Source organism: Aegilops tauschii, chromosome 1, assembly GCF_002575655.3.
Source record: "Aegilops tauschii subsp. strangulata cultivar AL8/78 chromosome 1, Aet v6.0, whole genome shotgun sequence".
Lineage (NCBI taxonomy): Eukaryota > Viridiplantae > Streptophyta > Magnoliopsida > Poales > Poaceae > Aegilops > Aegilops tauschii.
In genome coordinates this window covers 465,010,201-465,071,148 of record NC_053035.3, presented here as the reverse complement: position 1 = coordinate 465,071,148, position 60,948 = coordinate 465,010,201, and the positions used below count along the sequence as shown (strand labels likewise).

The window sequence follows — 60,948 nt, the reverse complement described above, 5'->3', positions numbered from 1 at the left end:
TGTACCATTCCAAAACATGGCAAATGACAGCTTGGGTGTGGGAGAGTGGGAGAATGGGCAGTCGTAGGAGATGGGGAACAGAAGTGGTGCGCGGCGTGCGGGCGCGACAGCAGTTTCATCGCACGCCCCAACTGGCGAAACGTTGACCGCGGAGAGAAACCGGCGTGCGGGCAAACTCCCTCACACCCACATACACGAGTTGTCCTACGTGGCACACAAAATCAGCCTTTTCATGCCGAGATTCGTGCAAAGGGTGCTGGACGACGATGAAGGCGTGTGGGTGAGTTGTCTAACGCTCACACGTGTGGGCATTAGTGTTTTCATGAACAATAGTTATCTGCTGAATCTTTGCAGTTTCAAATTGGATACAGTGAAGCGATATTCTGACAGGCGGTTCCCTTGCTCGGCGATATTTGTGTCTTGTTGATTGGCAAGGCTTCCATACAACTTAACCTTCGTTTTTGCTCGCTGTCTGTCTGTTTGGAGAGGGCGATCTAGCAACAATGTCACCACTTCAGTTATTGCAACTAACATGGGCGGAATCTTTGTTTTTGTTTGAATTTTCACCGGGGAGGGAGGGAACTCCCCCGCCTGAATCATATCATATATATTGGAGGGAAATGTTTGTTTGAAAATTTTGGTTAGTCGATTCTTAGTTCTTATATGCTCCTCCGTTCGAACCACATTCAGGAGAACGATTGCAGTTGTTTCTGGTGCACTACTTGCTGGTGGAACTTTAGCATATGCGCAGTCAAGTCGACGGAGGAAACATAGAGAAGATAATTCTTGTAATGATGGAAATGTACATACCAGGAATAAAGAGAGCATTAGTCAAAATGGTGTTGATGGTAAAGTGGTAAAAACAAGGAAAAAGAAAAACTTATTGAAATCCTTACATTTCCTGGCTGCTATTTTACTTAAGAAGATTGGCCCAAGGGGAACAAATGACCTTCTTGGCTTGATTTTAACAGCAGTAAGTGCTACAAATCTCCCCCATTCTGCCTGTTTCATTTGTCTGACATGCTGATAGTGCTTTTCTGAGTATCAGAATTTGTATGGTCCATAGGTGCTAGTTTCATTTTTTGTGGTATCTTACTGGGTTGCTGACTCACTTGTCTGACATACTGATAGTGCTTTTCTGAGTAAGTTCAAGGGTATTTGTTCAAATCCGCGTTTCTTCTGTGTGTTCCGACCATCACACGCCTAATCATTGAAAATCTTCTATTATGCTTTCTTCAGTCCACGGTATATCAGACCTCAAAGTACTTGACAGGATCCTTAAGCTTGCGCTTCAAGAAAATTTTGACGGTTCTCATCCATGTTGATTACTTTGAGGTAGGTATATTGGGCTATGCAGTTGAAATATCCTTTCTATTTTGTGCTTGCCAAGCATATTGGCGCATGCTTGCTTTTCATATACATGGTGTGAGCCAGCGATTGAAAGATTGATTGTTCACCTTCCAGGCATGAATAGGTGGCAGCAAGAAGGGTAGTGCGTTGCCTCGCTTGAAGAATTAGCTTCCCACTTTTTTTTTGAACCGGGCTGACCCCCTTTCCATTACAAAAAACGGAGATACAAATAGTCCGAGAAACATTCAGGAGGAGAGGAAAGAGAGGTAGCGAGTTCAACGCACTGTCAGGAAACCCACTGCATTCGCCCGCCATCGAAACGAATGCTATGGGGCGAAAACCTGACAGTACCAAAATAACTAACCTATTACATGCCCAGATCAGAGAGACACAAACCCAGAACAGCTAGGGTATGATAGTATAACAGTTCTAGCAACAAAGGCCTAACCGCGGCTATCAGCACCGATAAACCCAAAAGAGATAAACTACCCGACAGGTACGAACCCATCACAAGATAGTACCGACTCATCAACTCGGACTTGAATCGAAAGACTACTACTTGATCACCAGGAAAGAACGCCCCCTGCATCATCGCCCAGACGCCTGGATGTCTCGTAGAGTTTCATCAGCTTCATTGTACTGGTTCTCACCATTTCTGCGCCCTGTCGCAGCTTCTCCGCTTCCCCTGCTGGTTAAAGACCTGCCCAATATAGAAGAAAAGAACACATCGAAAAAACAATCTCAAAAGGAGATTTAATCTTTTTTTTCTCAAAAGTGGCCCTGTTGCAAGCTAGCCAGATGGCCCAGGTGGCAGCAGCCAAACCGGCCATATACAGCGGGGGTTCACCAAGGAGAAATTTGTGACACCAAACATAGTATTGCCGGTAATCATTAGGGCACAGATTAGTCGCCAGAACCACCCCTATTGATCTCCACACCACACGAGCCACGGAAGAGGTAAAAAGATATGAGTGGTTGTCTCAGCCTCATCGCAAAAAGAGCAGGCGGTTACCAGGCCAATTTTTTTCTCCTCATCACTTGCCTCGTGAGTACAGCATCTTGGGCTAATTGGCACATGAAAATCTGAATTTTGAGAGGTATTTTTGCCTCCCAAATCCATTTGTAATTGCAGCCATTAAGAGGCTTTTCTAGCCATTTATACATTAATTTAGTAGAGAATTTAGCATTTTTATTTAACCCCCAGTACACCTCATCTTTTTCAGCCGTGAGGTTAACCTCTAAAATTTGGTGACACATCTCACACCATTGTTCAGCAAGTATTGGACATAGGCGACGTCTAAAAAAGGCATTAACTTCTACAGCACTAAACTTATCAACCGTGCAGTCTGGATCCGTGCAAATCTGAAACGGATAAGGGAATTGCGTATTAAACGGGATCAGCCCATTTATAGGATCCTTCCAAACTCTGGTTAAGTCACCAGATTCCAATTTAATTTTACTCCCCACCATGTATAGCTCCTTGACCTTCAATAGAGTTTTCCAAAGGGGGGGGGGGTCTGGGGACCAACATTGGCCACCGTTTTATTAGACAAATATCTGGCTTTGACAATATCTTGCCAAACTCCAGTCTGAGTCTCTAGTGATGCTCCACTTGAACTTGCACACCGCAATATAACCCCGCACAAAACTCTCACATGGACCATGGGTTAGTACACAAAGCGTAATGGACAATGCTTAACATACCATGGGATCACTTGATCCCCCATGGTACATCTTGTACGCTTTGTGTGTTGATCAACTTGATTTATTATTTGACTTAGTTGTGATCAACCTTGTATCATGTCTTCTCTATGACCTATCCTTGGATAATTCATTGAATAGCACCTTGTTCATCACATCAACTCTTTGAAACCAACAATCTATGAACAATCCTTGGATAATTCCTTAAATAGCACCTTGTTCATCACATAAACTCCTTGAAACCAACAAATGGACTTCAAAAAAGCCTATGGACAAAACCTACGAATATAATTCAAGGCAACCATTAGTCCATAGAGAATGTCATCAATTACCAAAACTACACATGGGGGCACCATGCTCTTTCGCGCGGCCTTCTTCTCCTCGAGCGCCGCCTTCCTCTCTTCGATCATGGTCCTCCTCTCTTCAAGCTTGATTTTCTTCTCTGTCGCCTACATCAACTGCTTGAACCTCTCCACCTTCGTCTCCTCCTTGATGTCCGAGCGCCTCATGCATGCCTCCTCCTTTGCCAAGATCTCCTCGAACCTCTCCGCCAGCTTGTCCACCACACCTTCTCGCTTTGCCCTCTCCTCCTCCCACTTCTTGCCCCTAAATTTCTTCTAACCTTCTTTGGCGGTTCTTGGGTTGGGTCGGTAGGTTCACCGGTCTTGGCAATGAAAAGGTTCCACTTCGGTTGCCCATTCAACTTCAACCAACAATGCATGACGGTGAAGGACTTCTTCTTCAACTTCTTGTACACCACACAAGCACGAGTAGGCTTTAAACTGAAACAATGCATATCCGTCTAGTGAGCAACAAAATAATACATGTCCGGATAGTGATCAACAAAATTAAACCATATCCGGCTAGTGATCAACTTACTTGCTCGGTGATTTGTGCACCACTAGGCCACCGCACGATGAGATGCTTCAGGTGCCCGCAATACTTGCAGGCGGCCTCTTGGATGGTGTACCATCGATGGTTGAGGGACTTCCACTCATAGTTGCGGAACAACGCGCCGGAGTAGGGCGCGAAATGCTTGTGCTCATGGAACCATATGTGAATGTTCCTCCAAAAGGTTGTGCCCTTTTCTCCGTGCCATGGACAGGATCGAGGCTAGTGGCAACCATGCATCGGATAACAACTCGTCCTCCCACATGTTGAAGTTTTCTCTTCAACCCTTCTTCTTTGGATCGCCGGCTATATCATCCGGATCATCGTTGCCGCCGTCCTCCTCCCCCTCCTCTCCCCTTCGGATGCTGCTCTCCGACGGCCCAATGCTGTTGTTGTTGTGTGCCATCGCCGGTCTGGGTGCAAGAGTGTTGCATGGCCGTCTGGGTGTAGGGTTGCTGCTGCTGGTAGTTGTCGGACTTGGTGGGATCCGAGTCTTCCATCTGCCTGTCCTCATAGCCCCCTCCTCCTCCTCCCTCGCCTCCATCATGGATGATATCGAGCATCTCCCTGTCCGCGTTGTACGCCGGCTCCCCCACTCTCGGCATTGCAACAAATAGCATGCGGGAAGCCATCTGCTCTCCGCCCTCGTCCTCGCCCGGATGAGCGACGGCGAAGAATACTCGGAGAAGAGTGGCTCCGCATTAACGTCGACGATGTAAGGAACCATACATGTGTGGGTTGCGAGCTGCTTGGCAGCGTAGTAGTACGGAGCCTTGTAAGGCTGCGGCCACGGCGCCGTCTATATTATGGGCACGCCCGTCTGGCGATGTCCACCACAGCCTCACCGACCGCCTCATCCGCCACGCCCTCCATGCCCATCGCCACCACCAGGCCAACCGCTTCTTCAGCTTCTCCTTTGCGTCATTCGCTTTGACGCGGCGATTTTGCGGCATCTCCGAGCTGATCTTCCGGGCGAGCATGATACTCGAATCCTCCGGCACCTCCGCGGGCTCCATCTCCTACAGGTTCTCCGACGGTTCCATGCATCGGCGGCGGAGGGAAGGAGAGGGTGAGAGAAAAGAGCAGGAATTGGGCAAAGAGCGGCTGGGAGTGAAAGAAGAGAGTGGCGGATTTTGGCGCAGAAACAGTGCGGGATGCTACAAAAGCGCGGGCTCGACCTTCCTTTTGGGTGGGCCAGGGGGCGGAGAGCGACGTTTCGCATGTCCCCGCAAACCTCGCCTACATTTGTCTCCAGTTTGCGGGAGAAATCGTGTCCGGACCACCTAGCGGACCGATATAGGACTCCATTGGATGGCTTCCTCGGTCCGAATAGCGCCATCCGGAGGGTTGCGGGAGATTTGCGGGTTGGTGTTGGAGATGCCTTATAGCGATCACACCCGTCCCGTATCGCGCACAACATGATCGCTTGCGTCGGATACAGCGCTAGATATAGGCCGACCCATCATTATAGCGCCAGCCGCGTTCGCGATGAACTCCTGTAGCGCGTGTTTTGGAAATTTTGTATGGCTTTTGCATTTTCCACATCAGGCATTTTCTTGAAGAACAAGGATAATAAAAAAATGGTCCCGCAAATAAAAAATAGTTCACAAATTCACAAAAGTCTTCAGAAATTTGGCAATTGTTCAACAATTTCCCAAAAGCTTCACAGATTTGAAAAAAGTTTGTGAATTTCAAAAATTGTTCCATTTTTTAAATGTGAATTTGTAAAAAAAACTTAATTTTTAAAAATTATTTAGTGAACGGGAATCGGAAAATGTTTGTGAATTCAAAAATTGTTCAGTGAGCAAGAGAAATGTTCAGTGAAAATATTCACGAATATGAGAGTTATTCATGAATTTGAAAATATGTTGGTGAATTCGAAAATTGTCCATGAATTTAAAAATCATTCACGTGTCTCAAAAAACATTCATGAATTTGAAATTTTGTTCCGTGAACAAGATTTTAAAAATATTTAGGATTTTGGAAATTTGTTCATGAATTAAAAAATGTCTTGAATTCAAAAATATTCATGCATTCACAAAAAATTACGTATTTGAAAAAATATTTTGTGAATTGAAAAAATGTTTGTGTATTTTGAAAGCCAAAAAAGAAACAAAAAATTAAAAATATAGAAGAAAAACCAGAAAACCAACTCAAGAAAACCCTCTAGAGTCTTACAAAAACCGATCGGAACGTTCCGGCTGGTTCTGGAAACCAAGGCAAATCGGTTCCTGGTTCTAGGCATGAACGGTTGCAGTTTGCCTAAAAAAAGATCTTGTGTAATGAAAAAACGATTGTTGTTCTTATTGGGCCGCAGCCGATGTCGGGCCGCCTGTAGGCGAGCGCAAGGTGATACATACTACTCCCTCCGTCTCAAAATAAGTGTCTCAACTTTGTACTAACTCTAGTAGAAAGTTGTACTAAACTTAAGATACTTATTTTGGGACAGAAGGAGTATTTCGCTGAATTTTGTACTTGTGCCGCTGGGCTGAGACAGTCAACTTTATGTGCTGAGGTGAAAAAAAATTGTTATTACTCCTACCTAACAGTGTTTGTTGAAGTTAGGAATTACGATCGGCCTTTTCAACTGAGCTTCGTCCTAATCGGCGCTTCAGGCGCCATTACTAAACCTGGCGCTCGCAGCCGCTTGCGTGGACTGGCCCGACACGCGCACGGATCACTCGCTCACGCATGCAACCGATTTCGTTCGTTCGCCGGTTTTTGTTGGCTCCATTAACTGTTTGTCGATCAACTTTTGACCAATTTAACCAGTTGACCATCGACTTAAAAAAACATGGATCTAGAAAAGTTGATAAATTTTAAAATAGTTTATGTAATTCAAAATTTTCGTAATTTGAGAAAAGTTAACGAGTACGAAGAATGTCTACAGATTTTAAAATGTTTCAGTAAAACGAGGGATTGGCGCCTGGTCCCGTCGACGACGATGCGCCAGGTCGTGGGCTCGTGGACCGTTGCAAAACGGGGTACCGAGCTGTTGTTTTTTCGCACTAGGTTTGCTCGGTCGCCCCGGTTTCGGCCACCAATGCAAGTCAGCCCTCTCCGGCAGGCCTCATCGCTGGTTTTTTACTCCTCGCCTACCGTCGACCCGTAGCCCCTCGATCACGACACAACGTTTTCCATACACCACACGGGCCCAATTTCGAAACCGGCGGACACGCGCGCAGAGCCGCAGACAGCCGGACACCCCTGTTTCAGCCGCCTTCTTCTTTCCCCACTTGCACTCCAAGCCACCCTGCATTACTCGCCGATTCCTCCAGCAGCAGCAGTATATATACAGGTCTCAGCCCCGCCTTCGTTCCTCACCGAAATCTAGCAACGAACCGCAAAGCAGAAGCAGCGACAAAGATCCATCTTTGTGTCTCTTCTTCTGGCGACAGGGATGGCGACCGCCGGGAAGGTGATCAAGTGCAAAGGTGTGTTTCTGCGATAGCATGCAGTTAGTTCCATCTGATTTGATTTGGGTTGATGTTTTGTGGACGGATGGAGATCTGAATTGCGCGGTTGGTTGGTTGCAGCGGCGGTGGCATGGGAGGCCGGGAAGCCGCTGTCGATCGAGGAGGTGGAGGTGGCGCCGCCGCAGGCCATGGAGGTGCGCGTCAAGATCCTCTACACCGCCCTCTGCCACACCGACGTCTACTTCTGGGAAGCCAAGGTATATATCCACACAAACAATTTTGTATACGTATCTCATGGGTTTGTGTTTTCCTATTGGGTAAATTGTGATGCATCAGTGGGCAGTGGCTAATTAAATTTTGTGATGTTCTGCTTGCGTTTGTGCAGGGTCAAACTCCGGTTTTCCCTAGGATCTTAGGCCATGAAGCTGGAGGGTATATATTCATCCTCTCTTTCTTGTCTTATTATGTTGCTTGGAGGAGGAATCTTGAATCCTAAATCATAGTTTATTCTCTCTGGCTTCTAATTCTAGTCATCCTGAGAACTGATCTCCCTCAGTGGTACTAGATCCATTACCTACATAAAGCAAGTGTCTATATTTTATTGCCAATGGGATAAAACATACTATGAAGAATCATGGGAAAACGTCATCATGTTTGCTCTTCATAATTTATCTTTTTTGGCACCTCTTTTCACCAAATAGCTTCTTTGTCTCAGCATCGTCGAGAGCGTCGGAGAGGGCGTGACTGAGCTTGTGCCTGGTGACCATGTCCTCCCGGTGTTCACCGGCGAGTGCAAGGACTGTGCCCACTGCAAGTCAGAGGAAAGCAACCTTTGTGATCTCCTCAGGATCAACGTGGATCGTGGCGTGATGATCGGCGATGGGCAGTCTCGCTTCACCATCAACGGGAAGCCGATTTTCCACTTCGTCGGGACCTCCACCTTCAGCGAGTACACCGTCATCCATGTCGGTTGCCTCGCCAAGATCAACCCCGAGGCGCCCCTCGACAAAGTTTGTGTTCTCAGCTGTGGCATCTCAACTGGTAAGACTGATATAATAGCTCGTCACATGCCATTGTTTCCAAATGAAGCACAATGGTTTAGGATGCCTCAACTAATTGCTGAGTTGTCATTTTTTCTTCAGGACTTGGCGCCACGCTCAATGTCGCAAAACCAAAAAAGGGTTCCACGGTGGCGATTTTCGGTCTTGGAGCTGTAGGACTTGCTGTGAGTAACACATTCCAAGATGTTAATCTTCCCCGACATATTTTTACAGGCCGAAGAGAATTATGCGCTATAGCCATGAATAATGACTGTATGCTTTTCACATGAGCAGGCCATGGAAGGGGCCAGGATGGCTGGGGCATCAAGGATCATTGGTGTGGATTTGAACCCTGCAAAATACGAACAAGGTACAATACTCTGAAAACAAGCATGTCTTGGCAAATGTTTTCGGATTGATAGAACACTGAACCTAACAACATGTACTACATTATTTTTCAGCTAAGAAATTTGGATGCACAGACTTTGTGAACCCAAAGGACCACAGTAAGCCCGTGCAAGAGGTCTGTTGTTCATGTCCCTCAGTAAACATTTTTCCCTTTGTTCAATCTTCAGATATGATAAAACTCACCGTTCAATGATGCTCTCCAGGTGCTTGTCGAGATGACCAATGGCGGAGTCGACCGGGCGGTTGAGTGCACTGGCCACATCGATGCCATGATTGCCGCCTTCGAATGTGTCCATGATGTACGCAGCTCGCAGCATACCTGCTATATATAATCTGTACTCGAGTGATTACTAGTTGCAGGCTCTGCTTTACAAGAGTTTAGACTGAATGTTGCAATCTGGTGGATGCAGGGGTGGGGCGTGGCTGTGCTGGTGGGCGTGCCGCACAAGGAGGCGGTGTTCAAGACCTACCCAATGAACTTCCTCAACGAGAGGACCCTCAAAGGCACCTTCTTCGGCAACTACAAGCCGCGCACCGACCTCCCGGAAGTCGTGGAGATGTACATGAGGAAGGAGCTGGAGCTGGAGAAGTTCATCACGCATAGCGTGCCCTTCTCGCAGATCAACACGGCATTCGACCTCATGCTCAAGGGGGAGGGCCTGCGCTGCATCATGAGGATGGACCAGTAGATCGCCACCTCCCATCATTCATCAATGTGTCTCGCTGTTTTCAGATTTGGTGCTTGAGAAGCAAAAGATAAAAAAACAAAAAAATAGAAATCTTCCCTTGGATAATAATTTATTAGTCGCGAGATGTGTTCATCTCTATTGTCTCAGAGAGAACGGATGGGTATTTGTTTTGGGTTTGGTCTCAGTGTGTCGTCGGCAGCTTTCAGTTAGCATGTAAATTACTATCATTGTGCACAATAGTATTAATATCTTGCAGCATCTGTCTTAATGTTGGGAGCGTCTATGACACGGGTGCCTGGAATTTGTTGTTAGATCAAGTAGAGAAAACGCGACTGATTCTTTTTTACTGTTTAGACCGATTTTCACCTACCTGGCAAAGCAACAGCCCAAACGAAGAGAAGGCCAGCCAGGCTCACATGCTATATATATAGTGCTACCATGGATTATCTATCAGAAACTGTCCGCAGAGAGGATGGAAAAATAAGCTATTGGTTAACGGTTAACAGTTCTTTTTTTTGTCCTTGGTATAGAGAAGATTATCCTAGCATGTTTGTTTGGTGCTGGTAAAAAAAGGCTGGGTTTCAATATGGACTACATATGGACTTAATACAATAGTACTCCCTCTGTTCACAAATGTAAGATGTTTTTGGATTTCAATATGGACTGAAATGAGTGAAAAAACACACTATAACACTCAGCTTACTACAACTGAGGATAGGATTGGTGATAGGAAGATGGCTCAATCATTGAACTAGCATTGAACAACCTACTTCAGAAAAAACTTAGAGTTAACCATCTAGTGCGAAAGTGCTCCCAGAGGTGAGAAGGGAGATATGAGCGTGGCGGTATCTTTTCCTCTTTTGATAGAAGCCCACATGCCCACTCTTCTATCCCACCTATCCACATGGGGTATCAGTGGCCTCGTGATCTCCATGAACAGAGATCACTACACAAAAACAACTATATGAAAAACTTGCTTGCTTCTTCGAATCTCGAAATAACATATATACATTCGAATTAGAAGAAAGCAAAAAACATCTTACATTAGCGTACAGAGGGAGTAGTACTGTACTGACTTTGTTGGTGACAGAATTAACGGAGATATATTGGAGTATATTACATGACTACATGAAACTGCTCCACTGGGCTATTTACGTTGTGCAGAAACCTGTCCCCCAGTGGCATCGGTGCTGATATATTGGCTTCGTTTGCCGATCTCAAGGCTGTCAAATACTTGTGAGGGGAGTTCTCAGTCTATTTTGGCCTCGTTTATAGTTTCTTTGTTTTTGGAGAAGATTTATGTGTAGTTTTCTTGTTCTTGAATAAAGGTGGTTTCAGAGTAGTTGTCAGCCAACCAGCTCAGTGGATCAATTCCCTCTGGACTTCTCAAAAGAGTTCAAGATGGCTCCCTGATTCTAAGGTAAGTTTGCCCCAATTCTGTATAGCTCATGTGTAAAAGTAGATAAATTTCATTAAGCATGTTGGTTTTTTGGTTAGATATGGCAACAATCCAAACCTGTGCACCAACGGCCATTCATGCCAGCCTGCTAAAACTACAAGGAGCAACATGTTGGCCATTTACATTGCAGTTCCTGTGGCTGTGATTCTCGTGATACTATTGGTGGTACTACTTTTTTGTTTTGTAAGACGAAAAAGGCCAGGTGAGGCTTTGGCATGAGCACGACAATTCTCTGACCTTTTTTCACATGAGAGAACATAGTTGACGTTAGATGTGCCATCTTTTTTCTATGAAGGATCAGTGAGCAACTCCGTGAAACCCCAAAATGAGATGACGACGAGCTATGCAATGGTAAACGGTGTCTGTGGATGGCTCGTTGCGACTCGAGAACTGCCGGTTCACATACAAGGAGCTTCAGATGATAACAAACAACTTCCAGCGAGTGCTTGGTCGGGTAGGGTTCGGGTACATCTACGACGGCTTCTTGGAGGACGGCACCCAGGTAGCAGTGAAGTTGCGGTCGCATTCTTCCAGTCAAGGAGTTCCTCGCAGAGGTAGATTCTTTTTCACTGCACTTTATGTTCAAGGGCACAAATGTGTGTATGAAATTAAGGACTGAAATTGGACAAGTTATGAACATCGTGCAGGCTCAAATTTTGTCCCGGATTCATCACAAGAATCTTGTCTCCATGATAGGCTACTGCAAGGATGGGGAGTACATGGCACTCGTCTATGAGTACATGTCTGAAGGAACACTGCAAGAGCACATTGAAGGTATGCAAGTCTTGTAACATTATAGCTCAGACTGTTCGGTGTTTCTTCAGAGAAAACATTAGCTCTATTCTTGAATTCCTACGAGGCGATATTATTATTACTTGAGCACTTCGAACTGAAAAAAAAAATTGGTATTCACGTTCCAGTGCAATCTACTTGCAGGAAGCAACCGCAATGGAGCATGTTTGACTTGGACACAGAGACTCCGCATCGCACTTGAATCTGCACAAGGTACGTATGTGAATCCAGATTATATTACTAGTTTGCAGCGTCCCACGTGTCCGAGGCTTCCACAGCAAACTCTTGAATAGATCGAGGCTTCCACAGCAAACTAGTACTCCCTCCGTCCCATAAAAAACGCTCTTATATTATAGGACGGAGGGAGTAATATATATTCAAATGTGTGGAAGGTTGCGCACAAGCCTCGGTGCAGCGTCCCACATGACCGATGTGGTGGCACAATTGCAGGAATATGTCGAGCTAGAGAATGGGCGTGTTGGAGGCAACACAAACAATGGCTTCCACGGCGGTAGCAGCGGCGATGACCCGAACTTGAGCTATGACGCCTACACCACTGATCGGTCCACCAGTGTGAGCCAGAACAGCACTACATTTGAGATGGAGTATAATGTTATCAGGGTGCCAACAATGCCTACTGGTCCTGCTACACGTTTATACTTCTATGTCTCATTTCCAGTCAGTCCTACAGGCGGTCATCAATTCTATTGTTTTTTCTCCTTGAAGTGGTATGTATGTGATTTTGAAATATTTTGAGTTTTCAGAAGTGAGTCCAGATGTAAAAATTGTCCATTAGACATCTGAAGTGTGCTGTTTAAAGTTTAAATTTTTGAAGGAATACCACGGGGTTGATGCTTACTGTTTGCTCTCCTTTTGCTCAGTACAACTTGCTTCTGCTCAGTTTTGGAGGGAAAGAGGGAACACATCTTCTCAGGTTACAGCCAATATGGGATCACTGTCTTTGCTACTCCCGCATATTATCCCCCGCCTTACTTCTCACGCTCCATTGTTCCTTCTCCCACTTTCCTGAAACCTACCCAGAGCACAATATGAGCGTGAGAACCACGTCCAGTTCTCAGATTGGCTAAGAGTTCAAATTGTTGGAGTCGATCTCTAATGAAGAACCAATCCGGTGCAAATTCAAACAAACATGATACAAGCACATTACAAGGTTCACTGAAGTACTGAACATGCCTAGTGGTTCAAGTTATTCTGTTAAACTTCTTCAGTTCCTAGAAGATTTCAGTTTAAATGTAAAAGATTCAGATTTGTTATTTTGTGAACTAAGCAGACCGGGTTATTTCCTTTCTTCCTCTCTTCACAACAGAGCAGCGGCAGAAGTAATATGGAGCAGCAGCAAGAAGTAATACTGAGCAGACTGAAGTGATCCATACTGAATATGCCTAGTGGTTCAAGTTAATCTGTTGAAATTCTTCAGCTCCTATCACAGTCAGCATGAACACCCAGCCCATTGAATGTTCAGAAAACTGAAGTGATCTACTACTCTTTGCCCATGCTGTTAATCATAACAGGGAGACTGCAACGAACTATTACCAACAAAGCTGCAATCTTATGTCCCGCTTATGCGGAGGCAAAATGTTTCATCATGAGATAAAAGTCGTCCTATTCCAAATGGTTCTAATCAACATAACATACTTGTCACTCGATTGCCTCTGTGCTGAGCTGCAGTGTGGGCAGAAAAGCCATGGCCTCGCCGTCGATGGCGAGAGTCTCCTCGTCGTCCATGAAGCACCTGGTGGCGAACTTGACGCTGCCCAACAGATATAGCATTACTATTAGTTGTCAGCAAGGGCAATGCTAGAAAGAAAAGGAGATAGAAAAATGGCGCTAGGTAGTAGTAGTAGTACATGTGCCTTGCGCCGGTGGCCTTGATGTGGAGCGCCTGCACCTGCGCGACCACCTCGTCCCCGACGTGCACCGGCGCCGCGAACTTGAGGGACTGGCTCGCGTACACGGCTCCAGGCTGCACGAAGAAGCACCCGTCAGATCAGGGTGGCATCCTCACCCGTCATGCCCACCAGCTGCTCGGCGAAATGGCAAAGAGAGGGGGAGGAGAGGAGCGTACGAAGTGGGAGGCGATGAGGGCGGGGAAGAGGGAGGCGACGAGCATGCCGTGCACCACGCGGCCGCGCTGGAAGCCGCCCGTCCCGCGCGCGAAGGCGTCGTCTAGGTGCACGGGGTTGCGGTCGCCGCTCACCCCCGCGTACGCCGCCACGTCCTCCTCCGTGAACCGCCGCCGGCGCGGGCGCAGCGCGTCGCCCACCTTCAGCGCCGCCGCCAGGGTGGGGGTGGCCGCCGTCGACGCCGCGCGGACGCGAGGGGCCGCGCGCGCGAGGCTGACGAGACGCATCCCTGGTAGCTTTTCCCCCCGGCGCCGGGGATGTTGGGGATGGAGCGAGAGAGGCCACGGCAAAGAAGAACTATGGCGTGGCGGCCCATCAAGCCATCCGCCGATGTACTGGACCCGGCCCAAGAAATCGGAACCGCCAGCCCACTTGGCACGATCAGAATACAAAATGCACAAGGAAATTGGATTCAGTGTCTCAAAAAAAAAAGGAAATTGGATTCAGACTCTGTCGAACAGTTTAGCGAATAGATTCATCCAATTTGCTACCGACATCTCCAGTAAAATCGAGGTAAGATATCAGCTAGTCCGTCTGTAGTTCCTGTAAAAGGAAATGTGGCGGCTGCCAGCAGACGTTGGTCCGTGCTGGCCCCGCCTCCTCGCAGGAACATGAAAAACCAGAGCATAGCATCTCAACAACATACCAACTTCAACATGTGTTGCTATGATTCGATTCGATCATTCACAGATGGTAGGAGGCAGATACGACATCATGAACAGAGATAAAGATCCATGGAGTGCAATACATGTAAAAACAGGGTACAAGGTGCTAAAGATGTTCAGGATGTTCAAACACAACCACACAAAGTGCCTTCGACTTTAGACTTTGGTAACAGCCATCATCTGAACACAAGCTGCTGTTGCTGTGGAGGTAGCACTATAGTACCAACTCCTCAGTCTTCGTCTCTCTCAGGGGGGAGGCCACAGGGGAGCAGCATTTTCTGCAACACCAGAAGCTCATGTTTTAATAATTTATATTAAAATGCCTCGTCGATACAACTGCTTGTTAAACAAGTGGACAGCATGCTAATGGAGACATTGTGGTATGGCCAGATACATCGCATGGAGGGCGACTACCTCAGATACTGGTAAAATACATTTAGAACCTCAACCATGCTAAATCAGATGGCAATAAAATGAATTTGATGAAACACAATAACAGATCAATAGCATTCAGAACATAGCATAGGGGTTCAAATAGAAGATATGGGTACAACAGTTTGGACTTTTTCCCTTCAATTTTGAGTATAAACGTTGATTTGTACATTTTGCCACAAGCCTGCAACACGATAGATAAAGCAGTGTTTTTCTCTATCCATACACAATTGCAACCTAAGAAATTTTATTCACAATGTTTATTGCAGAGCAAAGACTGCATGATAGATACACTGTCACACTGGGACACTAGAGTACTAGACTGACTAATACCACAATAAAATGCGAAAGATAAATGCTGAAATTATATAACTAGCTTGGCTCTCCTTATCCAAATAGCGTAGCACAGAATGTCCATTGGGGTTACACTAGAGACAGCAAGCGTGGTTTTGACACTTCTGTCATCGCGGCCATCTGGGCGTTTGTGGAAGCAACGGAAAGTGTGAGCTTTCAACAGGGCTCGTCAACAGAAGACCCCACTAGAGTTGGTGGATGCCATTTTGCGGGAAGTCCAAGAGTGGAGGACGGCTGGAGTAGGTGTCGGTGGTTTGATACGTTTTGTGAGAGAGTAGGCTTAGTGTAGACCGGTGTTGGATGTAAACGGACGTTGCCGAGAGTGGATGTACGCATCTACTTGAGGCTTCTTGTACATTATCTTTGCTCTCTTCTATAAAAATATGGTACGCCATTGGCGTACTCTCGAAAAATAGAAGAATGTCCACATGGCTTTAAAATTGAAGCCTATTTAACAGTGGATGGTAAATGTAAATTAACAAAATGCCGCGAGCTAGCCTTGAAGTTTGCATCAGTTTAAAAGCCGGAAATAATCAAATTAAGCAACAGACCAGTGTTTTTTGCCTCCACCATTTAAGAAGGAAAAGCAATCTGACAATTGAATTTGGACCATTTAGTTGATGTGAAACCTCTTCAAGCTACATTTATGTCAATAATTTTGTGTATATTCGGGAGGAACTTACAAACTTAGACTCTGGGCATTCTGAAACGAAACGTATTTATAGACATGACGTGTCTCTCACATCACTTCAAGAAAGGGTTGTGAAACTTGTTTTCGAGCAGCGGGTGTATCTCACATCTATTTATAAACATGAAGTATCTCAAACTGTCACACGTCACTATAATATTCTTTGGTAGCATGGAAACGAAATAACTTCAAGCTAAATTCTGACCAAGATGTATTATGGCCCAGTGGAGAAACCCTGCCCAGCTACAATTTGCAGCAACAATCCATCCCAAAATTCTTGTCTTAGATTTGTCTAAATATGGATGTATCAAGTCACGTTTTAGTATTAGGTACATCCGTATCTAGACAAATCTAAGACAAGAATTTTGGGACGGAGGGAGTAGTATTTAATGAGCTTGCATTGTGATACACTATAACAGTGCTTTCATGGTACGTGGTCATCACTAAAAAAAAGGACAGTTATGATGCAAAGAGAGGTTCCACAAAAAACAGTGAAACTGCTTAAGTAACAAAGGCAAGACTAGTATGAGCATCCCACTGGTGAAAGCCTAATGCAATCAAGTAACATAATTCAATACCCATATTAGTTGTTAATTTGTTATATATGCCAATGTTTATACACCCATTCAGTTCTACACAATTTGCAGCTAAACCTCAGCAGACGAGTTAAGATACATTCCTTTCACACATACCTGCATAAATTCGTAACGCTCCCTTCCAATAGATTCATTCTCAGCAATGGAAAAATATGCCAACATCGGGTAGTGTCCAACATAAGATGCATAGCTGTCTCTTTGGATATTTACAGCCCATTCACTGTAATACAAGCAAACGTAATGGTTAATGTCTTACCAGCCCATGCCAAACCAAGAAAACCAGTTAGCTAGTAAAAGAATCTAAAACAAGAAATGAGATACTTACAATCTGGTCAGGTCAGCATGCCCTGTTCCGACATACTTGGCTTGAAGATGCTCAAGTTGAGAATTGATGTTGAACCTGTCGCTAGCCTTTAAAATAGTGATTCGTATTAGAACTTGCAAGCAATTCCATTAAAATGTACAAAGATGTTACTAAAGCGACAATGTATTGGAAGACTATGACCTAGTTGAAGACTTATAAGCTGAACCGAGCTAAAAGAAGACAAGAAATCAATCGATGACCGGGTGATATTTACTAGAATTACTCGAAATAAGCAAATTAAGAAAACAGACATCATGAAAGTGCAATTCAAAACATACAACAGCATCTGGGCTCTAAGGCTGACATTGTGGCACACACCATGTTAAAGCAACTACTCTACTCGAAGCTAACCACCAATACAATACGAAAGGTAAATGTAACAACAATTCTACAGGTATTGAGCATATAATAGCACTGGTTTTTAGCTAATACTAAAAATCAATTCAGTTAGCAGACAAGAATAAATATTAAATAGACCACATATAATGCCAATCGAATATTTTGGGGAGAATAAGCAGCATAAGAGAGATTGGGTCAGGGAGTGCTGACCTGCATGGTGGCCGACGAGTATGACCCTGAACCCGGATTGGAGAGCTGGGAACCCCTGAATCAGATCTGCTGGCGGCGCGAGGGGGGATCGAGAGCGGTGGTGCTCGAGGAGGAGGGGGCAGGGAGGCCGCGGAGCTCCGGGAAGGTCGCCGGGGCGCACGACGTCGGGGGCGAGGGAAGGCGGCGGCGGGTGCTCGCGGAGACGAGGTAGCGGTCGATTCCGCCGACGGAATCTCAAAACCCTAGCCAGGCTCTGCTCGTCTTATCGGGACCGCACTGGAGAAGGAGAAGTGAGCCGGTGGGACCCAGTTGTACAAAAGACACGTAGGTATGTCATCAACTCTTTTTTTCTTTGAGACATTTTTTTTTGAGACATAAGTATGTCATCAACTAAACATCCAAGAACAGCTCAAGAAGGCCTGCCGGATTTTTCAAGACATTTTCGTTATTGAATTTCATAAAGAATGAAATAAGATAGTACTCCCTCCTTTCGGTTTATAGGGCTCAATTTAAAAATCTCACCAACCAAGATAGACGGTGAGTGGTGAAATACTTTTTGTAGTTTACAAAGACACCCAATTAATGCTCTTGTTTTTCTTAAAAAATTATGTTTACCAATGCATTAATTACAATGCATGCATGCATAAAGTACATGCATTGGTCAATTTTTTTCTTAATACTTGCATGCAATAATTTAATGCACCTTGGAATCTGAACATGTGATGGGAACAACCAAATTGAGCCTTATAAAATGGAAAAACTAAAATTTTGAGATAAGCCCTATAAACCGAAAATGAGGGAGTAATGATAAAGATCAGAGCAGTCGCACAGGAAGATGGTCACCGTATAATTCTAAGAGATGATCAGATGCAGGACCATACAGAGGATTTCATGCATATCACACAAGAAGAGATTGTTGAGGGGATTGTGGGTTGTAAATTAAATTGATGTGTTATTGGAACGGTTGACACGTCTCAACATTATTCTGGTCTCATTTCATTGTGGTTCAAGAGGGTATATATCACCAGAAAATGTAATAGGATAGTAAATTATGCAAGCGGGTAGAATGGTGCTTGGGAGCACTCGCTCTATTTTTAGAACCGGATGCAAAAGCATTCCTTTTTAGTATATTTAATAAATTAGTATTCATCGTATAAAGGTTGTGCCAAAGCATGCTCGTATATACATATTAATCGGTACACACATTCTTGTTTGGGGTATTCAATAAAAAAAATTAAAAACATAAGAAAGGTTCTGCCAAGCATACTGATCTAAATAAACCATCCAGAATTTGTAATTTTTTTCCTGTTGTTTGCACAAAATAGATAAGTGAGGTGTGAATTCACTATTTTACGTATGTAAATGTCAATGATAAAATGCATCAAGGCACAATGTCAAGTATGTGTGATCAAATCAAAGGTTTCCAGGCCATCCAGCCTACGAGTCTGCGCTATAGTAGATCTGATGGTGTAGACATGGATCATGTTGCGAAGCACGAATGTTAGCGCTATGGATTCCTCGTAGTTTTTGAAGATCCCATGTATAACCTAACATATATTCATGTTTTTTCTGATATTTGAAAAACATCTTCGAAAACCTACATTGAAGTTGATGTATCTATCGAGTATTCTATTCTAGAACAATTCGGCCCCATAACACGAGGGTGCACACACAATAGATCTGACGACGTAGACATGGTTCGCGCCCCAAAGCACGAACGCTTGAGCTCAAGATTCCATGCAATTTTTAAGCTCTCATATGTAACCCAACATATATTCATCTTCTTTCCTATATCTGTTGGGGAACGTAGCAGAAATTCAAAATTTTCTACGCATCACCAAGATCAATCTATGGAGTTTACTAGCAACGAGAGGGAAAGGAGTGCATCTACATACCCTTGTAGATCGCGAGCGGAAGCGTTCAAGAGAACGGGGTTGATGGAGTCGTACTCGTCGTGATCCAAATCACCGATGATCCTAGCGCCGAACGGACGGCACCTCCGCGTTCAACACACGTACGGAGCAGCGACGTCTCCTCCTTCTTGATCCAGCAAGGGGGGGGGAGAGGTTGATGGAGATCCAGCAGCACGACGGCGTGGTGGTGGAAGTAGCGGGATACCGGTAGGGCTTCGCCAAGCGCAAGCGGGGAGGAAGAGGTGTCACGGGAGGGAGAGGGAGGCGCCAGGGCTTGGATTGCTGCTGCCCTCCCTCCCCCCCATTATATATAGGGCCAAGGGAGGGGGGGCGCAGCCTTGGCCCTTCCTCCAAGGAAGGGTGCGGCCAGGGAGGAGTCCATCCTCCCCAAGGCACCTCGGAGGTGCCTTCCCCCTTTAGGACTCTCCCTTTATCTTATCTCTTGGCGCATGGGCCTCTTGGGGCTGGTTCCCTTGGCCCATATAGGCCAAGGCGCACCCCCCACAGCCCATGTGCCCCCCCGGGGCTGGTGGACCCCTTGGTGGACCCCCGGACTCCTTTCGGCACTCCCGGTACAACACCGATAAAGTGCGAAACTTTTCCGGCGACCAAAATAAGACTTCCCATATATAAATCTTTACCTCCGGACCATTCCGGAACTCCTCGTGACGTCCGGGATCTCATCCGGGACTCCGAACAACTTTCGGGTTACCGCATACTAATATCTCTACAACCCTAGCGTCACCGAACCTTAAGTGTGTAGACCCTACGGGTTCGGGAGACATGCAGACATGACCGAGACGACTCTCCGGTCAATAACCAACAGCGGGATCTGGATACCCATGTTGGCTCCCACATGCTCCTCGATGATCCCATCGGATGAACCACGATGTCGAGGATTCAATCAATCCCGTACACAATTCCCTTTGTCTATCGGTATGTTACTTGCCCGAGATTCGATCGTCGGTATCCCTATACCTTGTTCAATCTCGTTACCGGCAAGTCTCTTTACTCGTTCCGTAACTCACATCATCCTGTGATCAACTCCTTGGTCACATTGTGCACATTATGATGATGTCCTACCGAGTGGGCCCAGAGATACCTCTCTGTTTACACGGAGTGACAAATCCCAGTCTCGATTCGTGCCAACCCAACAGACACTTTCGGAGATACCTATAGTGCACCTTTATAGCCACCCAGTTACGTTGTGACGTTTGGTACACCCAAAGCATTCCTACGGTATCCGGGAGTTGCACAATCTCATGGTCTAAGGAAATGATACTTGACATTAGAAAAGCTCTGAGCAAACGAACTACATGATCTTGTGCTAGGCTTAGGATTGGGTCTTGTCCATCACACCATTCTCCTAATGATGTGATCCCGTTATCAACGACATCCAATGTCCATGGTCAGGAAACCGTAACCATCCATTGATCAACGAGCTAGTCAACTAGAGGCTTACTAGGGACATGGTGTTGTCTATGTATCCACACATGTATCTGAGTTTCCTATCAATACAATTCTAGCATGGATAATAAACGATTATCATGAACAAGGAAATATAATAATAACCAATTTATTATTGCCTCTAGGGCATATTTCCAACAGTCTCCCACTTGCACTAGAGTCAATAATCTAGTTCACATCACCATGTGATTAACACTCACAGGTCACATCACCATGTGACCAACATCCAAAGAGTTTACTAGAGTCAACAATCTAGTTCACATCTCTATGTGATTAACACTCAATGAGTTCTGGTTTGATCATGTTATGCTTGTGAGAGAGGTTATTAGTCAACGGGTCTGAACCTTTCAGATCCGTGTGTGCTTTACGAATATCTATGTCATCTTGTGGATGCTACCACACGCTACTTGGAGCCATTTCAAATAACTGCTCTACTATACGAATCCGGTTTACTACTCAGAGCCATCCGGATTAGTGTCAAAGTTCGCATCGACGTAACCCTTTACGACGAACTCCTTTTCACCTCCATAATCGAGAAAATTCCTTAGTCCACTAGATACTAAGGATAAGTTCGACCGCTGTCATGTGATCCATTCCCGGATCACTATTGTACCCCTTGACCAACTCATGGCAAGGCACACTTCATGTGCGGTACACAGCATAGCATACTGTAGAGCCTGCGTCTAAAGCATAGGGGACGACCTTCGTCCTTTCTCTCTCTTATGCTGTGGTCAGGTCTTGAGTCTTACTCAATACTCACACCTTGTAACACAGCCAAGAACTCCTTCTTTGCTGATCTATTTTGAACTCTTTCAAAATCATGTCAAGGTGTGCGTTCTTTGAAAGTATCATCAGGCGTCTTGATCTATCTCTATAGATCTTGATGCCCAATATGTAAGCAGCTTTATCCAGGTCTTCCTTTGAAAAACTCCTTTCAAACAACCCTTTATGCTTTCCAGAAATTTTTACATCATTTTGGATCAACAATATTCACATATACTTATCAGAAATGTTGTAGCGCTCCCACTCACTTTATTGTAAATACAAGTTTCTAACAAACTTTGTATAAACCCAAAAACTTTGATCACTCCATCAAAGCGTATATTCTGACTCCGAGATGCTTGCTCTAGTCCATGGAAGGATCGCTGGAGCTAGCATACCTTTTAGCATCCTTAGGACAAAACCTTTCTGATTGTATCACATACAACCTTTCCTTACGAAAACTGGTAAGGAAACTTGTTTTGACATCCATCTGCCAGATTTCATAAATGCAGCTAATGCTAACATGATTCCGATGGACTTAAGCATCGCTACGGATGAGAAAATCTCATCGTAGTCAACTGCTTGAACTTGTGAAAAAACTCTTTGCCACAAGTCGAGCTTCATAGACGGTAACATTACCGTCCACGTCCGTCTTCTTCTCAAAGATCCATTTATCTCGGATTTCATGGCTTCTAACCATTTGTCGGAATATGGGCCCACCATCGCTTCTCCATAGCTCATAGGTTCATCGTTGTCCAACAACATGACTTCCAAGACAGGATCACGTACTACTCTGAAGTATTACGCATCCTCGTCGTCCTACGAGGTTTGGTGGTGACTTGATCCGAAGTTTCATGATCACTATCATAAGCTTCCACTTCAATTGGTGTAGGTGCCACAGGAACAACTTCCTGTGCCCTGCTACACACTAGTTGAGGTGACGGTTCAATAACCTTATCAAGTCTCCACCATCCTCCCACTCAATTCTTTCCGAGAGAAACTTTTCCTCGAGAAAGGACTCGTTTCTAGAAGCAATTACTTTTGCTTCCAGATCTGAAATAGGAGGTACACCCAACTGTTTTGGGTATTCTATGAAGATGCATTTATCCGCTTTGGGTTCGAGCTTATCAGCCTGAAATTTTTTCACATAAGCGTCGCAGCCCCAAACTTTTAAGAAACGACAACTTAGGTTTCTCTAAACGGTGTCGTCTCAACGGAATTGCGTGGTGCCCCTTTTAAAGTGAATGCGGTTATCTCTAATGCCTAACCCATAAACGATAGTGGTAATTCGATAAGAGACATCATGGTATGCACCATATCCTATAGGGTGCAGTTATGATGTTCGGACACACCATCACACTGTGATGTTCCAGGCGGTATTAGTTGTGAAACACTTTCCAAAATGTCTTAATTGTGTGCCAAACTCGTAACTCAGATACTCATCTCTATGATCATATCACAGACATTTTATCCTCTTGTCACGACGATCTTCAACTTCACTCTGAAATTACTTGAACCTTTCAATAATTCAGACTTGTGTTTCATCAAGTAAATACACTCAACATCTACTCAAATCATCTGTGAAGTAAGAACATAATGATATCCACTACATGCCTCAACACTCATTGGACTGCATACATCAAAATGTATTACTTCCAACAAGTTGCTCTCTTGTTCCATCTTACTGAAAACGAGGCCTTTCAGTCATCTTGCCCATGTGGTATGATTGCATGTCTCATCTGATTCAAAATCAAGTGAGTCCAAACGATCCATCTACATGGAGTTTCTTCATGCATATATACCAATAGACATGGTTCGCATGTCTCAATCTTTTCAAAAACGAGTGAGTCCAAAGATCCATCTACATGGAGCTTCTTCATGCATTCTATACCAATATGACTCATGTGGCAGTGCCACAAGTATGTGGTACTATCATTACTATCTTATATCTTTTGGCATGAACATGTGTATCACTGCGATCGAGATTCATTTTAGGTGCAAGACCATTGAAGGTATTATTCAAATGAACAGAGTAACCATTATTCTCCTTAGATGAATAACCGTATTGCGATAAACATAATCCAATCATGTTTATGCTCAACACCAAACACCAAATAACAATTATTTAGGTTTAATACCAATCTCGATGGTAGAGGGAGCATGCGACGCTTGATCACATCAACCTTGGAAACACTTCCAATACACATCGTCATCTCACCTTTAGCTAGTCTCCATTTATTCCGCAGCTTTTATTTTGAGTTACTAACACTTAGCAACCGAACCGGTATCTAATACCCTGGTGCTGCTAGGAGTACTAGTAAAGTACACATTCATATAACGTATATCCAATATACTTCTGACGACCTTGCCTGCCTTCTCATCTACCAAGTATCTAGGGTAGTACTGCTTCAGTGACCGTTCCCCTCATTACAGAAGCACTTAGTCTCGGGTTTGGGTTCAACCTTGGGATTCTTCACTAGAGCAGCAAATGATTTGCTGTTTCATGAAGTATCCCTTTTGCCCTTGCCCTTCTAGAAACTAGTGGTTTTACTAACCATCAACAATTGATGCTCCTTCTTGATTTCTACTTTCGCGGTGTCAAACATCGCGAGTTGCTCAAGGATCATCATAACTATCCCTGATATGTTATAGTTCATCACGAAGCTCTACTAGCTTGGTGGCAGTGACTATGGAGAACCATCACTATCTCATCTGGGAGATTAACTCCCACTCGATTCAAGTGATTGTGGCACTCAGACAATCTGAGCACATGCTGAACGATTGAGCTTTTCTCCCTTAGTTTGCAGGCTTAAGAAACTTGTCAGAGGTCTCATACCTCTTGACGTGGGCACTAGTCTGAAATCCCAATTTCAGTCTTCGTAACATCTCATATGTTCTGCGACGTTTCAAAAACCGTCTTTGGTGCCACAATTCTAAACCGTTAGCATTACGCACTGAACTATCACGTAGTCATCAAAACGTGTATGTCAGATGTTTCGCAACATCTACAGACGACGCTGAGGTTCAGCACACCGAGCGGTGCATTAAGGACATAAGCCTTCTGTGCAGCAATGAGGACAATCCTCGGTTTACGGACCCAGTCCGCATAATTGCTACTACCAACTTTCAACTAAATTTTCTCTAGGAACATATCTTAAACAGTAGAACTAAAGCGTATGACATAATTTGCAAAGACCTTTTGACTATGTTCATGATAATGAAGTTCATCTGATTAATGAACTCCCACTCAGATAGACATCCCTCTAGTCATCTAAGTGATACATGATCCGAGTCAAACTAGGCCGTGTCCGATCATCACGTGAGACGGACTAGTCATCATCGGTGAACATCTCCATGTTGATCGTATCTGCTATACGACTCATGTTCGACCTTTCGGTCTCTTGTGTTCCGAGGCCATGTCTGTACATGCTAGGCTCGTCAAGTCAACCTAAGTGTTTCGCATGTGTTCCGAGGCCATGTCTGTACATGCTAGGCTCGTCAACACCCGCTGTATTCGAATGTTAGAATCTATCACACCCGATCATCACGTGGTGCTTTGAAACAACGCACCTTCACAACGGTGCACAGTTAGGGGGAACACGTCTCTTGAAATTTTAGTGAGGGATCATCTTACTTACTACCATCGTTCTAAGCAAATAAGATGCATAACATGATAAACATCACATGCAATCAAATAGTGACATGATATGGCCAATATCATTTTGCTCCTTTGATCTCCATCTTCGGGGCACCATGATCATCTTTGTCACCGGCATGACACCATGATCTCCATCATCATGATCTCCATCATTGTGTCTTTATGAAGTTGTCACGCCAACGATTACTTCTACTTCTATGGCTAACGTGCTTAGCAATAAAGTAAAGTAATTTACATGGCGTTATTCAATGACTCGCAGGTCATACAAAAAAAATAAAGACAACTCCTATGGCTCCTGCCGGTTGTCATACTCATCGACATGCAAGTCGTGATCCCTATTACAAGAATATGATCAATCTCATACATCACATATATCATTCATCATATCTTCTGGCCATATCACATCACATAGCATACCCTGCAAAAACAAGTTAGACGTCCTCTAATTGTTGTTGCATGTTTTACGTGGCTGCTATGGGATTCTAGCAAGAACGTTTCTTACCTACGCAAAAGCCACAACGTGATATGCCAATTTCTATTTACCCTTCATAAGGACCCTTTTCATCGAATCCGATCCGACTAAAGTGGGAGAGACAGACACCCGCTAGCCACCTTATGCAACTAGTGCATGTCAGTCGGTGGAACCTGTCTCACGTAAGAGTACGTGTAAGGTCGGTCCGGGCCGCTTCATCCCACGATGCCGCCGAATCAAGATAAGACTAGTAGCGGCAAGAAGAATTGGCAACATCGACGCCCACAACTACTTTGTGTTCTACTCGTGCATAGAAACTACGCATAAACCTGGCTCTGATACCACTGTTGGGGAACGCCACCAAGATCAATCTATGGAGTTTACTAGAAACGAGAGGGAAAGGAGTGCATCTACATACCCTTGTAGATCGCGAGCGGAAGCGTTCAAGAGAACGGGGTTGATGGAGTCGTACTCGTCGTGATCCAAATCACCGATGATCCTAGCGCCGAACGGACGGCACCTCCGCGTTCAACACACGTACGGAGCAGCGACGTCTCCTCCTTCTTGATCCAGCAAGGGGGGAGGAGAGGTTGATGGAGATCCAGCAGCACGACGGCGTGGTGGTGGAAGTAGCGGGATCCCGGCAGGGCTTCGCCAAGCGCAAGCGGGGAGGAAGAGGTGTCACGGGAGGGAGAGGGAGGCGCTAGGGCTTGGATTGCTGCTGCCCTCCCTCCCCCCACTATATATAGGGCCAAGGGAGAGGGGGGGCGCAGCCTTGTCCCTTCCTCCAAGGAAGGGTGCGGCCAGGGAGGAGTCCATCCTCCCCAAGGCACCTCGGAGGTGCCTTCCCCCTTTAGGACTCTCCCTTTATCTTATCTCTTGGCGCATGGGCCTCTTGGGGCTGGTTCCCTTGGCCCATATAGGCCAAGGCGCACCCCCGACAGCCCATGTGCCCCCCCCCGGGGCTGGTGGACCCCTTGGTGGACCCCCGGACCCCTTTCGGCACTCCCGGTACAATACCGATAAAGTGCGAAACTTTTCCGGCGACCAAAATAAGACTTCCCATATATAAATCTTTACCTCCGGACCATTCCGGAACTCCTCGTGACGTCCGGGATCTCATCCGGGACTCCGAACAACTTTCGGGTTACCGCATACTAATATCTCTACAACCCTAGCGTCACCGAACCTTAAGTGTGTAGACCCTACGGGTTCGGGAGACATGCAGACATGACCGAGACGACTCTCCGGTCAATAACCAACAGCGGGATCTGGATACCCATGTTGGCTCCCACATGCTCCTCGATGATCTCATCGGATGAACCACGATGTCGAGGATTCAATCAATCCCGTACACAATTCCCTTTGTCTATCGGTATGTTACTTGCCCGAGATTCGATCGTCGGTATCCCTATACCTTGTTCAATCTCGTTACCGGCAAGTCTCTTTACTCGTTCCGTAACTCACATCATCCCGTGATCAACTCCTTGGTCACATTGTGCACATTATGATGATGTCCTACCGAGTGGGCCCAGAGATACCTCTCCGTTTACACGGAGTGACAAATCCCAGTCTCGATTCGTGCCAACCCAACAGACACTTTCGGAGATACCCGTAGTGCACCTTTATAGCCACCCAGTTACGTTGTGACGTTTGGTACACCCAAAGCATTCCTACGGTATCCGGGAGTTGCACAATCTCATGGTCTAAGGAAATGATACTTGACATTAGAAAAGCTCTGAGCAAACGAACTACACGATCTTGTGCTAGGCTTAGGATTGGGTCTTGTCCATCACACCATTCTCCTAATGATGTGATCCCGTTATCAACGACATCCAATGTCCATGGTCAGGAAACCGTAACCATCCATTGATCAACGAGCTAGTCAACTAGAGGCTTACTAGGGACATGGTGTTGTCTATGTATTCACACATGTATCTGAGTTTCCTATCAATACAATTCTAGCATGGATAATAAACGATTATCATGAACAAGGAAATATAATAATAACCAATTTATTATTGCCTCTAGGGCATATTTCCAACAATATCAAAAAAACATCACCAGAAACCTACATTGAAATTGATGTATATTCGAGTAGTCTATTCTAGAAGAGTTCTTATCATAGAGCGTGCACATGAACTTTCCTATAATTCGTATATACTTGGAATAAAAAATAAAAAATCTCTAGATTGTCTGTAATGACATAAAAATTCAAATGTATTGAGTATATCCTAAAAATAAAAAAAGTCGTATATACTTGGAATAAAAAATAAAAAATCTCTAGATTGTCCATAATGAAATAAAATGTCTAATGTATTAAGTATATCATAAAAATAAAAAAGTGGTATATGCTTGGAATAAAAAATAAGAAAAAGATATGCACACCATGTCGCTGTATAAAGGTTGTGCCAAAGCATGCTCATATATACATATTAATTGGTACACACATTCTTGTTTGGGGTATTTAATAAAAAAACATGACAAAGGTGTTGGGGATCGTTGCAGAAATTTAAAATTTTCTACGTGTCACCAAGATCAATCTATGGAGTCATCTAGCAACGAGAGAGAGGGGAGTGCATCTACATACCCTTGTAGATCGCGCGCGGAAGCGTTCAAGAGAACGGGGTTGATGGAGTCGTACTCGTCGTGATCCAAATCATCGATGATCCTAGCGCCGAACGGACGGCACCTCCGCGTTCAACACACGTACGGAGCGGGGATGTCTCCTCCTTCTTGATCCAGCAAGGGGGGAGGAGAAGTTGATGGAGATCCAGCAGCACGACGGCGTGGTGGTGGAAGTAGCGGGATCCCGGCAGGGCTTCGCCAAGCGCAAGCGGGGAGGAAGAGGTGTCACGGGAGGGAGGGAGGCGCCAGGGCTTGGGGTGCTGCTCCCATGCGCCTCCTCACTATATATAGGGGTGGAGGGGGCTGGTTTCTTGCCCTCCAAGTCCATTGGGGCGTTGGCAAAGGTGGGGGGAAAGAAATCCCATCATTTCCCTTCCCCACCGATTGTTATCCCCCCTTTTTAGGGATCTTGATCTTATCCCTTCGGGATATGATCTTATTCCTTCTAAGGTGGGATCTTGGTGCGCCTTGACCAGGGGTGTGGGGCCTTGCCCCCACTACCCACGTTCATGTGGGTCCCCCCATGCAGGTGGGCCCCACTTCGGAACCTTCTAGAACCTTCCCGATACAATACCGAAAAATCCCGAACATTTTCCGGTGGCCAAAATAGGACTTCCCATATATAAATCTTTACCTCCGGACCATTCCGGAACTCCTCGTGACGTCCGGGATCTCATCCGGGACTCCGAACAACTTTCGGTTTACCGCATACTAATATCTCTACAACTCTAGCGTCACCGAACCTTAAGTGTGTAGACCCTACGGGTTCGGGAGACATGCAGACATGACCGAGACGACTCTCCGGTCAATAACCAACAGCGGGATCTGGATACCCATGTTGGCTCCCACATGTTCCATGATGATCTCATCGGATGAACCACGATGTCGAGGATCCAATCAATCCCGTATACAATTCCCTTTGTCAATCGATACATTACTTGCCCGAGATTCGATCGTCGGTATCCCAATACCTTGTTCAATCTCATTACCGGCAAGTCACTTTACTCGTACCGTAATGCATGATCTCGTGACCAAACACTTGGTCACATTGAGCTCATTACGATCATGCATTACCGAGTGGGCCCAGAGATACCTCTCCGTCATACGGAGTGACAAATCTCAGTCTCGATTCGTGCCAACCCAACAGACACTTTCGGAGATACCCGTAGTGCACCTTTATAGCCACCCAGTTACGTTGTGACGTTTGGCACACCCAAAGCACTCCTATGGTATCCGGGAGTTGCACAATCTCATGGTCTAAGGAAATGATACTTGACATTTGGAAAAGCTCTAGCAAACGAAGTACACGATCTTGTGCTATGCTTAGGATTGGGTCTTGTCCATCACATCATTCTCCTAATGATGTGATCCCGTTATCAACGACATCCAATGTCCATGGTCAGCAAACCATAACCATCTATTGATCAATGAGCTAGTCAACTAGAGGCTCACTAGGGACATGTTGTGGTCTATGTATTCACACATGTATTACGGTTTCCGGATAACACAATTATAGCATGAACAATAGAAAATTATCATGAACAAGGAAATATAATAATAACCATTTTATTATTGCCTCTAGGGCATATTTCCAACAGTCTCCCACTTGCACTAGAGTCAATAATCTAGTTCACATCGCCATGTGATTAACACTCATAGTCCACATCGCCATGTGACTACACCCAAAGAGTTTACTAGAGTTAATAATCTAGTTCACATCATCATGTGATTAAGACTTGATGAGTTCTAGGGTTTGATCATGTTCTGCTTGTGAGAGAGGTTTTAGTCAACGGGTGTGCAACATTCAGATCTGTGTGTACTTCGCAAATCTCTATTTCATATTGTAGATGTAGCTACTATGCTCCACTTGGAGCTATTCGAAATGGTTGCTCCATTATACGTATCCGGTTTGCTATTCAGAGTCATCCGGCTTGGTGTTAAAGCTTGCATCGACGTAACCCTTTACGCCGAATTCTTCATCACCTCCACAATCGAGAAAACATTTCCTTATTCCCAAGGACAATTTTGACCGCTGTCCAATGATCCACTCCTGGATCATTCTTATACCCCCTTGCCAGACACGTGGCAAGGCATATCGCGGTACACAGCATGGCATATCGTATAGAGCCTATGGCTAAGGCATAGGGGACGACCTTCGTCCTTTCTCTTTCTTCTGCCGTGGTCGAGCTTTAAGTCTTAACTTCACACCTTACAACTCAGGCAAGAACTCCTTCTTTGACTGATCCATCTTGAACTCCTTCAAGATCATGTCAAGGTATGTGTTCTGTGAAAGTCTTATCAGGCGTCTTGATCTATCTCTATAGATCTTGATACCCAATATGTAAGCAGTTTTACCAAGGTCTTCCTTTGAAAAACTCCATTCAAACAACCCTTTTTGTTTTCCAGAAATTCTACATCATTTCCGATCAACAATATGTCATTCACATATACTTATCAGAAATGTTGTAGTGCTCCCACTCACTTTCTTGTAAATACAAGTTTCTTGCAAACTTTGTATAAACCCAAAAACTTTGATCACCTCATCAAAGCGTATGTTCCAACTCCGAGATGCTTGCTCCAGTCCATAGAGGGATAGCTGGAGCTTGCATACCTTTTAGCATCCTTAGGATCGATAAAAACTTTCTGGTTGTATCACATACAGCCTTTCCTCACGGAAACCGTCAAGGAAACTTTTGTTTTGACATCCATCTGCCAGATTTCGTAAATGAAAATTCAGCAACTGCTAACATAATTCTAACAGACTTTAGCATCGCTATGATTCAGAGAGTCTCATCACAGTCAACTCCTTGAACTTGTCGGAAACTTCATTGAGACAAGTCGAGCTTCATAAATGGTGACATTACCATCAGCGTTTGTCTTCTTCTTAAAGATCCAGTTATTCTTAATGGCTTGCCGATCATTGGGCAAGTCCACCAAAGTACATACTTTGTTCTCATACATGGATCCTATCTCGGATTTCATGGCTCCTAGCCATTTGTTGGAATCTGGGCCCACCATCGCTTCTCCATAGCTCATAGGTTCATCATTGTCCAACAACATGACCTTTAAGACAGGGTGACCACTCAGAAGTTGTATACACCCTTGTCGACCTACGAGGTTTGATAGTAACTTGATCTGAAGCTCCATGATCATCATCATTAGCTTTCTCTTCAACTGAGGCAAGTGCCACAGAAACATCTTTCTGTGCTGCGCTATTCTCTGATTGAAGTGAAGGTTCAACAACCTCATCAAGTTCTATCTTCCTCCCACTCAATTCTTTCGAGAGAAACTCTTTCTCGACAAAGGACCTGTTCATAGAGATAAACAATTTGCCCTCAGATCTGAGATAGAAGGTATACCCAATCGTCTTGTTTGGGTATTCTATGAAGACACAATTTTCCGCTTTGGGTTCGAGCTTTTCTGGCCGAAGCCTATCGAGATAAGCATTGTAGCCCCAAACCTTAAGAAACAACAACTTAGGTTTCTTGCCAAACCATAGTTCATACGGTGTCGTCTCCACGGACTTAGATGGTGCCCTATTTAAAGTGATTGTAGCTGTCTCTAATGCATAACCCCAAAACGATAGCGGTAGATCGGTAAGAGATATCATAGATCGCACCATAACCAATAGGGTGTGACTATGATGCTCGGACACACCATTACGCCATGGTGTTCCAGGTGGCGTCAACTGTGAAACGATTCCACCTTGTCTTTAGTGATTGCCAAACTCACAACTCAGATACTTTTCCCTTGATCAGATCGCAGGAACTTGATCTTCTTGTTATGATGATTCTCAACTTCACTCTGAAATTGCTTGAACTTTTCAAACGTTTCAGACTTATGCTTCATTAAGTAAATATACCCATATCTACTCAATTCATTGGTGAAGGTGAGAAAATAACGATATCCACCGCACGCGTCAACACTCATCGGATCGCACACATCAGCATGTATGATTTCCAACAAGTCACTTGCCCGTTCCATTGTTCCAGAAAACGGGGTTTTAGTCATCTTGCCAATGAGGCATGGCTCGCATGTGTCAAGTGATTCAAAATCAAGTGACTCCAAAACTCCATCGGCATGGAGGTTCTTCATGCGCTTTACACCAATATGACCTTAAGCGGCAGTGCCACAAAAGTGGTACTATCATTATCAACTCTAAATCTTTTGGCATCAATGTTATGAACATGTGTATCACCACGATCGAGATTCAATAAACCATTCACATGGGGTGCATGACCATAGAAGGTGTTATTCATGTAAACAGAATAACCATTATTCTCTGACTTAAATGGATAACCGCATTGCAATAAATATGATCTAATCATGTTCATGCTCAACGCAGACACCAATGCAAATAACATTTATCTAGGTTCAACACTAATCTGGAAGGTAGAGGGAGCGTGCGATGGTGATCACATCAACCTTGGAAACACTTCCAACACGCATCGTCACCTCGCCCCTAGCTAGTCTCCGTTTATTCCGTAGCTTTTGTTTCGAGTTACCAATCTTAGCAACTGAACCGGTATCTAATACCCATGTGCTACTAGGAGTACTAGTAAGGTACACATCAATAACACATATATCAAATATACTTTTGTTGAAGTTGCCAGCCTTCTTATCTACCAAGTATTTGAGGCAGTTCCGCTACCAGTGACAGTTCCCCTAATAGAAGCACTTCGTCTCGGGTTTGGGTTCTTGGGTTTCTTCATTGGAGCGGCAACTGGCTTGCCATTCATGAAGTTTCCCTACTTGCCCTTTCCCTTCTTTGAAACTAGTGGTCTTGTTAACCATCAACACTTGATGCTCCTTCTTCATTTCTACTTCCGCGGCCTACCGCGAACTGCTCCGGGATCATCTCAATCCCCTGCATGTTATAGTTCATCACTAAGTTCTAGTAGCTTGGTGATAGCGACTGGAGAACTTTGTCAATCAATCTCTTATCTAGAAGATTAACTCCCACTTGATTCAACCGATTGAAGTACCCAGACATTCTGAGCACATGCTCACTGGCTGAGCTATTCTCCTCCATCTTGTAGGCAAAGATCTTGTCAGAGGTCTCAAACCTCTCAACATGGGCATGAGCCTGAAATACCAATTTTAGCTCTTGGAATATCTCATATGTTCCATGGCGTTCAAAACGCTTTTGGAGCCCCGACTCTAAGCCGTAAAGGATGGCGCACTAAACTATCAAGTAGTCATCAGAACGTGTCTGCCAGATGTTCACAACATCCACAGACGACGCTAGAGGGGTTGGCACACCGAGCGGTGCATCAAGGACAGAAGCCTTCTGTGGCAGTGAGGACAATCCTCAGACTACGGCCCTAGTCCGCACAATTGCTCACAATAACTTTCAACTTAGTCTTTCTCTAGGAACGTATTAAAACAGGGAGCTTAAGCACGAGCTATTGATCTGCAACTTAATTTGCAAAGACAATTTAGACTATGTTCATGACAATGAGTTCAATTAATCAAATTATTTAAAGAACTCCCACTTAGATAGACATCCCTCTAGTCATCTAAGTGATACATGATCCGAATCGACTAGGCCATGTCCGATCATCACGTGAGACGGACTAGTCATCAACGGTGAACATCTCCATGTTGATCGCATCTACTATACGACTCATGTTCGACCTTTCGATCTCTTGTGTTCCGAGGCCATGTCTGTACATGATAGGCTCGTCAAGTCAACCTAAGTGTTTCGCATGTGTTCCGAGGCCATGTCTGTACATGCTAGGCTCGTCAACACCCGTTGTATGCGAACGTTAGAATCTATCACACCCGATCATCACGTGGTGCTTCGAAACAACGAACCTTCGCAACGGTGCACAGTTAGGGGGAACACATTTCTTGAAATTTTAGTGAGGGATCATCTTATTTATGCTACCGTCGTTCTAAGCAAATAAGATGTAAACATGACAGACATCACATGCAAATCATAAAGTGACATGATATGGCCAATATCATCTTGCACCTTTTGATCTCCATCTTCGAGGCACGGCATGATCACCTTCGTCACCGGCATGACACCATGATCTCCATCATCATGATCTCCATCATCGTGTCTTCATGAAGTTGTCTCGCCAACTATTACTTCTACTACTATGGCTAACGGTTAGCAATAAAGTAAAGTAATTACATGGCGTTTTCATTGACACGCATGTCACACAATAAATTAAGACAACTCCTATGGCTCCTGCCGGTTGTCATACTCATCGACATGCAAGTCGTGATTCCTATTACAAGAACATGATCAATCTCATACATCACATATATCATTCATCACATCCTTTTGGCCGTATCACATCACATAGCATACCCTGCAAAAACAAGTTAGACGTCCTCTAATTGTTGTTGCATGTTTTACGTGGCTGCTATGGGTTTCTAGCAAGAACGTTTCTTACCTACGCAAAAGCCACAACGGTGATATGCCAATTGCTATTTACCCTTCATAAGGACCCTTTTCATCGAATCCGATCCGACTAAAGTGGGAGAGACAGACACCCGCTAGCCACCTTATGCATCAAGTGCATGTCAGTCGGTGGAACCTGTCTCACGTAAGAGTACGTGTAAGGTCGGTCCGGGCCGCTTCATCCCACAATGCCGCCGAATCAAGATAAGACTAGTAACGGTAAGCAAATTGAACAAATCGTCGCCCACAACTACTTTGTGTTCTACTCGTGCATAGAATCTACGCATAAACCTGACTCATGATGCCACTGTTGGGGATCGTTGCAGAAATTGAAAATTTTCTACGTGTCACCAAGATCAATCTATGGAGTCATCTAGCAACGAGAGAGAGGGGAGTGCATCTACATACCCTTGTAGATCGTGCGCGGAAGCGTTCAAGAGAACGGGGTTGATGGAGTCGTACTCGTCGTGATCCAAATCACCGATGATCCTAGCGCCGAACGGACGGCACCTCTGCGTTCAACACACGTACGGAGTGGGGACATCTCCTCCTTCTTGATCCAGCAAGGGGGGAGGAGAAGTTGATGGAGATCCAGCAGCACGACGGCGTGGTGGTAGAAGTAGCGGGATCCCGGCAGGGCTTCGCCAAGCGCAAGCGGGGAGGAAGAGGTGTCACGGGAGGGAGGGAGGCGCCAGGGCTTGGGGTGCTGCTCCCATGCGCCTCCCCACTATATATAGGGGTGGAGGGGGCTGGTTTCTTGCCCTCCAAGTCCATTGGGGCGTTGGCAAAGGTGGGGGGAAAGAAATCGCATCATTTTCCTTCCTCACCGATTGTTACCCCCCCCCTTTTAGGGATCTTGATCTTATCCCTTCGGGATATGATCTTATTACTTCTAAGGTGGGATCTTGGTGCGCCTTGACCAGGGGTGTGGGGCCTTGCCCCCGCTACCCACGTTCATGTGGGTCCCCCCATGCAGGTGGGCCCCACTTCAGAACCTTCTAGAACCTTCCCGGTACAATACCGAAAAATCCCGAACATTTTCCGGTGGCCAAAATAGGACTTCCCATATATAAATCTTTACCTCCGGACCATTCCGGAACTCCTCGTGACATCCGGGATCTCATCCGGGACTCCGAGCAACTTTCGGTTTACCGCATACTAATATCTCTACAACTCTAGCGTCACCGAACCTTAAGTGTGTAGACCCTACGGGTTCGGGAGACATGCAGACATGACCGAGACGACTCTCCGGTCAATAACCAACAGCGGGATCTGGATACCCATGTTGGCTCCCACATGTTCCACGATGATCTCATCGGATGAACCACGATGTCGAGGATTCAATCAATCCCGTATACAATTCCCTTTGTTACGTTACTTGCCCGAGATTCGATCGTCGGTATCCCAATACCTTGTTCAATCTCGTTACCGGCAAGTCACTTTACTCGTACCGTAATGCACGATCCCGTGACCAAACACTTGGTCACATTGAGCTCATTATGATGATGCATTACCGAGTGGGCCCAGAGATACCTCTCCGTCATACGGAGTGACAAATCCCAGTCTCGATTCGTGCCAACCCAACAGACACTTTCAGAGATACCCGTAGTGCACCTTTATAGCCACCCAGTTACGTTGTGACGTTTGGCACACCCAAAGCACTCCTATGGTATCCGGGAGTTGCACAATCTCATGGTCTAAGGAAATGATACTTGACATTTGGAAAAGCTCTAGCAAACGAAGTACACGATCTTGTGCTATGCTTAGGATTGGGTCTTGTCCATCACATCATTCTCCTAATGATGTGATCCCGTTATCAACGACATCCAATGTCCATGGTCAGGAAACCGTAACCATCTATTGATCAACGAGCTAGTCAACTAGAGGCTCACTAGGGACATGTTGTGGTCTATGTATTCACACATGTATTACGGTTTTCGGATAACACAATTATAGCATGAACAATAGACAATTATCATGAACAAGGAAATATAATAATAACCATTTTATTATTGCCTCTAGGGCATATTTCCAACAAAAGGTTCTGCCAAAGCATACTGATCTAAATAAACCATCCAGAATTTGTATTTTTTTCCTGTTGTTTGCACAAAATAGATAAGTGAGGTGTGAATTCACTATTTTACATATGTAAATGTCAATGATAAAATGCATCAAGGCACAATGTCAAGTATGTGTGATCAAATCAAAGCTTTCCAGGCCATCCAGCCTACGAGTCTGCGCTATAGTAGATCTGATGGTGTAGACATGGATCATGTTGCGAAGCACGAATGTTAGCGCTATGAATTCCTCGTAGTTTTTGAAGATCCCATGTATAACCTAACATATATTCATGTTTTTCTGATATTTGAAAAACATCTTCGAAAACCTACATTGAAGTTGATGTATCTATCGAGTATTCTATTCTAGAACAATTCGGCCCCATAACACGAGGGTGCACACACAATAGATCTGATGACGTAGACATGGTTCGCACCCCAAAGCACGAACGCTTGAGCTCAAGATTCCATGCAATTTTTTAGCTCTCATATGTAACCCAACATATATTCATCTTCTTTCCTATATCTAAGGCCTCCTTTGGTTTGGAGGAATTTCATAGGAATTCTAGAGGATAGGATTCTTATAGGATTTTTTTCCTTTAGAGCCCTTTGGTTCATAGGAATGGATTCCTATTCCTACATAGGATTGGTTCCTATCCTCCACATTTCGTAGGAAAATAAAAATGAGCATAGACTCAATGGAAAAATTCCTTTGGTGTCAACCAAATGACATCTTGTTTCCTATTCCTATTCATAGGATTTGAGATACATGTCATCCCATTTCCTACAAAATTCCTATTCCTACGATAATCCTATCCTATGAACCAAAAGAGGCCTAAAAAACATCACCAGAAACCTACATTGAAATTGATGTATATTCGAGTAGTCTATTCTAGAAGAGTTCTTATCATAGAGCGTGCACATGAACTTTCCTATAAGTCATATATACTTGGAATAAAAAATAAAAAAATCTCTAGATTGTCTGTAATGACATAAAAATTCAAATGTATTGAGTATATCCTAAAAATAAAAAAAGTCGTATATACTTGGAATAAAAAATAAAAAATCTCTAGATTGTCCATAATGAAATAAAAAGTCAAATGTATTGAGTATATCATAAAAATAAAAAAGTTGTATATACTTGGAATAAAAAATAAAAAAAAGGTATACACACCATGTCGGTGTATAAAGGTTGTGCCAAAGCATGCTCGTATATACATATTAATCGGTACACACATTCTTGTTTGGGTATTCAATAAAAAAAACATGACAAAGGTTCTGCCAAAGCATACTGATCTAAATAAACCATACAGAATTTGTATTTTTTTCCTGTTGTTTGCACAAAATAGATAAGTGAGGTGTGAATTCACTATTTTACGTATGTAAATGTCAATGATAAAATGCATCAAGGCACAATGTCAAGTATGTGTGATCAAATCAAAGCTTTCCAGGCCATCCAGCCTACGAGTCTACGCTATAGTAGATCTGATGGTGTAGACATGGATCATGTTGCGAAACATGAATGTTAGCGCATGGATTCCTCATAGTTTTTGAAGATCCCATATATAACCTAACATATATTCATGTTTTTTCTGATATTTGAAAAACATCTTCGAAAACCTACATTGAAGTTGATGTATCTATCGAGTATTCTATTCTAGAACAATTCGGCCCCATACCACGAGGGTGCACACACAATAGATCTGACGACGTAGACATGGTTCGCGCCAAAGCACGAACGCTTGAGCTCAAGATTCCATGCAATTTTTAAGCTCTCATATGTAACCCAACATATATTCATCTTCTTTCCTATATCTAAAAAACATATCTAAAAACATCACCAGAAACCTACATTGAAATTGATGTATATTCGAGTAGTCTATTCTAGAAGAGTTCTTATCATAGAGCGTGCACATGAACTTTCCTATAAGTCGTATATACTTGGAATAAAAAATAAAAAATCTCTAGATTGTCTATAATGACATAAAAATTCAAATGTATTGAGTATATCCTAAAAATAAAAAAAGTCGTATATACTTGGAATAAAAAATAAAAAATCTCTAGATTGTCCGTAATGAAATAAAAAGTCAAATGTATTGAGTATATCATAAAAATTAAAAAGTGGTATATACTTGGAATTAAAAATAAAAAAGCTATGCACACCATGTCGGTGTGTAGGTACATGTCATGTGCTCATGCTCACCCTTGAGAGAACCATGCCATGGTGAAATCACAATTATCTATTGTTCATTGTTTTTGAAATAGCTTACCACTCATGCCAAGTGGTGAAGACCTTGTCCGGAAACCAGTATATAAATAGGTATGGATCCCCTTCCGTAAGCGGTGTGGTACTATACTTATACTGATACGGTGTAGCCGACTCCTCCTCCTCGTGTTGCCTCGATAGGGGCCGAATGGAAGGCCTGGTACAGGGAAAACAACCGATGGGCCAGTAGTCGGCCCAGGCCAGTAGTACTTTGTATTTCTGGAGTGTAGTATATCAGCCGCCGGAGGAGAGGCCGGGAGCACCGGAGGAGAGGGAGGGCGGCGGCCGGCGGGCCGGCGCTGTAGTAGGCGGAGTGCGTCTGCCTCCTCACCCTTTCCGCTCGTCGGCACTCCGCACTCGGCGTGTGCACGGGTCGGGGCATCTGCCGGCTCTCGCGTGGACGCATGGCCGCAAGGTGTTCGACGTAATGCTCCCGGCTTCGGATGGTGGCTCACTGGACCCGAGCGAGAGACTTTTCTCGACGAGATGATCCGGAAAACTGGACGCCCAGGCGTCATGTAACCCGAGCGACCTCTTCACAATCCTTGTACACCTGGTGAGTCGACCATTGGGCTTTGGTGGCATTATGAAGGTACACAGTGAGACATGGAGTAGCCTTCTCTTCTCATCCAGAAAGGAATCACTGCGAGTGGTGGGCGATGTGACGATGAAGGAATATTTTCTTTCCAGGATGCTTTTCTAATGTTACGTCCACTTGTTTCAGGAATCAGGTGAGACCGTGAGAGCACTATGTCCCCAGTCGTCATTGTCGTCACAGTTATACGGCTTTAAAAAAGATATATTGGTTATCATTTCTGTTCTACTCCCTTCGTTCTAAAATAGATGACCCAACTTTGTACAAACTTTGCACTAAAGCTAGTACAAAGTTGAGTCATCTATTTTGAAACGGAGGGAGTAGTTGTTAGTGTGTGCATTATTCATGTCATGTTCAGTTATCTTGTGACTTGGTCTTTGCCTGTACGTACCGCATTACTCACGATCGTGCACACGATCGACTCTTTTAACTGCTGGATGCATCTTTGTACCACCTCAACAGTTGATGAATAGATCGAAACTTTTCCTCGCAAAAAAACTGTTGGGTGCAGCTCTATATGTACCATGTACTGAACACCAATGCAAACACAACTACAGTTTCAGTCAAACTTTGTTTCTATCACTATTTTGAGCCAAAAACGAGTAATGTCATGTTATCGTTTGACTCCTACTAAAAGCTTTATGCATTTGGTAAATACGCATCACACCACCTGAATATATTCTCGGAAACAGGCTCTTGTCTTGTTTCATAGATATAAAACACAAACCAATATTCTCTGTAAACAAAATTATAAGTGATCGGGCTGAGATGTCAGATGATCTCACGCGGAGGACATGCCAGATCTCACATGAGGAGGGATTGTGAGGGAGTGTGGTTTGTAAATTAAATTGATGGCTAGAAATTTTAAAACTATTCTAATTTCAGTCATTATGATTCGAGAGTATGTACTATGTGATAAGGGCATCTCCAACGGCGTGCCTTAAACCGGACACACTACGTCCATGTATGGGTCCGGATATGGCAGCCGGACATCCAACCCGGTACATCAAACAAAAGCGGACATGTAATTTTCATTATTATAGGCAATTTTGTTTACAACTCCGCCTATGTTGTCTCAACATAGCCGGTCCCAAGCCCGGGTAAAGGAGGAGGGTTGTGATAGGCTTGGCGAGCCAACGTTAAAACTCAGCCACTCTTATGGAGATGAAACCCAATTTCGTTGGGGCGTAACCCTCTCAGCGACGCGCCACATCGGAACCCGGGTGTGGTGAAAAATGAGCAAGGGCCGGGCCGTCACCCCCCAGGTGGTGCGCCGTATCTTGATTCGGATACGATGGCAAGTGAGCGAGGATCGGGTCGTCGCATCCTTAGTGGCGCGCTACATCGGCGCCCGGATGTAGTGGAAAATGAGCAAGGGTCTTCGCATTTGACTCGACGAGTGCGAAGGGTAAGGAAGCTAGCCGAGCCTAGGAGGATTCGCTTAGGTAGCTGGAACGTAGGGTCTCTGACAGGGAAGCTTCGGGAGCTAGTTGATGCAGCGGTGAGGAGAGGTGTTGATATCCTTTGCGTCCAAGAAACCAAATGGAGAGGACAGAAGGCGAAGGAGGTGGAGGATACCGGCTTCAAGCTGTGGTACACGGGGACGACTGCAAACAGAAATGGCGTAGGCATCTTGATCAACAAGAGCCTCAAGTATGGAGTGGTAGACGTCAAGAGACGTGGGGACCGGATTATCCTGGTCAAGCTGGTAGTTGAGGACTTGGTTCTCAATGTTATCAGCGCGTATGCCCCACAAGTAGGCCACAATGAGAACACCAAGAGGGAGTTCTGGGAAGGCCTAGAAGACATGGTTAGGAGTGTATCGATTGGTGAGAAGCTCTTCATAGGAGGAGACCTCAATGGCCACGTGGGTACATCTAACACAGGTTTTGAAGGGGCGCATGGGGGCTTTGGCTATGGCATCAGGAATCAAGAAGGAGAAGATGTCTTAATCTTTGCTCTAGCCTACAACATGATTGTAGCTAACACCCTCTTTAGAAAGAGAGAATCACATCTGGTGACTTTTAGTAGTGGCCAACACTCTAGCCAGATTGATTTCATCCTCTCGAGAAGAGAAGATAGGCGTGCGTGCCTAGACTGTAAGGTGATACCTAGAGAGAGTGTTGTACCCCAACATAAGCTGGTGGTTGCTGACTTCCGCTTTCGGATTCGTGTCCAGCAGGATAAGCGTGCCAAAGTCGCTAGAACGAAGTGATGGAAGCTCAAGGGGGAGGTAGCTCAGGCGTTCAAGGAGAGGGTCATTAAGGAGGGCCCTTGGGAGGAAGGAGGGGATGCGGACAATGTGTGGATGAAGATGGCGAGTTGCATTCGTAAGGTGGCCTCGGAGGAGTTTGGAGTGTCCAGGGGAAGGAGAAGCGAAGATAAGGATACCTGGTGGTGGAATGATGATGTCCAGAAGGCGATTAAAGAGAAGAAAGATTGCTTCAGACGCCTATACTTGGATAGGAGTGCAGACAACATAGAGAAGTACAAGATGGCGAAGAAGGCTGCAAAGCGAGCTGTTGGTGAAGCAAGGGATCGGGCATATGAGGACCTCTACCAATGGTTAGGCACAAAGGAAGGCGAAAGGGACATCTATAAGATGGCCAAGATCCGAGAGAGGAAGACGAGGGACATTGGCCAAGTCAAATGCATCAAGGACGGAGCAGGCCAACTCTTGGTGAAGGACGAGGAGATTAAGCATAGATGGCGGGAGTACTTCGACAAGTTGTTCAATGGGAAGAATGAGAGTTCTACCATTGAACTGGACGACTCCTTTGATGAGACGAGCATGCGTTTTGTGCGGCGACTCCAGGAGTCTGAGGTCAAGGAGGCTTTGAAAAGTATGAAAGGAGGCAAAGCGATGGGCCCTGATGGTATCCCTATTGAGGTGTGGAAAGGTCTCGGGGACATAGCGATAGTATGACTAACCAAGCTTTTCAACCTCATTTTTCGGGCAAACAAGATGCCAGAAGAATGGAGACGGAGTATATTAGTACCAATCTTCAAGAACAAGGGGGATGTTCAGAGTTGTACTAATTATCGTGGAATTAAGCTGATAAGACATACAATGAAGCTATGGGAGAGAGTCATTGAGCACCGCTTAAGAAGAATGACAAGCGTGACCAAAAATCAGTTTGGCTTCATGTCTGGGAGGTCGACCATGGAAGCCATTTTCTTGGTACGACAACTTATGGAGAGATATAGGGAGCAAAAGAAGGACTTGCATATGGTGTTCATTGACTTGGAGAAGGCCTATGATAAGATACCACGGAATGTCATGTGGTGGGCCTTGGAGAAACACAAAGTCCCAGCAAAGTACATTACCCTCATCAAGGACATGTACGATAATGTTGTGACAAGTGTTCGAACAAGTGATGTCGACACTAACAACTTCCCGATTAAGTTAGGACTGCATCAGGGGTCAGCTTTGAGGCCTTATCTTTTTGTATTGGTGATGGATGAGGTCACAAGGGATATACAAGGAGATATCCCATGGTGTATGCTCTTTGCGGATGATGTGGTGCTAGTTGACGATAGTCGGACAGGGGTAAGTAGGAAGTTAGAGTTATGGAGACAAACCTTGGAATCGAAAGGGTTTAGGCTTAGTAGAACTAAAACCGAGTACATGATGTGCGGTTTCAGCACTACTAGGTGTGAGGAGGAGGAGGTTAGCCTTGATGGCCAGGTGGTTCCCCAGAAGGACACCTTTCGGTATTTGGGGTCAATGCTGCAGGGGGATGGGGGTATTGATGAAGATGTGAACCATCGAATCAAAGCCGGATGGATGAAGTGGCGCCAAGCTTCTGGCATTCTTTGTGACAAGAGAGTGCCACAAAAGCTAAAAGGCAAGTTCTACAGGACGACGGTTCGACCCGCAATGTTGTATGGCGCTGAGTGTTGGCCGACTAAAAGGCGACATGTTCAACAGTTAGGTGTGGCGGAGACGCGTATGTTGAGATGGATGTGTGGCCACATGAGGAAGGATCGAGTCCGGAATGATGATATACGAGATAGAGTTGGGGTAGCACCAATTGAAGAGAAGCTTGTCCAACATCGTCTGAGATGGTTTGGGCATATTCAGCGCAGGCCTCCAGAAGCTCCAGTGCATAGCGGACAGCTAAAGCGTGCGGAGAATGTCAAGAGAGCGCGGGGTAGACCGAATTTGACATGGGAGGAGTCCGTTAAGAGAGACCTGAAGGATTGGAGTATCACCAAAGAGCTAGCTATGGACAGGGGTGCGTGGAAGCTTGCTATCCATGTGCCAGAGCCATGAGTTGGTTGCGAGATCTTATGGGTTTCACCTCTAGCCTACCCCAACTTGTTTGGGACTAAAGGCTTTGTTGTTGTTGTTGTAGGCAATTTTGTTTATCTACCAAAAGATACCCTAGTCTAAATCTGCGTTGGTCATGGGCACGTATGGGTCTCACATCCCGCTCTTCTCGGGACTTGGATGGTTCTGTGTCCCACATCCTACCCTTCGATGGAGTTCGTGTCTGGCTGTGGACATTGTCGGTCGAGGTGAGGTCGCCGATTGACATGGATGGTCCGGCCTCGTGGTCGTTGCGACCCAGTGTGAACGACGAAGAGCTTCCGACGTTGGTAGTGTTCTGTTCGGCGGTCGCTTGCGCTGCCTCCACATCTGCATCCATCATGATCTTCTCGGACAGGCGGTCGTGCCCCTCCATGTGGACGCTAAGCCATAACATTAGCGGCCGCCACCAAGAGAGTTTCTCCGTTGTCGTCCTCCGGCTCCCCTCCGCTGACGACCTCGGTCGTCGGTGGTGAGGGGGTCGCCAGATTCACGCGTATGAATCGTTTTAGGCCCTCATCTAGGTTTCTTTTAGGTTGTTCGTCATCTTGGCTTCGGCGGCGGCGATGGCTTCACTGAATAAAGATTCTTCAGATCCTTTCCCGACGAGGCGATCAATCCTATGGTTGGGGATGGATTTGAAAACCAGTCTGTTCAAGGAAGGATATGTGGTGGTAGCGAAATCCCCATGGTGGACCTGTGTTCTCGGGGTCCGTCGTTGCAACGATGTTTGCTCCAGCGCCTCACAGAGTTTGGGATGTAGTCCAGAGCGGATGCAGATTGTGGTCTGCAATGGTGGCGTTCGGAAGACGGTGGATCGCGTGCTGGGTTCGTGATTCGTGGATGACAGGTATGGTTTTCTCCTCAGACGTCTTAGTCATGCAGGGTGTCAGATCTGGAGTTCAATGGCGTGTTTGGGGCATTGTCTCGGTCTGATTCGTTCAACGGTAATGGTTTCGTCTTTGGTAAGCCACTTTGGAGGTACACAAACCTGCATATCAGCGATGGAGCCATGTGGAGCTCAGGTGAGGAGGTGACCCGTTATTTTTGCTTTTAGTGGTTGTTGTGGTGGTGCTAAAGGTAGGTGGCCAGCGTTGGTGAAGTTGAGAGGTTTCTTCGGTCTTGATTGTATTTTCCTTCCTGGTTGGTGTTCCTTTGTGCAAAGACTAGCGTTCTGCTATCTTTTCAGTTTTGTCATATTGGTGTGTACGTGATTTGTACTATGATCCTTATGATAAAAATGAAACACGTATTACCATGAAAAAAAGGATTCCTCTTAATAAAGCCAACATACATTCATGTTATTTCTGATATTTCAAAAACATCTTGAGAAACTTACATTGTAGTTGATGTATGTTTGAGTATTCTATTTCAGAATAGTTCGGTCTAATCACACGAGCGTGCAAATACAATATGTCTAACGGTGTAGACATGGGTCGCACCCGAACTTCCGTGCTCCCGATTCTCCATAGTTTTAGTGAAATACAAAATCAAATGTATCGAGTATTCCAAACATAAAAAGTTTTTTTGCGGGGCCAAACATAAAAAGTTAAATGCATGAATCAAAAAAAGCTATCTATGTCTAATATTACAAAAATTTAAAGTTAAATGCATGGAGTAAAAAAAACTATGCACACCATGTCGGTGCGTAGGTAAACATGACACGTGCTCATACCCAAGGAAATCACCCTTGAAAGAACAAGGCCATGGTGAAATCACAATTATTGATGATTGTTCAATGTTTTTGATATAGCTTACCACCTTTGTCAAGTGGTGAAGACCCTGTCCCGAGACCAGATTATAAATCGGTCTGGATCCCCTTTCGTAAGCGGTGTGGTACAATTCAAAACTTCAAATACGGTATAACCGGCCCCTTCTCGTGTTACCTTGACATGGGCCAAACTGAAGGCCCGGTACAAGTTAAAAAACGGACGCACCAAACTGTCAACCTGGAACCGCACTAGATTTATGGAGTGTCGGCGGCCGGAGGAGAGGCCGGGAGCACCGGAGGAGGGAGGACGACGGGGCGCCGCTGTAGTCCTCTGTATCAAACTGCTAGCCATGCTATTCACCTATCTGTATCAAACTGCTAGCCATGCTATTCACCTATCTGTATCAGTTGAGGACATCTTGAAGCCAAACTTATTCTTTACTGCGCTTTTTCCCATTTGCAGTTTTCAGTTCCCAGAAGCATGGGAGGCTTCCAGTACTGGTGGCACCTGAGATGTGTGCTCGGCCATGATGTTGGTCTAAAGCCTGTTGTGTTTCCCTAAATAAATAAGCATTGGTGGCCCTTATCGCTAATTTCTTAGGTTTTTTGATGCGACTCGTCCATACCTGCTATGTTTTCAGCTTGTTGAACTCGTAATGTCATGGGCATCTCCCACACTTGTTCGGCTAGATAGAGTTCTTATAAACCTCGCCTGGGACGCGCTCTTTCCCAACACTCACCTGACCTCTCTCACTAGATTTGCTTCCGATCATGTTCCGCTCCTGGTTACTGTATCCACATCCATCCCATCCTCCCGCCTTTTTCGTTTTGAACGTTACTGGACCTCCCTCCAGGCCTGCAAAACTATCGTACAAAACATTTGGCAGCCCAATGAACAAAGCAACAATGGGCCGGCTGTGGACTCTGCGGCTTCTCTCGCTCATAATCTGAAAAAAACACGATCCGCCCTCAAATCTTGGGCCAAGTCCCTCGGGCCCATCTACCAACGGGAGGCAAACTGCAAACTTGCAATTTTGGCTCTCGATCAGAACGAAGAAATTGCCCCCCTCTCACTGCTAGAGCAGAAGCTTAGACTCACAATTTCTAACCTGTTACAAACTGTGATCAAACAAAAAATCGCCTTCTGGAAACAGAGGGGTAAGATCAGGGGGGCGGTCGATGGCGATGAAAACACCAGGTTCTTCCATGCCTCGGCCACCCAACGCTCGCAGTCGAATAAAATTCCGTTGCTCATCCACAACGATTCTGAAATTTTCTTGCACGAGCACAAAGCAGTGATCCTAAAAAATTATTTCCAACAACTTATCGGTTTTACAAAAAATGCAACCTGGAACTTCAACCTTCTCCAGCTATACCCGACACCTCTACCTCAGCTTCGTGATCTAGCCAACCCGTTCTCCCAAGATGAAATACACCAAGCTTTTCTAGCCATGAACACAAACGCTAGCCCGGGCCCAGATGGTTTTGGGCCCATTTTCTTTAGGAAATTCTGGCATGAAATCAAACACTCAATCCTTCCATTCTTTTCTGCTTTTCATGATCAAACAGCTTCCCTCGATCGCTTCAGCCGCGCTTTCATGGTTCTCCTTCCAAAAATCCAAGCTCCTACCTCCCCCGATGCTTTTAGACCAATCTCACTACAAAACTGCACCCCAAAAGCGGTGGCCAAGGTTCTCACAAACAGAGTTAAACCTCTTATCCCACTACTCATTCACTATGACCAAACAGGGTTCCTCCACGGTCGCAACATTGCCAAAAAAATTATCTATGCAGCCAATATCCTCAGCGCTTGCCACACAAGAAAAGCCCCCACCATGGTCATCAAACTCGACTTCAGAAAAGCCTTCGACTCCATTTGTTGGTCCTCTCTTATAGCTATCTTACAAGCTAGGGGTTTCCCTCAAACCTTCTGTGCATGGGTACAAAACATTCTTCATACTGGCAAAACGGCTATTCTCCTAAATGGCAATCCGGGGTCATGGATCCAATGGAGAAGTGGCCTTAGACAAGGTGACCCTTTCTCGCCTTACTTGTTCATTATTGTAGTAGATGTCCTCCAAAGACTGATCGCCCAGGCGTTCCGGCAAAACGAATTATGTCACCCCCTCCGTCCGAATGAACCACCAGCAACCCTACAATACGCCGACGACACACTTATTATTGCTGCTGCTAGCTCAGCCGCAACTACAATCCTCAAAAACACTCTGCACGATTTTGCCCTAGCGACGGGACTAGTCATCAACTTCCAAAAAACTTCGCTTCTCACAATTGCCACAGATACCCCCACCCAAAACGACATCGCTGCAACTCTTGGATGTAATTTCTCCTCCTTCCCATTAATCTACCTAGGCCTCCCCCTCTCCCCTACCAAACCACCCCTCTCAGCTTTCGACCCTATCTTAGATAACTTTCGAAAATTCCTCTTGGGCTAGGTAGCGCGCTTGCTCTCCCGCGGAGCCAGACTAACTTTACTGACCTCGGTCCTAGATTCTCTAACTGTTTATTTCATGTCCGTTTTCCGGCTCCCTAAGTCTATCCTTGTCAAACTCGACGCTATTCGAAGAGCCTTCTTCTGGTCTAACGAGGAAACCTGCACGGATGCGAAGTGTCTGGTTGCGTGGAAAAACGTTTGCAAACCTAAAGAAGTTGGTGGTCTAGGCATTAAAAATCTTGAACTTCAAAACCCCTGCCTGCTTATGAAATTTTCCTTCAAAATTCTGCAACACCCGAACATCCCTTGGACACAGTGGTATCATCACCAATATCCTCTTGGCATTGCAACAAAAACTCCTAGGCCCTCCTTTCTGTGGAAAATAAAATAAAAAAAACTACCTCTCCTAATTGAGCACTCCTTTGTGATCACATACAATGGCCTCTCCACCTTCTTTTGGCTTGACAAATGGATTCTTGAATCACCTCTACAAAAAGTTTCCCCCCACCTTTTCTCACACTCCATAGATGACAAGGTTCTAGTGGCTACAGTTTGGCAAACCAGCTTATTATCGAACCTTCGGAGCCGTCTTACTAATGCTGCTGCTCGAGAGTTGGACTGTGTGTTGTTGCTGCTGCAGGATTTCCAACAGGTGGACTGACCTGACGAGCGGTCCCTCACGCATGGGCTGTCATTCTCAGCCAAGAACGCATACTCTTCCATTGTTGCTGACGACTCCTTCGACCCACACGATGATTTTGTTTGGGCTTCCAAGGTCCTGATCAAAGTCAAGATCTTCGCATGGCTTCTCCTTCGGGACCGGCTAAATACGAAGGCCAACATGTTTCATAAAAATGTTGCTCAATCCGCTGCTTGTCCAAGATGTCAAGACCCGTATGAGGATGCTCTCCACCTCATCTCTACCTACTCATACGCAACACAAGTTTGGTCTAGTGTGGGCCTGTCTGCCCCAGTCTCCCTCACTGCTCTTCACCAACACCCGCCGATTCAGGGCCTCAACCCGAACATCTGGCCATCGGTGGCCTTGACAGTTTCTTGGAAACTATGGGACTCGAGAAATGCTCTAGTATTCAGGAACGAAGACCACTCCCTCAGAACAACTCTAAGAAATATTGTAGCAGACTTCTCTCTCTGGGTTTTCCGGTTCAAAAAACATGAAGACAGTAACTATGCTAGGCAGTGGCTTCACTTTCTCTCCTCTGCAATCCCTTCTACCTGAATTTGTAACAATACCACTGCTGTATTTCTCCAACCTCTTTTGAGTGGTAATATATTCTCGCCTAGAGGTCATCTCCCACCGCTTATTAACCCTGCTTTTGTGCATCCGTCCTGTAGCTCCATGGAGCACACGACGGGCACCCACACCGCTTCCGGCTCGTCGGCTAGATCCAGGCGTTCGGACGGCGCGCCAATCTGGTTCGGCTCACACTGCATCCTCACCAACGACCTCCCTCCTCTCCGTCTGCCCCTCGTATTCTGACCCCGCGTCTCCTCCGCCTCTCCTCCGGCGCCGTCCTTCGCGCCGCCATCCCCCTTCCCCTGGCACCGCAGCTCCGTCTGCTGCCAGCTGCTCTCCTCCGGTGCCCCATATCCCTCTGCTAGTCCCACCAAGCTGCCTCGTGCGCCAGGTCGATAACCTCTCCTATGTCCACCTTGCCACTTCCATGCACAACCCCTACCACTTCATTCGCCAGGCTATCGCTCTCCACCGCAACAACCCCATGTTCGGCCTCACATCCTCTGGCCGTGGCGCTGCGCGCCTCTCCTTTGCGAACGTAGACGAGCGCTTCGCTGTCACTGGCCATGGTCCTATCCATCACGAGGGCAATACCCTCTTCTTTGAGCATCCCGAGCACGCCGATAACAGATCTATGGCTGTCTTCATTCACAGGGCTGAGATCGAGGCCTTTGACTATCCCGACGAGCTCTGGCACCCTAAGGGGGCGGACTACTTCTTCTCCCATCTGGGCGACTTTGTATCCGCAGATCATCACTGTTTTTAAGGTGACCACTCCAGTGTTCGCGCTCTTGTCATGGTTACGCGAGGTTTCGTCCTCTCACCTTGCCTCATGGTGCGCCTTCCTGACAACGATGTGGTTGTCGTCAAGCTTGAGAGCCGCGCCCTCTTCCGCCATGGCTCAGACGCCTCCCCCTTCTCCTCTGAAGATGACGACAACTCTTCCCTTCCTCCCAGATATCCAACCCACGCCTGTCCCCCACCACCACACGTCAGCTTCGTTCCATCGCTGCCGCCATGTCCCCCTTTGCATGCAGGCCAGAATCCCCCGTGGGCCCTCCACCAACTCCTGCTACTTCGACACCTCTGGATGGCATCCCTATCCTTGCTGTCATGGCCGATGGCATGCCTGTCGCCATGCTCGTACATGCTCCATGGTCTCCACCCGCATGCACTCCCCCCCGCTCGCCAGCTTATCAGACAGAGAGCTCACCGTCCCATGCTAGCATTGCCAGCTCCACCCTCCCCAGCTCCACTGCCACCGCCACAATCCCCTCCCCCCTCTCCTCCTGCCAGCCCTGTGCTGCCACAGCCTGTGGTTGCCTCCAAACCAGCTCCTGATCTGCCTCCTGAGCCCACGCATGAGTGCCTAGCCAGGTGCATCAGCAGGCGCGCCAAGATGGCGGCTGACTCTGGTGTCAAAGCCAGGCGCAGTGCCCGTCTTGCCGAAATTGAGCCTCCAAACTACTCCTCCATGACTGCCAAGGCTATGCGCTCCAAAGCGAAAAAGCTCGACCTCTCATCTGCCTCGAAGGACCTCTCGGATGCCCTTGTTCATGCTCGTCTCTGCAACATGGATGGTTTCATTGACGACCAGGCCCGTGGACCTGCCTCTCCGGAGGATCTCGCGGCCATTGCTTCTGCTTGCGGTGCTCCGCCGGAGATGGCGGCGGATATTGCTTCGGGCTCCGGTGGACTGGGTTCGCCATTATTGGGCCCTCATCCCTCAAATGCCACTCTGGTGGCCGCCCTTGTTGGGCATGTATCTGGTGCGTCGCACCCTACCGTAGTTGCTTTGTTAAGTTTAAGTTAGTTGTAATGGTGCTCGACCCTACTTCTGTCGATCTGTATCACTGTATCTCGGTTCTGGACGCTTGGTTGCTGGGTTCGTTCTCCCATGTAAGGTGGTTGCTAAAGTTTGCAGTATGAAAAACGAATCCTACTCTATTGTGTCTTGGAATGTTCGCGGACTTGGGGATAATGGTAAATGTGCTAATGTGTTCTCTGAAATAAACCAGTTGCGCCCATTGATCGCTCTCTTTCAAGAAACTATGCTACTCAAACCGGATACCATCAAACTACGCTCGATCTTACCACGCTTCCTAGACTCAAATAACCACCTAGATGCAATCGGTTCTGCGGGTGGCATTCTCTCTGCCACTAACTCACGTTGTTTTACACTTCTCACCTATGATCATAGGCGTTTTACCTCCACTCTAACCCTCTCATGCCTTGCCTCGCAACACGCCATCTTTATCACCAACGTCTACGCCCCCTCGCAAAGGTATCAAAAACTAGATTTCCTACAAGATCTCAAACTAATTGAACCACCACCACAATCCCCATGGCTCCTCATCAGAGACTTCAACCTAATTCGCTTCCCCAATGAAAAGAACAATAAGAATTTCCGCCGATCGGAGGCCGATGCCTTCAATGACACCATTGATCAACTCGCGCTCCTCGAGCTCCCTCTTCTTGATCGCCAATTCACCTGGTCAAATAAGAGGCCATCTCCCACACTTGTTCGGCTAGATAGAGTTCTTATAAACCTCGCCTGGGACGCGCTCTTTCCCAACACTCACCTGACCTCTCTCACTAGATTCGCTTCCGATCACGTTCCGCTCCTGGTTACTGTATCCACATCCATCCCATCCTCCCGCCTTTTTCGTTTTGAACGTTACTGGACCTCCCTCCAGGCCTGCAAAACTATCGTACAAAACATTTGGCAGCCCAATGAACAAAACAACAATGGGCCGGCTGTGGACTCTGCGGCTTCTCTCGCTCATAATCTGAAAAAAGCACGATCCGCCCTCAAATCTTGGGCCAAGTCCCTCAGGCCCATCTACCAAGGGGAGGCAAACTGCAAACTTGCAATTTTGGCTCTCGATCTGAATGAAGAAATTGCCCCCTCTCACTGCTAGAGCAGAAGCTTAGACTCACAATTTCTAACCTGTTACAAACTGTGATCAAACAAAAAATCGCCTTCTGGAAACAGAGGGGTAAGATCAGGGGGCGGTCGATGGCGATGAAAACACCAGGTTCTTCCATGCCTCGGCCACCCAACGCTCGCAGTCGAATAAAATTCCGTTGCTCATCCACAACGATTCTGAAATTTTCTTGCACGAGCACAAAGCAGTGATCCTAAAAATTTATTTCCAACAACTTATCGGTTCTACAAAAAATGCAACCTGGAACTTCAACCTTCTCCAGCTATACCCGACACCTCTACCTCAGCTTCGTGATCTAGCCAACCCGTTCTCCCAAGATGAAATACACCAAGCTTTTCTAGCCATGAACACAAACGCTAGCCCGGGCCCAGATGGTTTTGGGCCCATTTTCTTTAGGAAATTCTGGCATGAAATCAAACACTCAATCCTTCCATTCTTTTCTGCTTTTCATGATCAAACAGCTTCCCTCGATCGCTTCAGCCGCGCTTTCATGGTTCTCCTTCCAAAAATCCAAGCTCCTACCTCCCCCGATGCTTTTAGACCAATCTCACTACAAAACTGCACCCCAAAAGCGGTGGCCAAGGTTCTCACAAACAGAGTTAAACCTCTTATCCCACTACTCATTCACTACAACCAAACAGGGTTCCTCCACGGTCGCAACATTGCCAAAAAATTTATCTATGCAGCCGATATCCTCAGCGCTTGCCACACAAGAAAAGCCCCCACCATGGTCATCAAACTCGACTTTAGAAAAGCCTTCGACTCCATTTGTTGGTTCTCTCTTATAGCTATCTTACAAGCTAGCGGTTTCCCTCAAACCTTCTGTGCATGGGTACAAAACATTCTTCATACTGGCAAAACGACTATTCTCCTAAATGGCAATCCAGGGTCATGGATCCAATGTAGAAGTGGCCTTAGACAAGGTGACCCTTTCTCGCCTTACTTGTTCATTATTGTAGCAAATGTCCTCCAAAGACTGATCGCCCAGGCGTTCCGGCAAAACGAATTATGTCACCCCCTCCGTCCGAATGAACCACTAGCAACCCTACAATACGCTGACGACACACTTATTATTGTTGCTGCTAGCTCAGCCGCAACTACAATCCTAAAAAACAATCTGCACGATTTTGCCCTAGCGACGGGACTAGTCATCAACTTCCAAAAAGCTTCGCTTCTCACCATTGCCACAGATACCCCCACCTAAAACGACATCGCTGCAACTCTTGGATGTAATTTCTCCTCCTTCCCGTTAATCTACATAGGCCTCCCCCTCTCCCCTACCAAACTACCCCTCTCAGCTTTCGTCCCTATCTTAGATAGCTTTCGAAAATTCCTCTTGGGCTGGGTAGCGCGCTTGCTCTCCCGCGGAGCCAAACTAACTTTACTGACCTCAGTCCTAGATTCTCTAACTGTTTATTTCATGTCCGTTTTCCGGCTCCCTAAGTCTATCCTTGTCAAACTCGACGCTATTCGAAGATGCTTCTTATGGTCTAACGAGGAAACCTGCACGGGTGCGAAGTGTCTGGTTGCGTGGAAAAACGTTTGCAAACCTAAAGAAGTTGGTGGTCTAGGCATTAAAAATCTTGAACTTCAAAACCGCTGCCTGCTTATGAAATTTTCCTTCAAAATTCTGCAACACCCGAACATCCCTTGGACACAGTGGTGTCATCACAAATATCCTCTTGGCATTGCAACAAAAACTCCTAGGCCTCCTTTCTGTGGAAAATAATAAACAAAAACCTACCTCTCCTATTGAGCACTCCTTTGTGATCACATACAATGGCCTCTCCAGCTTCTTTTGGCTTGACAAATGGATTCTTGAATCACCTCTACAAAAAAATTTCCCCCACCTTTTCTCACACTCCATAGATGACAAGGTTCTAGTGGCTACAGTTTGGCAAACCAGCTTATTATCGAACCTTTGGAGCCGTCTTACTAATGCTGCTGCTCGAGAGTTGGACTATGTGTTGTTGCTGCTGCAGGATTTCCAACAGGTGGACCGACCTGACGAGCGGTCCCTCACGCATGGGTTGTCATTCTCAGCCAAGAACGCATACTCTTCCATTGCTGCTGACGACTCCTTCGACCCACACCATGATTTTGTTTGGGCTTCCAAGGTCCCGATCAAAGTCAAGATCTTCGCATGGCTTCTCCTTCGGGACAGGCTAAATACGAAGGCCAACATGTTTCATAAAAATGTTGCTCAATCCGCTGCTTGTCCAAGATGTCAAGACCCGTATGAGGATGCTCTCCACCTCATCTCTACCTGCTCATACGCAACACAAGTTTGGTCTAGTGTGGGCCTGTCTGCCCCAGTCTCCCTCACTGCTCTTCACCAACACCCGCTGATTCAGGGCCTCAACCCGAACATCTGGCTATCAGTGGCCTTGACAGTTGCTTGGAAACTATGGGACTCGAGAAATGCTCTAGTATTCTGGAACGAAGACCACTCCCTCAGAACAACTCTAAGAAATATTGTAGCAGACTTCTGTCTTTGGGTTTTCCGGTTCAAAAAACATGAAGACAGTAACTATGCTAGGCAGTGGCTTCACTTTCTTTCCTCTGCAATCCCTTCTACCTGAATTTGTAACAATACTACTGCTGTATTTCTCCAACCTCTTTTGAGTGGTAATATATTCAGGTGGGGAAGCTCTCCCCCCGGTGACCGTTCAAAAAAAAGTCATGGGTGGTCAGAACTCAGAACATTGCTATGTTTGAGTTATAGGTAATGGAAATCGGGTTGGTATGCCATGTTTGAGTGCAGGAGTTGTACTTCTACGACTTTGGGATGACGATCTAGAAAAACGTTTTGTTTCCTGTGAAGTAGTTAATCTAATCTTCTTCCTTTTTATCTCTACTTCTAATGGACGATTTGGTTGAAAAATCTCACCACTTTCGTCTGTTTTTTTTTCGTCTGGCTTTTTTCCGTTTGGTTTTTCTTCGTCCCACCTCCCACCACCCCCTCCCACCGGTTTTCTTCACAGTTAATCCACGTATGGTAAGGCATCCCCAACGTCGCCGTGCGCGTCGAGCTCTTCTACTCCGCCCAGATCTTTTCAACCCTTTCGTCTCTCTCTCCTGTGCTCCGCGTCCTCGTGCCTCGAGGCCATCTCCAACCTTCCCAACCGTGGTGGCGTTACGCGAGCAGCACGCAGCGGCATCTGCCCCTGGCACAACTCCTCCATCCTCAACCAGGTAATTAGCCCTACACGCATGTTCATAACTGCATACATGTACGCCTTTTAATGTTCCATCGACCACAAATCCCTCGAGGACATGGCGCTCCTCTCCCGAACGAGGTCCCGATCCGCTCCTCCTCCTTGTTGGTGTCAAAACCGACAGATCTCGGGTAGGGGGTCCCAAGCTGTGTGTCATGGATCGATGGGTAACAGGAGACAAGGGAAACAATGTTTACCCAGGTTCGGGCCCTCTTAATGGAGGTAATACCCTACTTCCTGCTTGATTGATCTTGATGAATATAGAGATTACAAGAGTTGATCTACCTCGAGATCATATGTTGTGGTCTAAAACCTAAGGGTATGATGAATAATATCATAATCATCTATCGACTAGCCTGGCCTCGGCTTATATAATGTACCAGAGGCCTAGGATAACAAGAGTCCTAGTCAAATACGCCGGTGGAGAGGAGTCCTTGTCTTGATCACCAAGTCTTGTGGAATCTTCCTTGTGTTTACATCGGCTGTCCGAACTGGCCCATGAGCAAATGGCCATGGGGGTCCTCGGCCCAATCCAACTGATCGGGAGACGACGTGGTGAGTACCCCCTAGTCTAGGACACCGTCAGTAGCCCCCTGAACCGGTCTTCAAGTTGGGGACGCTCCTCGATTCTACTGAACTATTCTTCATCTTCGGTCGTCGGTCTTGAAAACTGGTTCAACAAATCATCTCATCTTCGATCTTGAGGATCGCCGAAGTGAATCCGAAGAGTTTACACGTCGGGTATCCGAGGAGCCTCTTTAAGTTCTCGGCCTTTATCAATGCCTTGTTATTTTTTACGCCACACCTCGGGTTTGAAGTTGTTCCCGTGCGGCGGTGTCCTCTTGCATCCGAGCTCCAACGCCGGACTGCATTCGAGGTATCTTTTGCAGCCGAGGACCAACGCCAGACTATATCCGAGCTCCAACGCCGGACTATATCCGAGGTGTCATAGATCACCTTGGCCTGAAAAAGTTTGAAGGAGGTTATCCGAGTTTAACGCTGAAAAGTTCTCTATGGAACGAGCCATTCGAATCCGAGCTTTATGCCAGAAATGCCGTCTATGGAGCCAGCCACTGGCGCCCGAGCTTTATGCCGGACTGCTTCCGAGGTGGTGCACCACCCCGACCGCGGGCTGATCTTTTGTGAATATTTTTGATTGATGCAATTTATTCTCTGCCGAGATATATAGCCAGTATATGTATATCCAGTAGCCCTCAAGGTGTGTGTCGGTCTAAAACCCGAGATGCACCTGAAGGAAAACATAAAACTGCTGATCCTAGTAGCCCCTGAGACTCATGTCGATTTGGAAAATCGGCCGGAGGATCAACTCCTAGCTCGGCAGCATACGTAGGAATAGAAACACAGTGTAATATATTAGAAATAATGATCGGCGGACAGGCCCCTGAGAGAGGGTTGTGAGAAGTCGCCGTGATATATTATCTTGATGCCGGATAAGTCCCAGATGGTACTTATTGTTGTCCGAAGATGCGCTTGCCCATAGTTCGGTCATGCCGAACACTGAGCACTTTGAATTCTCTGTATTGAATAAGCAATGCAGTAGCGCTCGAGACACTGGTACGGTGGCAAGACCAGATCAGGGGGTCGATGTGCCCCTTTAATATTTATAAATAATGAGCGCGAAGCCCAGTAGCCCTCGAGCCTTAATGTGGGCACGGGTGGCCGAATTAAGGATCGATATGCGGAGTAAAATCATAGATTATGTGTAATGATTCTATGTATCCAAGTACTTTACATCATTAATGCTCGGATCCGCATTGTACAAAACTTTGTTGACCGACCATCGACTTCAACCTCCTCGGCCAGTAGCCGGGGAGTGTTTGTCCTTCTTTATAAAGCCTTTTTGAGGGCAAAGATTTACGACAAACAAGGCAATCCGGCCATACGGTTTTATAAACAAAGGTACACGGAGAGATATGTTATATTACTTTTTAATGTAAGAAACATCTTCCAAGGAAAATAGTCCCGCTATCGGTTCCTTTCTTTGGGTTGTCATGCTGATCATGATCATGAAACCTCACCTCCGATCAATGTGGGATGAAAATATTGAGGATTTAGTTTGGGGAAAGTTCCCGAACTATGTGGTCGATAGCAAACCTAAATTTTCACTTCCGTCATTGCCGACCAATTATATCCTTTAAGATCGCTAGCTTTCAGCTTCACCCAGTCTGAGGTACTAACTCGGTTGACCCGGTAGTAACAATCACAGAGGTGCTCCCTTTACCGCCTAGCCGAACAATCTGGAACATAGGGGTAAGCACAGGAGCCAGGCAACCCAGCTTGGCCAAAATCTTAAGTCAAATTGATGCATATTTATGGCTTTATAACGATGATTACGGAAGGCAGCCCTTGTATATTAAATACAAACGCCGATGATATGTTTATTTTGACTCTGTTGCGACCGTTTATCAGTTGAAAGTGGCCCATCGTCGGCTTCCACCCCTTTGTAGATGCTACACAGGGTGTTTCTGCAATAACAAAACAACCCTTAGCCGACGTCTCCGTGCCCGAAGGCGGTTGTGTTAGCGGAAACGAGGCAATCAGATATGCAGGCTTTATAACTTTCACTTAGTCATAGGAGCTTAAAGTTGGGAGGCCAGCGATTAGCCCCTGGTTAGTGTTCGGCGACATCCGAGGTCAAGCCGTTAACACTTCGGCCAATGTTATGAACGGCCCATCGTTTAACATGTGGTGACCTCCATCGATCTTTACACAGTCATCGGATCGCTGACCAGTTTACGCTTATTATGATAGTCAGTTTTCGGCTTTCTCCACTGAGGCGCTTAACCATGCAAGCTGGAAGCACAATCCCAGTGGTTCTCCCTTTGCACACCTAGCCAAACAGAGCGGAACGTAGGAGGCAATCACATGAGCCAGACAACCCAACTATTGACCAAAGACACAAGTCGAAACCGATGCATATATAGCAATATCCGAAAATGTTTTGAAGAATCTCTAAAGGTATCCGGCGTTGCACTACGAGATTTATGCTGGAAACACACAAATAGTTTAAAAGTGCCATAGGCTCGAAAAGCCAAAAACTTATGTAAAAGCTTGACGTCCGGACTAAACCGAGATTTTGGTGCCAATCCGGAAATTGGTCTTTAAAAAAAAGATTATGCTTCTGTCATGCTTTAACATGACACATTCGATCTCAAGACTTCAAGCGGGTCAGCCTACGGCTTCAAGCTCCTTATCCCGAAGGCGGAGTGCTTCTCCGAGGCCAGTTTAGCGAACTAAACTCGAGCGGCTTTAGAGAGAAGCTAGGCTATCCGGCTATTGACCATGCACTCGGGTCGAAAAAGGAGCGGTAGAAAAAGACTTTGCAATGACCAAGAAGAAAACACATTATTATAGAACGGCTCGTGTAAATGTTAAGAGCCCCCAGTTATCATGGGTAAGGGGAGTTTCTTTTAACAAACGACGTATGTGAGCATGGTCGAGCCGAACACAAGTAAAAAATTTAAAACTTTGAGCATGAAAGCGACTTAGCTGGTTAATGTGTTCGGCATTGATGACGCAGTCCGAGCTTGATACGGGACAAGGTTCCATCCCCCAAGCCGGTCCCGAGGTGGCGGAGCAAAGAGCTCGGCACTCCGAAGTGGTGACATAGCACGGCCAATGCAGGCCGGCAGAGTGACGCCGAAGTCCCCGACGTGGGTTAATGAAGTGTTGATGAAGCCCTCCGTCCAGCCAAGGTGACGTGGTATGTCAGTACGCCGAGGTGACAACACTGCCCGACCCGAATCATTTACCTGTGCACAAAAAGTAGTGCAAACCGGAGATAATAGTAATAATAATAAATTAAAAAAAATTGTTGCATAATAAATAATTTATGCATAGTGAGTAATAAAAGAAATATGGCCTGTGCGCCGAACACTCAATGAGGTAGAGCTCTCTCGGCGATGCCGAAGTCCCCGAGGCAACCGAACACGTCGGTATGGCAACATGGCCAACAAGGTGATCACGCGAGCCGATTTACGCCGATTGGGACGACGGCGTCGGCTTGCCGAAGAGACCGCGTGACGCAATCAAAGTCCATTCCTGCACATGTAAAATAGTGCAGGCCAACAATAATAATATAAATATATAAAAATCCTCGCGTAATTAATTTATGCAAAATAATTTATTTAAAGATATATGGCCTGGCGTCGAAGCCAATGTCGATGTAGGGCATCGGCGTGATGCGGTAAAGGCGTGGCAAAGCCTGAATTCACAGGTCGGTCCGAGTTCCGGATGTGCCGTTCGCCGCACTATATATGGAAACTGACCGAACCACCACGCGACCGTCGTTAATGCGGCCACCATTTGATAGACCTGTGTACAGATGATGGAACAGACCAGAGTAATAATTCCTTGGGAAAAATAAACCAAACAAGAAAAAAATTGCTAGGATCAATAGCACCTGGTTTATTTGTTGTAGCAGTCCGAAGAAAAGTGACTTCCAAAATTGGGACTCGATCCGCATACCCATTGCCTGATGGGCGATAAAGCGACGACATGGCGATGCTGGTAAAGGTTGGCTCGCCGAGGCAAAGCCCCCGGTCTAGCTAACATGACGAAGTTGGTCGGCTGACGATGCCGAAGTCTCCGGAGTAGGTTAATGAAGGGATGGCAAAGCCCCTGGTCCAGACGAGGTGACAGAGCAGGTCGGTAAGGAGACGTTGTAGCTGCCATGTCAGCCGAGGTGTTGAAGTAGTTCAGCGTGATGGACATCGGCTCGAAGAAGCAACGGTGCGGCCGTGCCGATGCAGGTCGTAACTCGTGACGTGGTCAATGCCGGCTTGATGAAGTGATCGTGTGGCGATGCCCGTGTGCCCGCTCCGTGTAATCCGTAGGGCGGCGATGTTGGTGATGATTTATCCTTCGCGATGCCGAATTCTTGTTCGGCTTGCCGATATGATGATCCGAAGAAGTTGAGCTCGGCTCAACAAAGCGATGACGTGTCTAGCGCAGGTCAGCAGCCGTGGAGCAACATTGTCAGGCTGGTTTGACACCGGCGCGTTGGTGAAGATCATATTGGAAAAGACTTTAAAATTAGTGGGATGTGTTTGGGAACAAAACACAATACGCCATGCAAAACTTCCTTCAAAAAGGATGTCCGAAATCCCGTTCATAAAAAAGATGAACTCGGGTCGGATTCATTCTCGTGCAGAAAACAGATCTGAAAAGTGATGCACTAATCGGAAGGTTCCCGGAGTTTGGACGATCGGATCGAGCTGAAATTTTGAGGGGTGGTAGATATAGGAATTTCGCAGCC

General features: G+C 45.9%; 4 protein-coding genes and 1 long non-coding RNA gene across 6 annotated transcripts; 3 read left to right on the top strand and 2 right to left on the bottom strand.

The window, feature by feature from the left end:
* The first annotated feature begins 7,226 nt into the window (after nt 1-7,226).
* LOC109781498 (alcohol dehydrogenase 3) lies at nt 7,227-9,763 on the top strand. Its single transcript, XM_020340100.4, has 9 exons — nt 7,227-7,376; nt 7,479-7,615; nt 7,744-7,790; nt 8,074-8,399; nt 8,501-8,583; nt 8,693-8,768; nt 8,860-8,921; nt 9,010-9,105; nt 9,217-9,763. The coding sequence occupies exons 1-9, from the start codon at nt 7,343-7,345 to the stop codon at nt 9,493-9,495; spliced, it is 1,140 nt and encodes a 379-aa protein (XP_020195689.1). The 5' UTR covers nt 7,227-7,342; the 3' UTR covers nt 9,496-9,763.
* A 1,609-nt stretch (nt 9,764-11,372) lies between these two features.
* Nucleotides 11,373-12,516, top strand: LOC141039126 (probable LRR receptor-like serine/threonine-protein kinase At1g51880). Its single transcript, XM_073506434.1, has 5 exons — nt 11,373-11,456; nt 11,602-11,728; nt 11,891-11,959; nt 12,162-12,424; nt 12,511-12,516. The coding sequence occupies exons 1-5, from the start codon at nt 11,373-11,375 to the stop codon at nt 12,514-12,516; spliced, it is 549 nt and encodes a 182-aa protein (XP_073362535.1).
* A 9-nt stretch (nt 12,517-12,525) lies between these two features.
* On the bottom strand, nt 12,526-14,155 carry LOC109781464 (3-hydroxyacyl-[acyl-carrier-protein] dehydratase, mitochondrial). 2 transcript variants are annotated; one of them, XM_020340069.4, is made up of 4 exons: nt 13,833-14,155; nt 13,615-13,730; nt 13,403-13,517; nt 12,526-12,772 (listed from the first exon to the last, which is right to left on the bottom strand). In XM_020340069.4, the coding sequence occupies exons 1-3, from the start codon at nt 14,115-14,117 to the stop codon at nt 13,406-13,408; spliced, it is 513 nt and encodes a 170-aa protein (XP_020195658.1). In that variant the 5' UTR covers nt 14,118-14,155; the 3' UTR covers nt 12,526-12,772; nt 13,403-13,405. The 2 variants fall into 2 exon arrangements, with proteins under 2 accessions (XP_020195658.1, XP_020195657.1); XM_020340068.4 differs by having other exon boundaries at nt 12,526-12,779; nt 13,833-14,154.
* A 369-nt stretch (nt 14,156-14,524) lies between these two features.
* On the bottom strand, nt 14,525-17,843 carry LOC109781463 (uncharacterized protein At4g14342). The gene is made up of 4 exons (XM_020340066.4): nt 17,539-17,843; nt 16,951-17,036; nt 16,722-16,845; nt 14,525-14,833 (listed from the first exon to the last, which is right to left on the bottom strand). The coding sequence occupies exons 1-4, from the start codon at nt 17,542-17,544 to the stop codon at nt 14,786-14,788; spliced, it is 264 nt and encodes an 87-aa protein (XP_020195655.1). The 5' UTR covers nt 17,545-17,843; the 3' UTR covers nt 14,525-14,785.
* A 21,481-nt stretch (nt 17,844-39,324) lies between these two features.
* Nucleotides 39,325-40,224, top strand: LOC120968569 (uncharacterized). The gene is made up of 2 exons (XR_005763113.3): nt 39,325-39,732; nt 39,901-40,224. It is a non-coding gene; the product is annotated as an uncharacterized lncRNA (long non-coding RNA).
* Nucleotides 40,225-60,948: the final 20,724 nt, after the last annotated feature.

Excerpts from the sequence above, each read along its gene's own strand:
- LOC141039126 (XM_073506434.1), top strand. The coding sequence starts at position 11,373 with ATGATAACAAACAACTTCCAGCGAGTGCTTGGTCGGGTAGGGTTCGGG. Across the intron at positions 11,729-11,890 it reads ACTGCAAGAGCACATTGAAG|GAAGCAACCGCAATGGAGCA; the intron begins GTATGCAAGTCT and ends ATCTACTTGCAG. Across the intron at positions 11,960-12,161 it reads CGCACTTGAATCTGCACAAG|CGTCCCACATGACCGATGTG; the intron begins GTACGTATGTGA and ends GCCTCGGTGCAG.
- LOC109781463 (XM_020340066.4), bottom strand. Across the intron at positions 16,846-16,950 it reads CATGCTGACCTGACCAGATT|TGAATGGGCTGTAAATATCC; the intron begins GTAAGTATCTCA and ends CTTGTATTACAG. Across the intron at positions 14,834-16,721 it reads AGCGTTACGAATTTATGCAG|AAAATGCTGCTCCCCTGTGG; the intron begins GTATGTGTGAAA and ends CTGGTGTTGCAG.
- LOC109781464 (XM_020340069.4), bottom strand. The coding sequence starts at position 14,117 with ATGCGTCTCGTCAGCCTCGCGCGCGCGGCCCCTCGCGTCCGCGCGGCG. Across the intron at positions 13,731-13,832 it reads CCCTCATCGCCTCCCACTTC|CCTGGAGCCGTGTACGCGAG; the intron begins GTACGCTCCTCT and ends TTCTTCGTGCAG. Across the intron at positions 13,518-13,614 it reads GCCACCGGCGCAAGGCACAT|CGTCAAGTTCGCCACCAGGT; the intron begins GTACTACTACTA and ends TCTGTTGGGCAG.
- LOC109781498 (XM_020340100.4), top strand. The coding sequence starts at position 7,343 with ATGGCGACCGCCGGGAAGGTGATCAAGTGCAAAG. Across the intron at positions 8,769-8,859 it reads CCCTGCAAAATACGAACAAG|CTAAGAAATTTGGATGCACA; the intron begins GTACAATACTCT and ends ATTATTTTTCAG. Across the intron at positions 9,106-9,216 it reads CCTTCGAATGTGTCCATGAT|GGGTGGGGCGTGGCTGTGCT; the intron begins GTACGCAGCTCG and ends TGGTGGATGCAG.